Source organism: Anabas testudineus, chromosome 1 (genome assembly GCF_900324465.2).
Source record: "Anabas testudineus chromosome 1, fAnaTes1.2, whole genome shotgun sequence".
In the NCBI taxonomy this organism is placed as follows: Eukaryota; Metazoa; Chordata; class Actinopteri; order Anabantiformes; family Anabantidae; genus Anabas; species Anabas testudineus.
Window position 1 is genome coordinate 19,464,064 of NC_046610.1, and position 72,089 is coordinate 19,536,152.

The following is a 72,089-nucleotide window of genomic DNA, read 5'->3' on the forward strand; positions in this document are numbered from 1 at the left end:
ACAAGTCAACAAAATCACGGCGAAAACAATCAACAAACCGCTACTATCAGCCTCATAGTGCTGGTACAACTTTCATATACTTTTAATAAAGTTTACACACTTTGCCCAGGGAGCACATTCACAAGCACGTTACCTCTCGGGAAATCCTCCACGCTTCTGAAGATTACCCATAATCCCTTGGTTTTACTACCGAATGTATGTGCAACATTTTACCAGCAGGTGGCGAATTGCTCCTTTTAGCTGGATTTAACCAGCATACACTTTAACTATGTTACATATAGAAATTAAAACGGATCAGAATATTCCGGTAAACTTCAAATACGGTAAGACCATAGTCACGCTACATTTTAGACAGGTTAAAACAACATGGTCGCAGTAAATTATCAGCGAGACCCCCAGCGCTTTGTCAGTTATTATGAAAACCAGGTTGGAGGGTTGGCTGGATTTCACGGAGCGCCTGTGATGTATGGACGTGGAATTGGATCCATCTTTTCAAAATTGTTCCGTTTTGTCATCTGAGAACTGCAGCTAAAAACATCGCAAGTGACGTGTTGAGTAAGGCTGTACACCGACTGACCAGTAATAATGAGGATGACCGCCAGGAGGGGTCAGGGCTCATGATTCTATCTAGGCGAGCTAGAAAGCGACCCCCTGGTGAGCGTGTGAGGCGGGGGGGTAAAAAGGAGAGAGGCTCTCAAAAAGTAAAGTCAGTCCAGATCAGCAAGTCAAAACGAAGGAAGTCTACAAGGAGCAGCAGCGATATATTTTGAGAAAATAATATGGCTCTTTTACATGAGAAATCATCTGAGTGTGCCATGTCAGAATTGGATTTGTTCTCCTGTCCAATGTCTCAACTCAGCATCGAAGATAAGCAATACACAGAAATTAGACCAATATCTGCCATCACCGACCATGGACCTCTGGAGTTTTTTGTACCCGGCGATGGAGAAAAGTATCTGGATTTAAACGACACCTTGTTATTTTTACGGTTAAAAATAACAAATGCAGATGGAACAGACATTGCTCAGGGTGCGGCTGTTTCTGTTATTAACTATCCACTAAACACCATTTTCTCTCAGTGCGACGTCAGCCTCGGAGACCGGCTTATTTCACAATCCAGTGCGACACATCCATACAGAGCAATAATTGAAACATTATTAGATTTTTCTGACGACACCCTGAAGTCACAATTTACAGCAGGCATGTTTTATAAGGACACAGCCGGATCAATGGATTCCTTCGTCACTAATAACGGGCCGAATAGAGGTCTAGTAAGACGAGCCACATTCAGTGAAGAGTCAAAAGAGTTCCATGTCCTGGGCCCCCTACATGCGGATATATTCTTCTGTGAGCGACTCCTTTTGAACTCTGTGGATTTGAGAGTCAAACTTACTAGAGCAAATGATGCTTTTTGTCTAATGCATGCGGCTAATGCAGAATACCGGTTGAAAATACTGGGTGCTTCCCTTTTTGTGAAGAAAGTGACAGTTTCACCATCTGTGAGGCTCGGCCATTCAGCTGCATTAATGAAAGGGAATGCTTTATACCCGCTCTCGCGCATTAATGTGAAAACATATTCTATACCTGAGAATTCAAGATTATGTAATCAGGAGAACCTATTTCTTGGGAATATGCCTAAGTATGTCATAATGGCCATGATTAATCACGAAGCATTTACAGGCCGATCAACCCTATCCCCATTCAACTTTTTACATAATGATATTGAATATTTGGCCCTGTGTCAGAACGGAAGACAAATTCCAGCTAAGGCATTTCAGCCTAATTTCGGTGACAATCAGGCTGTCAGAGAGTTCTACTCCCTGTACACAACGACAGGCAGACATCTAAAAGATTTACCTCTCTGCATAGATAAGGATGATTTTCAACAGGGTTATGCATTATTCGTCTTTAATCTGACTGCGGATGAGGACACTGAGGCTCTAGCACCAGTAACCACAGGTACTTTGAGACTGGAAATGCGGTTCAGAAACCCGCTCCCTCAGACAACAACACTCGTCGTTTATGCTTGCTATAACTCAATCCTTGAAATCAATTCAAAAAGAGATATCCTGGTCGATTATTACTGAGCCACTACGTTCTTTGATTCGTTCGGCTTCCCACCGGACTTTATTTATTACCCTCAGTCCATTCTGCAGTTTCTGGAAGGACAGGAGGGGACAAAGAGGATTAAATATCACAACATGACGTTACAGAGTCCATTATGTGTTGCTTGCGGACAGCACTGCATATACTACCTGTGTCATCGCGCCTGCGGTTTGTCGTATCAAAATGTTCTCTCTCTTTATAACGATGACTGGGATCTAAATGATTCTATTGTTTGTGAATTTGTGGAAAAATATAAAAATTGTGCAATTAATCCGAGCATAGCTCACTATAATCATATGGCGTGTTCAATGGAAATGTTTCTACAATGTCATAACTTGTAATGTATAACAAATAAAGACGTCGAGTAAATCATAATTACTTTTAAAAAAAGCCTCTTTATTATTATTATCATTATTATTATGAAACAAGAACAATCACAATGCATACATAAATATGAAACAAAAAAAAACAATTTCACTGTATACATAAATATGAAACAAAAACAATCACAATGCATACATAATTCTGAAACAAAAAAAAATAAAATAAACAATTACTGTGTATACATAATCATCACATAGTGAGCCAACCCGGTGACAGAGTGATGTTTTTCTTTTTCTTAGTCTTATGTTTTGATGTAAAAGCACGTGTAACAGGTGCTTCATAGGGAGCCGGGGGTGTTTCAGACCAATCGGTGTGTGAATCATAACTTCTCATTTGCAGGGGTGTAGAGTATGGCTGAGATGATCCACGGTTGTCTTTGATTTGTTGAATTTCCATACGTGCACGGTTATTAGGAATCATGGACAGAGGTATGTTCAGGCTGGATAAAGTGTGCATGAAATCAGGCCACCCCAGAGGTTGACGCTTTGAATGATGTGTAACAGCTAAATGTTTTATTAGATCCATTATATGTGATCCACGAATAGTTTTTTCATTGTATACAAATTCTCCATCAGTGTTCCAACGGGCTAAACCATCAGATTCTGATATTTTCTGCAAAATGTATTGAGCCTTCTTCTGAAAACGAGGATTAATATTCATAAGAACCTCTTTGACAACAGCGTCTTCAGCGTCTTTACGCACCTGTGTTTCTTCTTTTCGGACCTCATCCTCCTTCGGCACACTGAGAACAATTTCCCGGCTCTCACCCTGTTTCAGTCTCTGGATATTCAAATATCGCTGCAGCAACGTGTTGTATTTTTTTATTTTCTCATCAGGCATCAGACCCTTTTCTTCCAGGATCTTACGCATCTTTTCATCTAAATCATTTTCAACTTGCTCTCGGATGTTTTCAGGTTGGTTAACTCTATCATTTAGACGTTTTAGCTGTTCAGGGGATACCAGGTACATTTTCCGTGACGCCATTTCTTACAACAACTATCTGGAAACAGCGCCTGATATCAGCTGACCTAGGAATGGCAGAGCGACGCTGAGTAAAGGGAGCAGAAAACCACCTGTTTGAAGAGTTTTTCTTTTCCTGGATAAACTCGTCCTTCTGTTAGCAATCAGTCTAAGATGATTCTTGCCCCGGCTGAGTTTTTTATATTGTGTTTCTGAGACAGGTATCTGACCTTTTAGCAAGTTTAAAGCTAATTCACACAAAGCCTGAATAAGGTCTGAAGAGCAGTTTGAGAGTATAGCTTTACGCAGGCGAGGCGTGCTGTTCAATAACGCTGAGAGCAGAGGCATGTTTCTTTTCATGCGAGCAGACATTATTATTATTTACTTTCGCCTAGGCAGATAGACACATGGGAGCTCAGAGGGTAGCAGGCCGGCTCTCAGTCTAAAGTCGTCTGGGCAGGCAGGCGTGAGGTCGACCAATAAATAAGTGTGTGGATTTTTTGTGGCGTCTTCATAACTTTCCAAAAAGTATGGTTTCTGTCTAGGAAATATTTGCTGAGCTAAAATAGAAATTTGAAGCTTGTCACGTGGGTTTTTGAACAGGACAATATGAGTACAATTCAAGTTGAGAGTACGACTATATTTACCCTTATGAAATATGTTTTGGGTGAGAAACATCACTGACATATTTTTATGATGTCTATACTGTGTAAAAATTTTCACTACTTCAGGATTATCATTCGCTTCACAGATTACATCATCTCAAATAACCAAATGTTTTTCACCAGGAGGGAAAAGTTTATCATCATCAAAAGAAGCAAGCAAGCCTTCCACAAACTTGATTTTTTTACACAATTTTTGCAATTCACAATACAAAGGTTGAAAACAAGTGTAAATCCATACAATATTATCAGGTACAACATCCATTACATAATTACAATTCTCCAATACATTTTTAACAAAAACAGTTTTACCTGATCCACTCGGACCTACAATCAAACAAGAAAATGGAGTCTTAAGTCTAAAATCTGAATCTGTTTCATCCATAGTCGTTTGTCTTTTTTTTTTTTTTTTTAATAGCCAAATGGAACACTCTTTCCACCAGGCAGCAGCCTACGTTTATCAAAAACCACTCTAAATTTTTTTTCAATCGAGGAGTTTTTCAATTGGAATGTGCTCTTGTCACGCAGAATCTTGTGTTGTGGTGCTTTGAGGAAGCGTTCCTCTGTCGAATCGGCGATGTACCCTTCAACCAAATCCTTAACACTGTCAAAATTAATTGACTCACAACATTCATAAGTCTGTGTGATCCCTTTCACGCGTAGTGACACTTTACCCTGTCTGGTCTGATAGCCATAACTCTTAGGACCTGCCGCCACGTACTCTTTTATGGAATCACCCGAGAGTTCATCTGTAAGATCGCCGAGTAGATTGCCTAGAGGGAGAGGAGCCTGATTTGGATTTGACACGTAAATCAAACTATCAGTGTCATAATACAGAACCCTGTCCTGGAGTTGATCGAGGTGTTCATAGAGCCTCAGGCGTGCATAACCGGTTGTGAAAGCTGCAATGAAAATGTTGTCTGTTTTATTTGGGGGCGCCACATATTTGTCACCATAACATTTTTGGACGAGAGCCACCTTGTCGTTGATAAAAGTAAAGTATTTTATCCGACATCCCCCATCGAACATGCATTTAAGGAAATCCTCAGGGTTATTCACCAGCTCAGTCTGCGTCATGTTGTTCTTCTGCGCAAATTTCCCCCACAAGCTGTTGAGACAAAGTTTTGCAACTTGTCTTTTAGCAGGATTGAGGGAGATTTTAGCTGGATCGAGCCTTATACCCTGTTTTTCAGCATACTGTTCAATGTATCTTTCTCTACTAGCCTCATCTACAGCTTCAGCTGGATACCCGCTGGCTTCTTGTTTCCCTTTCAGGAAACCCATGATATAGTCTGTAAAGAGAGACTCACTTTGCTCAGGGAAATTCCATACCTCTTTTATTTCAACCCGGTAACCCTTCTCCACAGCTTTAATGATCTCAGGTGAAATCCACACCCCGCTCAAGGCTCGCTCGTCCTCGCTATGCATACAAGCACCGCTCTGATAATTCACCTCAGCGCATGTGCGGCAGAGAGTGAAAACAAGTTTACCGTGGGAAGTACGGTATGGCAAGACCGGAAAGAACAGACTTCTGGGTGGGTACACCTTAGCCTGGATGAGGCCGAAATAATGCTCCGGGGTCTGAAAGTCACGGTTGATAATTTCAGGATGGCCGACTGGATAGGGGAACCTACAAAGAACATCGGGATACAGTGATGTAAAGTCCACGTAATAACAACTCTCATCATCAGCGGCGCTATAACGCAAGCGCACAGGACACGTACGGCCACCGTACAAGGCATCACGTGGGATCAGGGGTTGCGGAGCGTGGTAATCTCTGAGGAAGTTACACACACTCGGATCGTTTTTCTTCAGGCTAACCCACTGATGCTCCCACATAGTCACCAAGCGTACACCATAGTCACGCTCCAACAACCTGAGACGCTCCTCGGTTTGAATGTATGCGCATTCAAAACTCTGACCAGTCAATGGATTTTTGTCTGCGGGGTTGAAACACTTCACACAGCCATGGTAAAAACATCCAAGAAACTCAAAAACTGTCTCAACACCATCAATCACAGCATAGCCGTCAACAAAGAAATTTCCAAATTGTTTCTCCCCTCTGTTGAGCGCATGCCTAATGAACACGTTTTGTTCACACATGGTGTATTCCAGCCACTGGATGGCGGCATCGGAATACCGCTTACACTGCTTTCGATAGTTCAAGGGGCACGGAATAGCCAGTGTATCCGGCCGGAGATGGTTTTTCCTGAATACTGTCATACACGCAGAAGCTATTGTAGCAGAACTAAACGGATCCACAGTGGTCTCGTTCATGTAATTTTCACGAAACAGCTGACATGCCTGCCTGAGGATCTCTGTGTCATTCCTGCAATAGAGTTGCGCCTCTTTCTGAAAATCAAATGTGCCGCTACAAACCGTTTTGTACCAGCTCAGAAACTCATCCCTCTTTTGCGGAGTCATCTGATCCACCCCGTAAAAATCCACAGCTGGATATGGCCCCACATAATTCAGATTTGCCTCTGAGCTAAAACGATGAGGAAAATGACCTTTCACCTTATCCTCAAACCCCAGACATTTGGGCAGCTGAGACAATGGAAATGGTAGGCAGGATGCTGAATCTATAAATCTCTGGTTATAGTGTTTTTCACAAAATAACACTAGCTTGGCACCTTGCATCACTACATCAGGGTCAACACCTAACTCCACCATAGCTCTGATAATAATGTATCCATCAAAACCACGAGAATTATGGGCCACAAAAACGCTTCTCTTGAACTGCGGTTTCCTGAAGTGCAACACAAACTCTTTTGAACACTCTTTGCCTTCAAACGTCCACTCAACACCCTCCTCACTTATTGCACACACAAAAAACGGTATGTGAATACCATTAGCTGTCGGGAATGTTTCAAAATCATAGTAAATAATATCTACTTCATACTCTTGATTATCAACATCTGCATCAGCACCATGACCCCCAGCGTGTTTTTGCATTGCATTAGCCTTATTGTTTTTCTTTTTACTGGTTTTGGTCTTTTTCTTTTTAACTCCGATGGGTTGAATGAAACACTCGTGTGTTTCGGGTGTCTCCTTTTCTAGATCATAAACCTTGCTGCAAATATGACAATGGACCCTGCCACAGACATGCTTTCCCTCACCTCCATTTAGAGCCCTATAATAGAACGTTTTGCATGCAAGACAATATTTTTGTAAATCACATTGACTAGCAAATTTACCAGCTCGAGGTCGCCATCTTTGCTCTTTGTGTTTATCCACACAGTAGAGCGATTGACACGTGCGGTTACAATCCTGACATATGATGAGCTGTTTTGGCTGTCTGCTACACGCTTCATCAAGACACACACCGCAATGATTTAAACATATGTGATGCTCTTCCGACTTGCATCCTATATGACAGAATGTACAAAAGTACCTAACTTTCAAATTTCATCATAGATCCGCTACCATGGTTTCTGTAAAATACAACAATTTTACTCCCCACGACTGTTTCAAATTTATCAATATCCGTGAAGGAGACAGGGGTCTGCTCTGATAGACCGGTTTGCTCCTGAATAATTTTACCAAAGGCCTCTGCATCAGCATCGGTGCAACCAGGGTGCAAAAGATGGGCGAGATTAATAGCAAAACACAGCTGATTATCTTTGTTGTTTACAATATACAGAGATTTACGTTTTTTATGCAGGATCTCACAGTTTAGGGTTTTGTCTGCACGTCTTTTAACACCCCCCCTTTCGTTATGAACAACCTGCGCAACAAGCTCTAAACTACTGTCACTCATAACTGATTGGTTAGACTGAGCCACGTGATCAAGCACCTCCTGAAAGAGACTCAGGTCAATTCCATCAGGCGTCGATACGATGGCGGCGGCGCTGTTCCGCATCAAATCACCACGTAGCTCCAACTGTATTACGTCATCATCACCCCTAGCATGCATCTGTATTTCCTCAACCAACTGATGAACAACATCCATAATGTGAACATACAAGGCAGCGAAATCACCTATACGCCCACTACAACGTATGTTTAAAGGACGTCTAATTTCTATGTTATTAAACTGAGGGCGGGCAAGAAAGGTACCATCAGCACTGTTATTTTGCATTCGGTGATCAGGGGCGACATCTTCAGGATTTTGGATTTCACTACACGATGTTGAAGGCCGATTACAGCCACTTGGTGAAGGCGGATTACAGCTGTTTGTTGAAACAATCGCTCCGCCTGTTTGCAGAGGAGTTTGTAAGGCACCAGACGATGTAGACGCTGTTGCGCTTTGTTGTTGTTGTTGAGACAGTATATTTTCAGCAGCGTTACTATGGTCATATGCAACGTATTGATTCTGATTGGCAATATTTAGTATACGGTTTATTGCTTCGTCATGATCAAATGGAGGTACCGTGGGTGCAACATCAGCAACATCCGGCTGAGACGTGATATTTGCCAACTGATTAGTTAAATTTAGAATCCGGTTAAAATTATCATAATAATCAAATGTACGAGGACTGAAGGGTCTATGCTGTGTTGCAGGCTCTACCGGCTCAGGTTCAACCCTATTGTCATGCAACTGAACGCTAAGAGCTCTTATCTCATCTATCAAAGCCTGATATTCACTCTGCTCAGAAGGAGAAGCTAACGCCGGTTGAGAGCTATCTGAAGCTAGTTGTTCTAATAGACTGTCTAATTGACTAAGATTGACCCGGTTGACATCAACATTATTGCTAACAACGCTTGGTGTGTTAGATGGCTCAGCTGACGGTGGCGGTGACAGAGTGCCGACAACGGCAGAAACAAACTCAAGTAGATTATTAAGCTCCATTTTCTCACTTAATTTCACAAATTATTATATGAATAACCATCAACCATAAACAATAACATATAAAACCACAAAGCACTTAACACTCAACAACAGGATTGCTTCACAAACAACTACACATTATATCCTAATTTCACACAATAAAACAGTAATAAACATTGATGCAATATACAGTCGTGAGATGGGTGACATTCCACCAAAACGTAGCATGAAGGAAGACGAGCTACACAACAGGATATCCTAGAGTAGACGAATAGGCCGAAGTTTAGGAGCTGCTGACATGAATACAGTTTTTTTTTGTTTTTTTTTCTACAAGGAATTAAGGAACACCCAGGAGGTGGAACACTTACAGCACACGACGATGTTTCCAAGCAGTGGGCTGATCCTTAGAAAGATGCGAAGGACGTCGAATCGTCGATTGCAGAGAATAAAAGCCTGTTTTTTCCGTCAGAATAAGACACCGATAGGGGATCCAGGAATGGCGACCCTCAGCGCTGAAACACAGGCACTGTATCAGTTTTTTATGATCGTTTGAGTTAAAATTTATATTTTAAACATTTGTTCAGATGCCTTACATTATATGGTAGTTTGCTGTTTTTTTCTCTCCACACAGACCTGCGCAGACCGTTAGGTAGCCGACTCACAACAATTAGTTCTCGTCGCCACTGAAATAGACAAAAATATGTTAGAAAAAGAAAAGTTAATGTCTGGAATTTCCAGGATTTTTGCACACATACAGCCGTTAGCCTAAAGTGACTCGCTGGCTGGTAGAATAATAATATTGCTTTGTCTCCATTGAGCTATCAGACAAAGCTAATGTTGTGATTGTAAAGTTTAGACATGTTAAAAAAGTTGAGCAATGTTAGTTACACTATCTAAATAGTATACTCACCCTAACGCCAGGATAGATTAGATTAGAATAACGATTTTTAATACTTTTTTCAGACAAAGACTGGCTCTATAGATATAATACTCATAGATAGACTGAATCTACAGTCTGATTAGTGTAGCGTTAAGGTCACCGGCTTGCACGTGAGAGAGACTCAGGATCGAAACCCTCCGCTGATCTAATACCATTATATAAGTATTATTTTATACACGAATTAAACTTTACATTTATGTTTAACAATTAAAAAAAACAAACGTACCTTTGTTTTCTCTCCAAGAGTGAACGTTGATTTAAAACGGCGAGCCTCCTCGAACCGGTCTAAAGTGGCGCTGCTGTCCTCTCTGGTGTTTTCTGCGGCTACTTACATAATAATAATAATAAATGTATTTATAGAGCACTTTTCTAAACATATGTTACAAAGTGCTTCACAAGACAGACAAGAAACACATGTAGCCCAACAAGATCAACTTGAGCAAGCACTAGGCAAACAGTGGAGAGGAAAAACTCCCCCTGGGGGAAGAAACCTCCAGCAGAACCAGGCTCAAGTTAAACGGCCATCTGCCTCGACCGGTTGGGGAGCAGGAAACAGCTATACAAACAAAACAATAATACAAACAACTACCACATCGGTCCTTGGGGAGACCAGTTCCAACGTAAAGACATTGTAATCTAATGGAGAGTCTTCCCAAGGACAGATTTGTTTTAGCTTACAGAAGATCGCAAAAGGCTCGCCGGTAGAGGTATGTTTTAAGGAGAGTTTTAAAAGATGTTACTGAGTCAGCTGATCTTATATCCTCGGGTAAGCTGTTCCAGAGTTTAGGGGCTCTAACTGAAAAGGCTCTGTCACCTCTAGTAGTCATTCTGACATTGGGGACATACAGAAGATTTCTACCAGAGGATCTCAGGCTACGTGCAGGCTCATAAGGCTTTAAAAGCTGGGATAAATAGCTGGGGGAAAGGCCATGCAGAGCTTTAAAAGTTATTAATAAAATCTTAAAATCAATCCTAAAAAATACTGGCAGCCAGTGTAAGGAAGCTAATACAGGAGTGATGTGATCATATTTTCTTTTTCTAGTTAAGAGTCTTGCAGCTGAATTCTGAACAATCTGGAGCCGATTAATAGATTTCTGGCTGAGACAGGTGAACAGACTGTTGCAATAGTCAAGGCGTGAGGAAATAAATGCGTGTAAGATTACTTCAGTGTCATGAAAAGAAAGAATTGAACGTATTTTGGAGATATTTCTAAGATGATAAAAACATGCCTGGACAAGCTTTTTGACATGATGCTCGAAGTTAAGTTTACTATCAAACCAAACACCAAGACTTTTTGCAGTGGGCTTAGAATTAGCTAAGAGAGAATCTGTGCAGGGCAGAATGTGTCTGGCTACACGCTGTGGACTGATGACAACTATTTCTGTTTTGTCAGAATTCAGCTGCAGGAAATTTTGAGCCATCCAGTTTTTTATCTCATTTATACACTCATGTAAGGAACTCAGTCCCCCGTGGTCTGATATCTTAAAGGGACAGTACAGCTGAGTGTCATCAGCATAGCAATGAAAAGAAACACCATGTTTGCGAATAATATGTCCCAAAGGGAGCATATACAAAGAGAACAAGATTGGCCCCAGCACTGAACCTTGTGGGACTCCGTACTTTACAGGAGAAAAAGATGACTTGTAGTTATTAACTGTAACACAAAACGATCTGTTGGACAGGTATGAGGAGAACCAGTCCAGTGCAGTGCCTTCTATTCCAGCCCAGTGCTTTAGCCGGTCTAACAAAATTTGGTGGTCTACTGTATCAAAAGCAGCACTAAGATCGAGGAGGACAAGAATAGAGCACAAACCAGCATCAGAAGCCAACAGAATGTCATTGGTTACCTTCAGTAGGGCGGTCTCTGTGCTGTGGTGTTTGCGAAAACCAGATTGCAATTCGTCAAAGATGTTATAGTTTTCTGCGGCTAGAAATAAGTGTTTAGACACGTACTTTTCTAAAATCTTTGATATGAAGGGTAGTTTGGAGATTGGTCTGTAGTTTTCGGGGGATGAGGGATCTAGACCAGGTTTTTTCAAAAGAGGTTGCACAGATGCAATTTTAAAATAATCTGGCACAATCCCAGTGGACAGAGAAGTATTGAAAATATTCAGGAGAGAGGGAGCAAGCGAATCAATGATCGAGATTAAGAACTTAGTTGGGATGACATCAACTGGGCTGGAAGATGGTTTCATTTTAGAGACAGTTTGTAGTAGCTCAAATACGGACATGGGAGGAAACTGGCTTAAAGTGCATTCTCTAAAAGGGTGTGCAACTATGACTGGTGAGGAGTTGGGGATGACAGAAGCTCTGATTGATTCTATTTTATCATTAAAATAGGTTAAGAACTTCTCACAATCTGCATCACTTTCAGCTGGGATGCTAGGAGGGGTTGGGTTTACTAACTTGTCAACAGTCTGAAATAAAAATTTAGGATTATGGCAGTGAGCAGTGATCAGGTCTGAGAAGTATTTAGATCTGGCATTCTTTACCATCGTATTGTAGTGGAGTAATGCTTCTTTCATAGCTTCATAATGCACTTGAAGTCCGGTTTTCTTCCATCTCCGCTCAGCTTTCCTACACTCAGCTTTACAACTACGAATGCTGACATCTATCCAAGGCTGTTTGTTGGTGTCTTTACGAGACACATTTGAAGTTTTTAAGGGAGCAGCAGCCTCTAGCGCAGAGGCACAATTATTGTTGAAAAGGCGGACGATATCATCAACATGTGATGTGCAAGAAATACCCTGCTTCAACACAGAGAAGGTGCTAGTGAATTTAGCTGCTGACTGGCTGTTAAATAGATGGCGTTTAACAGTAGATTTCTGAGGTACAGTGATTGGATGAAGACAAGTATCAAATAGGACACATTTATGATCAGAGATGGAGTCCTTTAACTCAATAGAATTTAGAGTCAAACCTAAAGTGAATATCAAGTCAAGGGTGTGGCCCTGGTTATGGGTCGGACCTTTGACATGTTGGACCAGGTTGAAAGATTCAGTAAGATTGATAAAATCATTTGCTAGAGTATTAGTATTATTGTCAATATGAAGGTTAAAGTCTCCAGCGATAATGACCTTATCATACCTCACAACAATGTCAGCAACAAACTGGGAAAACTCTGACAAAAAGTTACCATTAGCTTTTGGTGGGCGGTAGATGACAGTACAACATACAGGAACAGAGCAGTGGATAAGAAACGACAGAGCTTCAAAGCTGTGAACCTGGTTAATTGATAGCATTGAGCATTTGAATTGATTTTTAAAGACCACAGCAACACCACCACCCCGACCACTTAATCTAGGGGAGGTGAAATAAATGAAATTAGGGGGACAGAGCTCCTGCAACTGGATAGATTCACCTATCCTCAGTCAGGTTTCATTTAAGAAAAAGAAGTCTAGATTCTGAGAGAGGATAAAGTCGTTTAAGAGAGATGTTTTGTTAGAGAGGGATCTAACATTTAGAAGACCAAGTCTTGTAGTAGGAGAACTAATATTAGTACTGGGGTTGGTCAGAGGCCTAACAAGATTAGAATAGTTTCTTTGTGCTGCTCTGTGACCTGTTTGCTGTCTGCCATTGATGATAACTGGAATAATATTGACACTGATTGGACCTTTGAGGGAGCTGGTGAAATGCCTCACTGATGAGGAGTAACACCTGCTCCCCCCTTGATGATAACCTGTGACAGGTGTGTTGTCCAGAGGTGGTACAGAGTGGACAATACAGCTAGAGGAGAGAGAACTTAGGTTAGTGGGGATCACAGAACAGAGAGGGGAAGTGAGGGGAGCAAATCCCTGAGGTGAAGGTAGGAGATGAGGATCTCCAGGTGGTAAAAGGAGGGACCGTCAGTCATGAGGAGTACACTGAATGGCGTGCTGTATATTAGCAGCGAGCATGCGGTTGCCATGACGGCTAGGATGCAAACCATCATTCCTGAAAAATGAGGGTCTATCCCAGAAGAGGTTAAAGTTGTCAATAAATCCAATATGCTGAGACATGCAGGCAGACTGGAGCCAGGTATGAAGACTAAGGATTCTGCTGAAACGTCCTATACCTCTGCCTAGAGTGGGAATGGGGCCAGAAATAAAGACAGACTTGCCACAGGACTTTAAGAAGCTAAAAAGGGCATTAAAGTCCTTCTTAGTCAGTTCAGAGTGCTGGCGAGTGGTGTCACATGATCCAACGTGGACGATGACCCGGACAATGGAAGACGGAAGTGAGTCTAACAGACTCGGGAGTTTATCCAGAATTACCGGGACTGTGGCACCAGGAAAGCAGTGAGTAGCTGCATTGAAGAACCGGATGTGTCTGGTTATGGAGTCTCCAACAATTAAAGTGGTCGGAGAGAAGAGGGGCTGAGGAGAGCGTTCCGAGCTGGAGTCGTTGAAGTTGTGTCCATGTTCAGAGCGCACGCCGTGCACCTGAGACGAGCGCCGAGCTGTAGCCGCGGCTACAGACACGGGAGAGGGGGGGCGATGAGGAGCAGTCGGCTCCACCGACTCAGAGCTCGGGAGTCCTCCGGAGCGTCTGAGCACGGCCTCCTTCAGGATCCTCCGGCGAGCAGACCTTGTCGAAGTCCGTGAGTGATGCGCCAGCCGAGTGCTGGTGGCGTTCCGGGCCGGGCAGTCGTTACAGTCGGCGGGCGTCGATGCTGGTTGGAGATCGAGATCCGCGGGAGCCGGGGCCGAAACTCCGTCAGCCGGGTGGTTCGGGGCGTCGGAGGTCAAGGCCGCGTAGCGGTTGGAAATGTTTATATGGAGACGTGAAGGCTCCTGGTCCCGGTTCCTCTTCTTCCCAAGCGTCACAACTTCGGCCCACGACGGCTGATGGTTCGGAGTCGAGCAGAGGGAAGGTCGCGGACAGCTGGAGGGATCCCACGGAGCCGTATCCTGGAGGGCCGCGGTGAGTGAGAAAATCCGCTTGGACTGCTCCGAGGCCACATCGACGACGCTGGTCAACAAGGACTCCTTCTGTCGAAGTTCATCAGACAGGCGACGGATGTCTTCCTTCAGGTCAGCGATCTTCTTGTAGGCTCTCAGAAGCAGCACGTTGTCCTCTCTGGGCGAAGTTGGTGCTGGAACAGCGGCCGCCATGTTGAGCTCAGACAAGAGAAATGTTTGTTATTGTTAAATAACCACGAAAAGATGTAAAATAACCAGTTTGGAAACACCGTTTAAAGGTAGATCGAGTTTATATGGAGATATGAGAAAGTGAGAAATACAACGAGAGTAGTACAAAGAGATTAACAAAGTTTAGAGCAGAGGAGTTACGAACCCAAGTTTCGCGTGCGTCCGATCAGTACAATACACCTCTTTTTTTCCAGGTGAGGGCGGGGTCGACTCTGATTGGCCAGCGTCGCGCTAGGGGCGGACGTTAGCGGTTCTGATTGGTAGACAACACGCTAGGGCGGGGTTGGTTATACCCTACGGCTACCACGGGTTGCAGGACCCACATGTGTACACGAGGGGGGGTCCAACATGGCGGAAGGGCCAACGGGGGGGCATGAGGGGGGTTCACCTGTATGTACGAGGGGCGCCAGCACGGCTGAGGTGTAGCGGCGGGGGGTGCATGTGGGGGCACGAGGGGGGTCACGAGATTATCCCGTGACTTGGGGAGGGGGATCACGAGGTTCGCCACCTTGACGCCGGGGCTGCGGGGGGTGCACATGTATGCGCGAGGGGGGTCACGAGATCCACATCTGAGGAGCGCCACCATGGCGGCTGGGGGCAGCAGGGGGGTGCATGTGAGGGCACGAGGGCGCCACCATGTCGGCTGGGACGGCAGGGGGGTGCCCAAGGTACAAGGGGGTGCATGTGTGGGCACGAGGGGGGTCACGAGATTAACACATGACGGGGGAGGGGGGGGGGGGGGGTCACGAGGTGTGAGGGGGCTGCATCAGTGTACATGAGCTAAGGGGGGTCACGAGATTAACCCGTGACAGGGGGTTATGACATATGATCTGAGGGTTATAAATCATCACGTGAGGGTCATAAATCACTCAAGTTGACATAAAGATGCCCTGAACTTCATTAATTCTGTTGCAGTGGGGGTCCGGTTGTCCCCGGGAGAAACCCCAGTCGCAGCAAGCAGATGGTAGATCCCGTATCCACCAGGGCCCGACATTGCTGGTTCTCTATAACACAGTCCACATATAGTCCTTTAATAAATCCACAGCCACCCACTGTATGAAAGTTCCCGGAGAGGGGTGTGTCTGATTGGAGTGAGTGTCCCCTCACCACCTCACTCCACTGCCGTTTCCCTGTGGTGACCCGGCCTTAGCTTTCGGCGAGGGGGCGGGGCAATCACGGGCAAAATGTCCCAGTTCACCACAGCGGAAACAGCCGCTGTCTTCCCGGCGCGGCTGACGCGCCGGAACGGCAGCCGGTTGAGCTCGGCTGATGTTCTCCTCTGACGTCTCCGTCTCACCGCTGCACTCGGCTGCCCGTGCCAGCGTTGGCTGGTCCGGGAGCCTCCGTTGTGATGGTCTCGGGTTCAGTACCTCCTCGGACCTCCACCGGTGAGAGGTGGCAAACTTTCTCAAGGAGTTGGGTTCCAGAACCCAAGCAATGTGTAGAAGCAAGCTCGACTATTTCTAGCCGGTACTAATCAACCTCTCGCACAGGTTCAGGCACTTTCCACCCCACGTCCCAATAGCCAGATTCCTAGTACAGGGATTTGGTCTGTATGATCTGTATATAATGTTATGTAGTGTTTAGAAGTCTGACAACCCAGGGGTAAAAACTGTTATTCGACCTGTTTGTCCGGCTTTTTATGCCCCTATATCTCTTGCCCGAGGGCAAGAGAGTAAAGAGACACTGCCCTGGATATGATTAATCTCTTAGAATTTTCCTTGTTCTGCTCAGGCACGGAGACTTTGCAATTTCTTCTAGTGACTTTGGGGAGCAGCTGATGATTCTTTGTGCTGTACTTATTACCCTCTGCAGAGCTTTCATGTGCTGTGTTGCAGTATGGTCTCTCATGGAATGATAGAAAGAAGTCAGCAGCTGTTGTTTCATCAGATTTTTCTGCAGGACCTTGAGGAAGTGGAGTCTCTATTAGGCTTTTTAATCATCAGAGACGTGTTGGCTTTCCAGGTGAGGTCTTGGCTGAGGTGTACACCCAGGAATTTGAAGGAGGAGACCCTCTCCACACAGTCCCATTAGATGTAAAGAGGGTCAAGTTCTCCTCTATGCCTCGTATATTCTGCAACAAAATTGTGCCCATTCACTCCACTGTACATGCACACCTTTACACACAACTGCACACTAAAATACGATAAGACAAGAGCTCAAAGCCGCTGTGTCTGCATGCGCCACCATCTGGACTGAGAATGAATGATTCATTGGGCTAGCAAAGGACATATGTGTATTTATTTACACAAGATTTTATGGATTATTTGGCCTTTTTTCATTATTTGATAGTTGATAAAACAGAGAGTAACAAAAATGCAAACAGGAAACAAACCATGATGTCGTGGTTTGGTATGTGCCTAATCATTTGGACACCAGGGGGCGCTCCAACCTAATGCCTTCACACTGTGAGGTAAATAGTACATGAGTGTAATGGTAACTGCATTATAAATTAGTAAGTTATTTATTTAATGTTGATCTCAATGACACAGTTACTGCTTGTAGTGCCAGAAATGTATTTGTATACCTCATAAAGTAACTTAGTGAAGTTCATATGTGAGTCAGGGCAGGTGAGCGAATACTTTTGGCAATATAGTGGATTTTCATTAAAACTCATCATCAGCCTCATTTACAGATGCATTCACTTCTGCATTTATCTGAAGAAGCTCAGTAAAAATTAAAGCTCTGACACTGACTGTTAGTTTTTAGTCATCTGAGGAAGTGAAATACAAGTAAATACTACATGTCCTGTACAACTTAGGTTTCAAGCTTTCTTGATTTCTCAGTAACTCTCTGATTGTATAACACAGTACAAATACAAAACCACAGCTGACCCCACACAAACACACATTTGTTCTTTTCAGTATCAGGAGACTGTTGGGTATCATTTACGGTGAGTCATGCACTTGTCTCTATCAATGAACAGTGAGTGAGTTTTACAGTTAATGTCTTTCTCTAGAGCCATGCGTGACTCCTCCAGGTGGGACAGGGAGCTTCTGGGCTCGCTCAGCTGCTGATTCAGACACATCAGGGTCACATGGGTCTGAGAGAGCGAAGGTAAAGTCTGGACTGAGCTACTCTCAGTGGAGCCTCTTTGTTGTTGATGGCCTTCGGTAGAACCAGAATATTCCTCTCCTAGACCCCGATCTGCTCCAAGATCTGCACACACATGGTCACACAATGAGAAACCAATCAATAAATCACTCTGTCGTTGTGACTGACTGACTGTCTGTGTCTCTGTGCACCTTTGATAGCTTCATTTCCAGCTGAGTCTTGGCCTGTACCAGCTCCACACAGCGCTGGCTGAAGGCTTGGTCCACCTTGGAGCACTGGACTTTCAGATCCTCAGTGGTGTCCTGCAGCACCTGCTCCACCAGCAGTCTGACACACAAAAAGCTTAATTAAGTTCACTGAAAACTTGAAATCATTTACCACAGTGACGCTTTGAGCTCCCATCACACTGATCTTCATCATCATTACTCTGCAGCACTCTGACCTGAGACTGTTGGTGGCCTGTTCCTCCTGCAGGGCCTTGTTCAGGTTGTCCTGGCTGAACTTCATCCACGACGAGCGGTTACACACTCTGCATCAAACCAGAAGACACAACTGTATCATTGTGTAATTGCAGATTCACAGACTCATAGCTCAAACTCACTGGTCCTGCATGGCAGCTGAGCCTGGGTGGTGCTTTGTGTCTGGACTCCTGTTACTGTGTCTCCCACAGTGGTCATCAAAGCTGTAGGCCTGGTACTTATCAGACCAGTCCAACTCTAACATGTGCTTGCTCAACCTGACACACACATCAAAGATAGATGGATACTTTATTACAGCCTGGTCAATTCAGACGTCTAAATGACATTTTATGAATGACGTACATGTCAGGAAATGTACGTTTCTTTAAAGAGACACTCACTTGATCTGAGTGACAACCTGAGCTGTAGTTCTCTTCAGAAGGTCCTGGACGCTCCTGATCAGGTCCACTTCCTGTAAAACACAGTCCCACTGAGCCCTCTGCTGGAGCTGCTTTACTGTTACACTGAACTCAGTATGAGACACTTGATCCAGAGAAAATTACTGTGAGCACACAGCTGAACTGTTGTTGTTAAGACTGCAGGTAATTGTTTATTATTATTATTATTAAACCAGCTTAATGTGTTTATTTCATATTTTCTTCTCAAAAGTGGAAATTTTAATTTATAATCTATAATTTAAATTAAGCAGTTTAAGCAGACAGAGTCTGGTTCCAGTCTTTTTGTCCTGCAGCTCAGATTATCTGTGGTGATGGCGTACGGAGTCTCTGTGGCATCCAGTCTTTCTCCTAGAAGTCATTGTCAGGCCAGTTGGAGGATACTGTGATAGTTTGAAAACCACTCAGCTGGGGTGTATTTAGCAGCTTGGTTTTGTCTGGTTACAGATGTTGGCAGGAGCAGCTCCAGCAGCAGCTTTGTCTCAGGCATTGTGTTCACATTCACTGAATTTAAACTGCTGGTTAATGTTAATTCATTACAATGATACACTGATCAAATGTCTAATATATGATTTACTTTAACAGTTAAACAGCAGCAGCAGCAGCTCCCTATGACACGTCAACTAGAGGTGTGATCTCTGTTTGATGTATCAGCCTGTGTGTTTTATAGGAAGTGGTCAAGATCAGGGACGTTCTGAAAATAACTATGGTACAGCTCCACAAACCACAATGACGCCTTAAAGATGCTAAATATCCCGAACAGAGATGTGTTATGATGAATAGCGGTGGTGTATATGTTTATGTGTGTGTGTGTGTGTGTGTGTGTGTGTGTGTGTGTGTGTGTGTGTGGGTGGGGTGGGGGGCTTCCGTATCAGGTTTTTCTGTATCAGAAGAGGTTATAATATTACTTTGGAGTAGATGTCTTCTGTTGCTCTAAGGCTTTGGTACACACTACGGTCATATTCAGGTTCTTTATCATTCTTACGATCGGTGCTCTGCTGCTCATACAAACCCAGCTCTGAACCAGATAAAGCTTCTGAATTAACATGAATCTAAAGAGAAAGAATTGTTTAAATGAATGAAACAGCACAGGTACACAGAGGAGGTTGTATGACCACAGTCTGTTTTTCAGTTTGTGTGATCCAGAGTTTGATATTTACCTTTCTCATTTCTTCAATTTCCTCAGTCTTTGTTATGTTTCTGTTCACACTGATTTCAGGTCCTGGAGACACACATGCAGCACAACACACTGAGTCACAGTTAAGTTTGTTTGAATGCTCGTGCATTTTGTGTGTGTGATACAAACCTTTCACTTTACATTTGTAAACTATGACTAGAACAAATGTAAACCATCATGTTAGTGTAGCCAGGCTGACAAGAAGTCATAGCTCTGTTGAGCCCAGTGTCTAATAACTCTCACAAGCATGACTTTATAAATTTCGTACATAAAATAATATAACTCATACCTATTAGAGATAGAATTGATCAGATCCTTCCTGCAAATGGCATGGATTTGCCTATGGATTTACTTGTACTTGTACAACAGCTCTTGATTCATCTGTCAGACCTCACTCATACTCAGACTCCTTCTTCCTCATTGATCATTCTTGATTGAAAATGAAAATGAATGTATCTGATCCATCAAAATGTCTCTTGGACCCCATCCCGATTAGACTGCTCAAAGATGATCAGCACGTCTATATTAGATCAGATTAATCTGTCTTTACTAATAGGCTATATACCACAGGCTTTTAAGGCAGCTGTAGTCAAACCTTTACCCAAAAAGCCTACTCTGGACTCAGGGGTTATGGTAAATTATATCCAATCTGCCCTTTATCCTTTAAATACCTTCTCAAATGGGAATGTTTGGCTTTCTATGTGTTTTTTTATTCAATTATATACTGTATAGTGTCTTGAGATGACTTCTGTTTTGATATGGGGCAGTACAAATAAAATTGAATTGAATTGAATTAGTGAGTGTAACATCTGAAAACATACAGAAAGTACAATGGTTATCTGTTATCACCATCTGAAGAACCAAAAGGAGAAGAATTAGCAGACTGTGTGAACTCTTGTTTCATTTCCTGTGTCACTGATGTCGAACAATGACAACATGTTCAACACGTAAATACACACAAACCGTTGACATGTTTACTTGGATATGCTTTGCTTGTAATTTGACCTGTTTCACAGTGATGGTAGAGATCACAGTGCTGGTCTTCTGTGGAAAGACTGTGTCAAAAACAACTTTCCTTAGGACTGTTGACTATTTTGTTGCATATAACTTTGTAAACATGTTTTTATACCACATGACATGTGTATAACATAAAAGGAGAAATAGAGGTGAGCAGTAACATGCAACAAAGATCCACCAAAACTGGATGTGAAAAAGTTGTAGTTTATGCTTCATGGCTTCTTCAGGCTTACAATATTGAGTTGATGAATCTTATTGTCTTTGTAGTTGAGCTGGGTTCTATCTATTTAGCAAAGGTAAATGCTCCGTCTGTGCCCATAAAAATGGATGAATCTGAAGGGCCGTGTGCACAAACGGGCTCTCACACAAAAATCAAGAAGGGAGAGTATATGTGATGTAGAATCCAAAGCTGGCTGGGTGCCAGGCCGAAACGGTGACAAACCCGGAACACCTTCCTCTGAATACTGCATATATTTTATTGTCATCTCTGTATTATAATTATTATTACTATTTATTTTAAGTTTTATTTTTTTTCATTATTTTTATTTACATTTATTATACACAGCCAGTGTCATATTGTAGTAGAACATAAATGGTGCCAAACTAAATTGTTAGTATATCAAATAGCATGGAAGGCGCGCATCCTGAACTATAAAAAAGCTCTTAGTGCAGCTAGATCAACGTATCTCTCCACTCTTATAGAAAACAACAAAAATAACCCTAGATTTTTATTTAACACAGTAGCCAAATTAACTATTAGTAGTGAGGACTTGATGAACTTTTTCAATAACAAAATTGTAAATATAAGGCATAAAATTCAAACTTTAAAACCAGACAATTTAATTGATGCAGATGATAAACTAACCACAGCCGATCAGTACCTAGAATACTTGAAGAAAATGAACTAATTTTACTAATCTCTTCTGCAAAATCATTATCTCAATAGAACCCCTGTTGAAAATAATGAATTCTTTACTCAGTAGTGGGTATGTTCCAAAATCTTTTAAATTAGCAGCTATTAAACCGCTAATTAAGAAACCTGATCTCGACCCCTGTCAGCTATCCAGTTACAGACCAAAAGAAAATCTCCCCCTTATCTCTAACATAGTAGTGGGGCAGCTATGCACTTCTCTACATAGAAATAACATACACATACTGTATCAGTCAGGATTTAGGCCTCATCACAGCACAGAGACAGCTCTTGTTAAAGTAGTAAATGACCTCCTATTGGCCTCTGATCCAGGTTGCATCCCTATGCTTGTGTTACTCGACCTCAGTGCAGCTTTTGACATTCTCCTTCACAGATTAGAAATTGTTTTAGGAATTAAGGGAACTGCCCTCTCCTGGCTTAGACCCTATTTCACTGATCGTTATCAGTATATAGATCTAAATGGTGATTACATGCCCTCCAGTGGAGTTTGGCATTCCACAGGGTTCGGTTTTAGGCCCACTGCTTTTTTCCCCTCTGCATGCTTCCCCTGGGCAACATAATCCGTAAGCAGGGTATTAGCTTTCATTATTATGCTGACGACACACAGTTATATGTTTCGTCAATACTAGATGAGAAAAAACAGCTTAATAAAGTTGAGCAATGTGTAAAGGATATAACTACCGTTGCTATGGCGCCATGTGTGTGGCAGCAAGTCTCAGAACACATATGCTTATGCCCCCCTCCCACCTTTAGGACGCTCTGACCACAACCTGGTTCATCTCTGCCCTGCTTACACTTCAGTGGGGAACGTCAGACACCACGGGTTAATAAGTGAAGATCTGGACTGAGGAGGCAACAAAGCAATTAAAGGACTATTTTAACACCACACCACACGTTCTCTGCAGTCCACATGAAGCGGACATTGACAATCTCACACACTGCCTCAAGGACTACATACTTTTTTGTGTGGAAAACAGCGTGCCAACAAAGACAGCCTTGGGTCACTCCTGAGCTGAAGGCCCTACTAAATGAGAAGAAGAGGGCCTCTCTCTCGAGGGACAAGGAGGAACTGCGCAGAGTACAAAGGGATTTAAAATAAAAATTGTATTTGTGATGTGTGGAGAGGTCTAAAACACATATAAAGCCATGGTGAGGCTGGAAATGATCGACAGGTCACAGGTGACAAAGCCTGGGCAAATTAACTGAACCTGTTCTTTAACAGATTGATTCTGCCCTGTCTCCTGACAAATGTCAGGAAGGCAACAGGCCCTGATAACATCAGCTCCAAGCTCCACAGACCAGCTCTGTAAGGTGGTCCTGTCCATATTTAACATGAGCCTCAGGCTGGAGAAAGTACCAGTACTCTGGAGGACTTAATGCCTGGTTCCGGTCCCAAAGGTACCTCTCATCTCAAAGTACCTTGAACCACTTCAGAGTCGCCTTCACCTGCTGAGGAGACTGAGGTCTTTTGGTGTGTGCAGACAGCTGCTAAGGACTTATTTTGACACTGTGGTAGCCTCAGTAGTCCTTTATGGAGTTGTGTGCTGGGCAGGGGGCAGTACAGGCAGAGACAGGAAGAGACTTAACAAATTGGTTAAGAAAGCCTGCTCTGTCCTGGGCTGCACACTAGAGTCCATCGAGGAAGTGGCGGACAGGGGGATGTTGGCTAAACTAACATCCATCATGGATAACACCTCCCACCCTCTACACAAAACTGTAGAGGCTCTGACCAGCTACTTCAGCACGAGACTGTTACACCCACAGTGCAAGAAGGAGCGCTACCGCAGGTCATTCCTCCCCACAGCCATCAGACTATACAACACAGTACTACAGTGACACACTATGTACCCACACTGTGTATTTCATTCGTTGTTGCTGTTGTAGTTTGTTTTTATACTGGTATTAACTGGCTACATTATTGTTGTTTGGTGTGTAATTTAATTGTCGTGTAAGTTAAACATTTTACTTGAACCTTTACTCAAAATGTTTTACTTAATTTACTTGATCTTGTGTTTTTTTTACTTTTTATATTTTTATTTATTTTTTCTTGTGTAGTTACATCAGACTGTAACTCTGGATGGCCTTTCAGTTACATCTAGTGCAACAGTTTTAGTTAGTCTGCCATAGTTAGTCCTGCAGGAGTCCCTGCTGCACTCTACACTAATTATACAATCACCTCATACATTATCTGATTGTGATCATAACCCAACTCTTATCTCTCCTCCTCTCTCCTCTTCCCTCTTCCTGTCTCTTTGTTGAGCTTCATGTTGTACCCTCTGCCCTCTGGTCCTGGTGCCCCACTTTTGGTTGGACATCTCGTCGAACTTTTTGTTTATAAGTCACAGTACAGGACAAATGAAAGTTTTAAGATGATGATATCACTAAATGTATTATACTTCATCCTGCTGAGACTTAAATGACTGTTCAAACTTTAACAGCAGTAGTTGTTAAGACATTTGAGACTGACACTGCCATCCATGTAGCCAAACTGCTGACATGACTTTTAAAAGCTACTTTAGAGTTTCCTGCAGAGATTTATGGTAAACAGAGAAAAACACTGGTCATGTCTCTGATGACCTACTGAGTTTTCCTCTAATGACATCACCAGGATTAAACATCCACTTGTTTCTGAGAAACATGAAAATCTGATGTTTGTATGTTTATAATATTTCCACCAGTTGAACTTGTTCACACTTCTGATCTTTCCTCAAACACCACCAGGTAAATCTAACTTGTAGACAGAGGATTATTCAGCAGACTGCAGTGAAATGTGCTCAGCACAGTCACAGTTTTAAACAAACCCATTGATTTTAATGATCCCACTGCCTGTACAGTCCTGATCATTGGTGCATTATTCTTCCCCACATATTTGTAATGTGCACAACATTAAATCCATCTGGTGGCTGTAATGATGGTCACCATGGACAGTCTGACCAGTCTATAGCTATGCAGCTCCACACACAGCCAGCTGTGATGCACTGCACATTGTTACACCTGTCAATCACGGCAGCATTACGTTTTTCCATGATGAAAATCACCAGGTGGATTTAATGCTGCAGCTGATCAGTGTAGATTGTAATGAACATTTCAGTCTTGTGTGTCCACTAGTAGTGGTTTTGACTTTGGTTTTCTCAGCTTCTTCTTCATCTGCCTTTGTGGTTGTTCTGTTTTCTCTGGCTGCAGTTCCTGGAAACAGCACAGTACAAATGTTCAGTTTGTTTGTTTGTAAATTCACATGTATGTGCATTGCCTGTGTGTATGTGTTCATGTTTCTGTTTGTGTGCATACATTTGTACTGTATGTAAAACATACCTTGCACTTTGTGACATTTGTATTTACAAATTACAACCAGGACAAATATCGTTATGAACATCAGTGCAGCCGGTACAATGAAAACCACAGGGTTAAAGACCACCACATCTGAAAAAAAGAAAAATGTTAAAATATCCTTCCTGGTCACTCAAAGTAGCAGCATGTTCATCATTTATCTGATGACATTTGCTTCATTATTCACACACAGTAGCAGAAGTAACACCACATATGAGAAATGTAGCATCACTGACTTAATTAATGTGTCTTTTTTATATACAGCTGCTAGTTTATCACATATACACACAGGATCAGGTTTGTTACTCAGGTGGACGATATGATCATTTACACTCATTTCCTGGACTACTTCCTGAATACATACTGGATCCCCACACTGTGACCATACCCACTACGTGCATTGTTTGTAGGTCAGCTGGTCTTACTGATCCCTCATATAATCAGCTGCATTGTAACTGTGTTGCTCTTTTACCTAGTGACAGTTGAATCTTGGTGTAGTTTCCAAAAGTCCATTGTGAGTCTGAACCACACCAGTATGTCCCAGCATCACCTGCTTTCAGCTCTGTGATGGTCACTGAGAAAGAACTGGAAGAAACATCATCTAGCAGAGTGAACCTGACGTCAGTCTGTCCTGAGCTGTTTTGACTGGTCACCATGTCTGTACAGTTTCTGTGGTGGTCTCCCTTACAGAGGAACTTCCTGTTTGTCCCATGTTGTGGTGGATAGGGACACTGCATAGTTAGTGGACGTCCCACAGTGCCGCTCAGTTTGTTGGACTTCACACAGCACCACTCTGTGAGACAGAAGAGGCTTTGAGCAAAATGACCTAATAACACATCAGCTTTCAAAGTTTAGTGATGAACAAACAAAAACTCCATTTACTTTATGTACATTTCTATTGATGTGAAACAACAGTGACTCAACTCAGTGTGTGATGAGGTAGATCTGTGACCTCTCACCTCTGACCTCCAGATCAACAGCAGAGAAAACATCCAGTCCTGTGTTTCTCTGGACGCCACAAAGATACGACCCAGAATCCTTTTGGGTCAAACTGGTAATGGTCACTGTGAATTTTCTTGACATCTTGTCATCAGTCAGACTGAACTGTGTGTTTTGTCTGTTGTTAGAGGTGATTAGTGCCTGCTGCAGACATGAGGACAGCTGGTTTCCTCTGCAGATGTACTTCATGTTGTTCTGGTCCTGAGACTCATATGGACAACTGATGGACACTGAACCTCCCTCATAACTTTGGACTTTGGTGGAACTGTCACAGCAGGTGTCTGTTAGAGAGTGAAACAAACAGACAGTGTTATTTAGAATTTATCCTTGTGTAAAAGTAACAATATCAATATTTATGAATGTTTAGTAAAATACAGAAGCATTCGTTTAGAAAGTGTTCAGTATCTGCAGGCACAATAACGTCAGTGGATTAATGTTACTAGTGTATTTATATAAAAGCAGCTTTTAATTGGTAGTGTGGATCAGTTTTTAACTCTTTAAAGTCTCTAATTATTTAATGCAATGACAACTTTAATATGTGATTTGTCATTTAATCTAAACAAAAGTACAAATAATAGATTAACATTGTGCCTTGTTTTTCATACATACTTATCTATAACTCAGTCAAAAATGTTAGGACAGATCAAATTAGACAGCTTATAAAAAATGTGACAGCATTCAGGATGATTCCAAAATCATCAGGACAGTTGATAATAAATGGTGATATCATGATCATCCACCAAAAGCTCAGTCTTTCTAAGTAAAGATGGGCCGCAGCTCATTATTTTCTGACAAACTTCGTGAGAAAATTGTCCATGAGCTCAAAAAGGCTGGAAGGATCAGAGGAGAAATCTGTGTGTGTAAAGGGAAGATGCCACTAATGAATGTGCTCGACCTGCGTTAACGTCTCAGTTGTTGTTGGATAAAGAACCATCATGATATAACGTTGAATACAGCCACACAGGCTTGGGAGGACTAAACCACTGAAATACAACCTGAAACTTTACTGTGCAAGGATGAAGCCGTACATTAACTCTATTCTGAAACAAGTTCAAAGAACAAGACCATCCAGACTGTTGTCAGCTAAAGATGAAAAAGTCAACAGTGCTACGACAGAGTGGCTCCACATACACAGAGAGTCTGTACTTGACCGGCCTGTCTGCAACAAGCCTCAGTCTCAACTTTTTAAAATGTATTAATGTTTACAAAAGACAATTTAAGGAAATCAGTGAAAACACAAAAAATCTTTTTTGTACTTTTATCACATAAATATAATGAAAATCTACAATACAAATTCATTGTAATGTATAAAAAAATCCTAGTTTGTTCAATATTAATCTACAAAGTAAATCAATTTTTCACATAAGTGTAGTGGAGGAGACCGTGTCTTTCCATAGAAGTATATTTAACAAAGATGTGCCTCATTACAAATACCTAACATTGTAGATAATTTAATTTATTATTCTGTGATCCCATATTAATAATAAATTATAAGGTCAACCAGTACAAATCAAACAAAGTGGTGTTGATAACAAAATAATGAATTTTACTTGACAAAAATATAGAAATGTAATATGTTTATTTGACCCTCTGACTATATTCAGATTGTTTTCAATATAGATATTTTTTTCACCCCTTGTTAAATATGATACATAACAAAGACATGATAATTCATAGGATATTGACATCACAAAGTGATGAAAATTATTTCTAATTACCTTTCTCCACCTTCAGTTTGACTTCAGCAGGGTAGTAATCCTTTAGGATTCCACTCCTCGTCACCCCACACCAGTATTTCCCAGCATCGTTTTTATTAAGATTTGGGGTTGGTGGCTGTGAAAACCCGTTTGTGTTTGTCATCACTGATGGAGTATCTGTTCTTCGTGTGTTGTTGTGATCAGAACATCATCACTGCCGCAGTTGTTTCTGCACAAGTACTTCTCATAAGACTCGTATCCCTCATCATAAGAGCAGGAAACATTAGCTTCTTTTCCTTCATATCCAAACACATGGATAATCTCTGCGTCACTGGTCACATAACAGAGATAAACTAGAAAGATAAGAATTGAATAAGTGATGTGATTGCAGTAATTAACTATCATTAGCTTAATTTGAGTATTTCTGTACCTCAAGGTTGTATTATTCTATACAATGCTTCTGTTTGCATAAATACAAATACATGTAGTTGTTTTTTAGTTCAAAGAACTTACTGAAGAGGATGAACAGCAGAATTTGAAGGCACCACATCTTCATCTTTTGTGAGCAAAGAGAAACCACAAAATAAGTTATACTAACATAGAAATGTTCCACCCACAACTTGTGTCAATGTGTCATGTAAATGTTGAACTGTCCCACTAGTGCACTTTGATCAGTTTTTTTTTAGTGATGCATCTATTCTGACAAACTCACTTCCTGATTTCTGATCCTTACGTGTGAAACAGAGAAATTATAACAGTAATTCATTCTCATATTCTCATATCAGTTAAACTGACCAAGGTGGTAGAAAGAAAACAAACTCACCTTCATTTGAATCCACTTAGACTATAGTTAATAAATATAATGTTTATCACTGCAGGATGTGAAAGATGATCAGCTCCGTCAGCTTTTAGTTGGTATATTGTCAAAGTGGTTCAGTCATCAAGTGTTCACATTTTTGCCACCAAGGGGCGCTCCAACCTAATGTCTTTTTTCACTGAGATGGTAAATAGTACATGAGTGTCGTGATAACTGCATTTTAAAATCTATACAGTTCCTTTTATTTGTTCTCTCCTGTTCGTGCATATGTATTAGTACAATGTTTATTTCATTGACACAGCTACCACTTTTAGTTCCTCAAATCTATTTAATCTCGTTGTACAATGTTGCAAAGACAATAAAGTTTATCTATTTGAATGCCACTTGAATTGACTTAGTTAATATCTTAAAGTAACTATATTATGCTAACTTAGACAGACCCAAGGTTTGTGAGCCCGTAAGAAGAAAACTAGGATTCTAGATGTGAGGTGCATCATTTCCTTTAGCCAAGATTATGTTGAATTGTGAATGAATGTTGAATATTTTTTCCTAAAGAACAGTTAAAAGTTTAAGTACATGGCTTGATTACCACTGATCACATGACATAACATAGGATAATGACAAACTTTAGCTAAAGAGACACTCACTCTTGTTCTCCACGGACAGCAGAGTACGGCAGTCTGAGATCAATGAAGAACTCCTTCCGGATAATGATCTCTAATGGATCAGCCACACAGATACTTTAAAAAACAAAAAATAAATAAGTCATTAAACATAGAAAAGGGAAAAGTAGGAAACTGGGAATGAGTAATAGACATGGGGTGAACGCCTTGTTTTTATTTAAGTTAGAGGAACAGATGAAACATGAGAGAGATTTCAGTCACAGAATCCTCACCCATGATTCTTGACAGACTTATGTCAGTGAACTGCCAGGTGGTGATTGAGTCTTGTAAAAGAACATTTTTCACTAACGTTGTGGAATCACTGAATTTTATGTTTGAGGATGTTGAAGATACGATGTGGCATATCTTCATTATAATGATAGAAAATTAGCAAAAACATATTTGTGACTGTAGGTAAAGAGACATTTAATTTTAAGGTGACAGGGTTGAATTTCAGTAAAGTAAAAAATTAAACTAAAATTCAAATTCCCTTGCATGAGCTAAAATGACAAAGCCCCAAATGAAATTGTGTGAATGTGACTGATGTCCACAATTCACCTTTCAGTGAGACCTACAAATCACCCAGTATCTACCATCATCAGGACAGTAAACAAATAAACTTGTGTTGAAAATGTGTTTGAGATAGATTAATTTGGTGACGTGATGAAATCTGCTCAACTGTTCTGCTCATCTCCTTAAACAGTTATGAATTTTTTTTCTTGTTTGTGTTAGGATATGCACAACGAACCTCGTATGGACAAACACAGTTAATAAAAGATATTCAGAGATGTATAGAAATAAGTCAGATTTACTTACAGTGGAGGAACCTCAGCTAGAGAACTTAGAGAGGAAAGGGCCAGACAGGCCAGCAGACACAGCTTGGTCCTACCTGATCCCATATTTGTCTGTGATTAAATGTGATCTGATCTTCTGTGTGATCAGATTGTTGGTTTCAGTAACCATGTGAGAAATCGTGAGTGTTTATGTTTCATCAGATCATCAGTGTTGTCTTGATAGTAGTGAGATTGGTGAAGATTAGATCACATTTTATTACTAATTCATGCACCAGTTGCACACAGTGCCTTCACTGTTTTTTCCCACTGTTCATGTGACATAATGACATTAATTGTATAAATAAATGCAGGCAGACAAAATCCAACCCTGGTAGTGAAGTGTTCTGTTACATGTTTAGTGGTCTGTGGGCTCTGGAGGGAGTACATGATGCTGTGTCTCTATTCTATTCGAGCTTGGCCTCCTTCTCCACTCTCTTGGCTGAGTCCTCTTGTTTCCAATCACTGCTTTGGCTGCCAGAGGGCGCCCTCTGATATCAAATGCAGTCAGTCTGCAGAAGTGCTTGATCCCTTTGTGCTGCTGTCCTGTCTGTCTCTGTTATTCTTAGAATAGCTTTCATGTGGAAGCCACCACGGGCTGCTCCTGGATTTGTGCATGCTCTGGTGCATAGATACAGGGATTTCCCTATCTGGGTGCTGCTCCCACTGGTGCTGTTTTTTTTTTTTTTACTAGTGTTGCACACTCTGGCTGCAGCTCCCTTTAAAACTGATGAGACAAGCTTCTCTCAAGTCTCTGTTGGGTAAAAGTGCCATAATGGCTCTGAGCTCTACCAAAAGGGTGATTGATCTGTTCACTCTCTTAGTTTCTCCAGAATACTTGCAGATGTAGGAACTGCTCTCTGTCTGGAGTTTCTCTTAGATTGGATTTGAAGGAAGGATTTAAATCACCCCCATCCATCAAGTACTTGAAGCAGCATATAAATATCTAAAGTTACAGCACTCATTCTGCAGAATCCTGTAAACCCTCTCACTAGCTACTTTTAACACTAGATTTTCAAGGCAGGTGTACTGCACCAATACAAGTATGTAAATATATAAGCGTACAGGGCACCATAACAGTGTTGGGGGTCATTGTTTCCCCTTCCTTAAGCTGCCTCAGGAAGGGGACAGGGAGGTGTACTCGTCAAACACATGTTGCTACAGGAAACCACAATATTCATTTAAGGCCATGTTGTACTTGCACATCGACATTGTTTGAGTCAGTTAAAATAAATAAATGAACAAGTGAGATGTCTTTTTATTTCACCACATTTGTCTGACAGCTTTAGCTACTAGTTACATAGATTCTTCATACACAATAATCACCTAATAAATGAAATATCTATAAACCATCTGCAAGTTTAAAAGTACAGAAAATGGATGCATCTAAAATACAATTTATAATGTGTATATATATATATATATTAAAACAGAAAGGGATACATTCACGAATGATTCTATGATTGAATCCCTTCTTTGGCATCTTGAGATAAACAAGTTTTACCAGATTTATTTACAGTAAACAGAACCTAGTTAACTCCAAATAAACTAAAAGTAGACATGTTAGCATTTCTTAATACTGAATGAATGCATCAGAAAGGCTCTCGTTTATGCATCAGTGAGATAAAGGTCCTGAAGGAGGAAAACAAAGCCCTGAAGGAGCAGGTTGACCTCCGAAAAAATGAGAGCCAGGTAGAGGTGAGTCAGCTCCAGGAGAAGCTCCAGGAGAAAGACGAGCTCTTTTAAAAGGCCACAAAAGCCCACATGGACTGTCTGGCTCTGCTGGCGGAAAAAGACATGGAGGTAAAAACCAGTGAAGAGCACTGGGAGAAAAGATGTGAGGCTCTGAAGGAGAGCCTGCAACAGGAGATGGCTCACAGAGAGGAGGACTGGAGGAGAAAAGTCCAGGAGGTTGAAAATGAAAAGAACCTGCTCTGTGAGGAGTGGCACAGGAAGGAGGAAGAATGGAGGAAGAAGGAGAGCCAGAGTGACGAGCAGATCAACCTCCTCACTTCCAATGACAATCTGCTTCTGGTACGATTGTTTCATTTTCAAATAACGACTGGATGAATTCACACAGCTTGACAATTTTTTAATTTGTTTTTCAGAAAGTGGAAAAAGTAAAAGACCAAGAAGCAGAAAAGACTGAGAACAAAGAAGGTGACAAGGTGGGAAGTGAACAACAGCTGAGTGATGAGAAACAAGTCAATGACAAAAAAAGAAAGAGAGACAAATGAAGACAAGTGGAAAGACAAAGAACTGTAGGTAGCTGTAGCAGAGTACCCCTGTTCCTGAAATCCTCACCTCCAGCCTTACCCACTCCCTATTACTCCTCCCTAACCCCCCCCCCATTCCTCCACTTAGTCCACCTCCTTTATCATTTATAAAGACAAAGAACTGCAGGTAGCTGTAGCAGAGTACCCCTGTTCAAGAACCCCCCACTCCCTCTCCCTCACCCCTCTTGAATTCAAATTTTGTTCTATTTGTCTATCTAGCCAGATATCCCCTGTTCCTGAGGGTCTTAAATTGATACTTAAGTCACATTAATCAAATAGTAAATGTTTATTACAGTTTTTCTCGATTGCTAAGGCACATTTCTTGAAAGCTGCTCTCCTTTTCTCTAAACTGTGAACACAAAACCAAAGTATCAAGCTACATTCACAAAACCTCTTCTTGCAAAAACAAACTTTCACCTCAAAACAGTTAAATCTGTACTCAAAACTGAACTATGTTGACAAATCGTGCCCCGAGTCAATCAAAATTAAAAACACTACTGAACAGTCACTAAACACTATTTAGAAAAATATAAAACACAATGCTCAGGACATGAAGCTGGAGAAATAAAAGTTTATTGTTCACTGTAGGCTAAATGCATGTTGCAAAACAAACCGAAATCTTATGCATTTGCCAAATAAAATACAAAAATATACAAATAAGTGTATTACTCATCCACAGCATCATGTCTCCGTACTGGGTCAGGCCACAGGACTTCATCCACATCACAGGCCACATTTTGTCTGGCCAGGCAACGGGGGAAGAAACCCCTGGCATGCCGTATCCAGGCTTGGCATGCCTCCACAGCTATGTCACCACAGGCAAGTTCCATGGCTTTCAGGAGATTTACCCTGGTGTAAGGTTGGCGTTCATATACCTTCCACCGCCATGAGGAGAAGAATTCCTCAATGGGGTTTAGGAAAGGGGAGTACGGTGGAAGGCAAAGATTGATAAAACCTTGGTTCTTATTGAACCACTCTCTAATCTGAAGGACTCTGTGAAAACTCACATTGTCCCAAACAACAATATAGATGGGATGCTCTTCCTGCTGCCCTGACAGAGCATCTTGCATGTGATTGAGGAAGATGAGGAGCTGGTGAGTGTTGTAGGGCCCCAGGTTGGCGTGATGGTGGACAACGCCATGATTGCTGATGGCAGCACATAATGTGACATTGCCACCACGCTGCCCAGGAACACCAACAATGGCCCGATGGTTTTTTTGACGGTTGTTCAATCTAGAGGTCCAGTGGGGTTTCACGGATGGGCAGGACTTACCAGCTCTATAGTATGTCGTACAGTAATTGCGGTCAACATTTACAAACTGTACTATAATGTAAAATAAAGGCATTTACCTGTGCTCTTCTCTAAATCTTCTGATTATGGTGGACACAGTGAATCTACTGATGTTTTGTTGTGCCCTTTGTCCAGCCTCCCTCATGCTCATACCATGGACAAGAACATGGTCAATCACAGTAGCTCTGATTTCATCAGATATTACTGTTCTTTGTCTTTGCTGACCACCTTGACCACCTCGACCTCCTCTCACACGAACTCTTCCTCTCAGATTTCTATCCATTGTAAGGTCTGACAAACCAGTGCTCTCTGAACTGGCTTACTGTATATGTTCCCTCACATCATTTGCCACAAGTGTGATCAGTTTTGAGTTGTTGTGTTCAGGTGGTGACACCTGTGCTTTAATTGTGTTTGACTTTTGTCACCTGTGCTCACTATTATGCAGCACAGGTGCATCACAATGAAAATGTGTTGGCAAGTTGTGTCTAAACAGGTGAAAAGTGCTTATGGTTTTGCCAAAAGAGTGATTGATTCAATCAGTGGGTTCAGGCAACTGAGCATTTGGTTCAGACAATAGGGTGTAGTGTTTTACCTACTGAGAAAAACTGTAAACCTCCTACAAGTACAAAAGCATTGCAGATGCTGATAGCACAGCTAGAGGGCAGATTTTCAGGAAATAATATAACAAAAGAAAGCCTTTGATTGTCATATGTCACATTTACATGTTACAATGAAATTTGCCCTCTGCATTTAACCCATCCCCTGGGGGAGCATTGAGCAGCTACATACAGTGCCCAGGGAGCGTCTCGCTCAAGGAAACACCAGGTGTCTGTGACAGAGTTTGAACCCTGAACCTTCAGAGTTTGAACCCTGAACCTTCTGCATTCAAAGCAGATGATCTACCCACTGAGCCACCAAATATATGTTTCAATGGTTTAATGAAGTACATCAATTAAACAACTGAAGATTATTTAGATTATTTATTAGGCACACGTTGACCAAATCTAGACTACACATTCACATTATCAACAGTTCGATAGTGTTTAAAATTCAGTCAGACTGATGTCCAGAGGAATTTACTGTGGAATATTCACATTTTCAATCTGTGTTGTTTTCGATATGATTCAAAGTAAAAACAACACTCAAAAATAATTTTATTTCCTCCAGCTTAACTAGTTCCGAAAATCCATACACAGTGTATTTGTGCACCATCTCCTCGATGCCTGAACAGGTAATGTGTTTCTGTGTTTGACACTCTGTGTCTGTCGGCCAGTACTCGATCCACGTTCTTTCACCTACTGTAACACATAAAGGTACCTGATTTAGAAGAGAAAGCAGAGGACCGGTTCAAATGTTGAAATACTGACAATATCAGCACAAACAGACACAACGCACTTACGTTTGACTCTGGTCGTCTGGGTAAACGTCTTTGGATCGGCCCATGATCAGGTAGGTTTTGCCTGCACTGAGATCTAAAGCTACTCTGCAGTGTGGATAACTGAGGAAAGTGTGCAGTTTACCCTGAGGTCCCACATCCAAACTTCCTGTAGGAGAATTTTTTTTTAGTTTTTTTGGATATTTGACATAATTTCTTCCAGTTATATGAACATTTTCCTCACTAGTTATTGAGTTTAGGTTTGGCAAACTTATTTGAACGCTATAATTTCAGGTTTAAAGGAAAAGAGCTCACCTACTTTGATGGCTTCCAGTACCCGCACTAAATAAATGTCCGTGAACAAACCATCTGTAAACTCTTCAATCTGCACTTTGTACACTGAAGACACAGGTTGCAAATTGTTAGCTCTCCTGCTCCTTTGCTTACTCACAACGTCTCGCTCTCACACGTTCTTACCAAAATCTATCCTGCTGTTCACTTCATTGTCACAAGCTTTATCTGTACGCTCGTCGTTGTTGATTTTGCTTATAATTATCAGTATTAGTTTTATTTATTGTACTTACAAAACCTCTGTTTTCAGCTTGAATATCTTTTCATCTTCATCTATTTTCTCTGAAGCAACAAAACATCAAAAAAGCATGAAATGTCTTTATATAAATTCAAATAGAATGGATGAACAGCAGACATCAATACAAAAACAGAGTAAATGAATAGATACTGACACTGTATTACCTGGGATGAGCACCACTGACATGTTAAATTTCAGACAGTCACCCTCCTTCTCTATCGGTAAAGCGTAATACAACGACACCATCTGTGACACAGACATAGCTTTGCTTTTTAATATTGTATATGTTATCGTAAGATGATAAAATGAAAACGGTCACAGGTTAAAAGAACACAAGCTCAGGAAAAAGTTTCTTATTGTCTAGTTGACAAGTGGATTTTTTTCTTGTTGGTCCTAATGTTTTAGAAATAGAAGTAGAAATAGTGAAGAATCTACTTGAATAACTACTGTAACATTTGAACCAGCAAGAAGGAAATCCAGCTACAGTTGCAGAAAGGCTCACCTGAATGACTGAGAGTCTACAGATGCTTTACTTACTGTCAGCGTTGCCTCTCCTTTGCAAGTGGCAGTCACTGTCACATCCTGATTTATATCACTGATCTATGGGGATTTCAAATATACAGAAACACACGGATTAAATAAATAGGAGACAACAAGAATGATATTAATGTGCTACTGTGTGAGTTCTTACTTTAGATGTTCTAGTGGCATAGGGGTTGTTGCTGTTAAAGTTGTATTTTACAGCCTTTGACCTGCCCGGCAGCAAGATATCCACATTCAGGTCGTACTCTGGTCCTTTAGCACTGGACCAGTACGCTGCCACTGCCTGATACACTATTAAAGTAGCCTGTAGAGGAAACAGAAATCGGTCTGAACCCAGATAAGTTCCAAAATAGTGAAACAGTCCTAAAAAATTAAATTAAAACCAAACCAAAGAATGAGTATGAGTTACCTGAGTTGATCCATAACCTTCATCCATTGCTCTCTGCTGTTTGTTGAACCATCTCACAGCATGTCTGGCTTCTTTGAAGGCCTTTAGTGATGCAAGAGAAGAAGATAAATATTTAGTAATGTGAACAATCAGGAGAAATTAAGGCTAAATCTCCTGCCCTTAAAGTTCAGATTCAGGTTTATCATTCAACACTTCCATAAGTTTTGGAAATTAAAAGTTGTTATCCTATATATCCTATTTGTTATCCTCCTGGCTGTAAACAAGACCAAACATGAACATTTGAAGATTTTAAACTGCACAAGCTGGGGACAGTGTTTCAACCTTAACACAGGATTTGTGCACCATTTCCTGTTTTAAAAACATACAGTCCACAAGTCTTTGTCCAGGGCTTTGCTTTGGGCCTGGACTCTTAATATGTAGCTGCTGTGTCTGCACACACCACCACAGCTACAACCAAAACATACCTTTTAGTGCTACGCTACACGCTCCGAAAGCATATAAGGATGACGTCTCACTGGATTTTCTGTTCGATAATTTAATAAACTTTTCTCTGTAGCACTTCATAAATGTCATAAGAAACACACTAGTTGTTTATAAAAAGTGTAAAGGGAAAAAACAACAACAATATTATCTTCATTTTAGATGTCAGAAAGTATTTGTGGCTCCCACTGTTTTCTTTTCTGTGGTAACTAGGTCCAAATGGCTCTTTGGGTGTTAAAGGTTGCCGACCCCTGTCCTAAATCAAGACAAGACAGAGTTTATTTTGTTTGGTCCTAAAAATCTCAGAGACATGATGTCTAATCACATTATTACTGTAGATGACGTAGTATTGGCCTCAAGTAATACTGTAAGAACTCTCAGAGTTACCTTTGACCAGTATATTTCCTTTGTTTTATACATAAAATAAATCTCTAGAACTGCCTTTTCTGAGAAACATTGCATCCTGTCCCAAAGTGAAGTTGGAAAACTAGTCCGTGCATTTGCCACTTCCACACTGGACTATTGTAATTCCTTATTAATAGGATGTCCCAAAAACTCCTTAGAAAACCTCCAGTTAATCCAAAATGCTGCAGCCGGAGTTCTGACTGGAATTAGCAAGAGAGATCATATTTCTCCAATGTTAGCTTCTTTCCACTGGTTCCCTGTAAAATCCTGAATTTAATTTAAAATTATGCCCCTTACTTACAAAGCCCTTAATAATCAGGCTCAATCCATTTTATTATATTCCTGAGAAGATAATTATCTTCCTAAGGCAGGAAGATAATGGCATTAGCATTTATTTCTAGTATAACCAAGCCAGAAGCAGGGGAAAAGTTTTAAATGCAACTTCACAATCCTATGTCCAATGATCTTTTAGCATTTTTCTTTTTTTATTTGAATTATGAATTATGAATAAACTACATAGCATATTTTTTGCAAAGCTTGATTGAACCTCTTTTGAAAACCTCATAATGACGTTATTGATGTGAGTTCTTCAAATTGACTATTCAAAAACCGCCAAGGCCACCCTTGGTGGCTGTTCTGGTCACTCTGGCTGCAGTTCCTGAAAACAGCACAAATGTTTTTTTGCATTCAAACATATGTCTGTGTTCATGTTTCTGTTTGTGTGCATACATTTGTACTGTATGTAAAACATACCTTGCACTTTGTGACATTTGTATTTACAAATTACAACCAGGACAAATATCAGTATGAACATCAGTGCAGCTGGTACAATGAAAACCACAGGGTTAAAGACCATCACATCTGAAAAAATATAAACAAATCATTCACACAATCAACAACATTTCAGAGCTACTTAAATTTATTAATTTTCTGCACATTCAGATATCTGGTCAAATTATGATTCTGTACAATCCTAAGTCTCATTTTGCTGTTAGATACACTAGATGTGAACACATTCATTCAGTCATTTTCTTGTGACTCTCACTAGTCACCTTGTATGGTCACTCAGTTTGTGTGACGGCCTGTTCAAGGCAGATTTAGACATGTGCTTTTATCTTATCATGTCTTGATGATGAGTTTCACTGAACTCCGGGAGATATTCAGAGCCTTGGAGATGTTTTTGTATCCATCCCCTGACTTATGCTTTACAATGACCTGATCTGTGTTGTTGGGAGTGTTCGTTTTTCTTCACGGTGTAATGGTAGCCAGGAATACTGAAGTGACTGGACCTTCCAAAGTTTCTTATACTGCATCCCTTGAGATGCATTCACTTCACTCAGGTGATCCCCATTTCACTAAATGTGGGACTACTAGCACCAAATATCTGGACCTCTGTTAGATTAGGTCAGTCATTTTAAAGGGGGTGAATATTAATGCAAACACTGAACTCACCTGACATATTTTTATTTAATTGACATTACTTTGTAGAAACCAGTTTTCACTTTGACATTTATCAGGTATTTTTCTGGTCAAAGTTGCTAACTTTTATTGACCACTACTGATTTATAATGTTAAAAAAAGGATAAAACGTCCAAGGAGGTGAATACTTTTTATAGGCACTGTATAAGTAAATCTGGCCTCCGCTACTGTTATTTTTTATGACACCGCTTCAGATTGTCGCTGAAGCTGTTGGTTGAGTTGGAGCCAGTTATTACTGATTTATTCTAGTGGTTCCCACCTATGATTTAAGACAGAAAAAAAGCTCTGAAATACAAAAATACATTTATGTTATTTTCTGGTCTGTAGTGAATTATTAGATATTTAGACCACTTTGTGTTTTAATGTTTAAATATTTTAATATTCAGAAATACAGACAGGAAACATTTCTTTGATGGAAGTTACAGCTCAAACTAAGAGCATAGAATAATTTGTTTTAATGTCACATTAAAGAAATAAGTTTTGTTTTTTTTTATTAATAAAAGTAACATATTTTATTTAATCAATTATAGTCAAGGATCAATCCATGCTTAAAATATGCAGTGTACCACAGGCTTTGCTGTAGTGAAGCCCCTATTCAAAAAGCCTACTCTGGACTCAGGGGAATTATAGACCAACAACCAATCTGCCCTTTATCTTTAACATTCTTTATATTTTATTTATATTTTTATTTTTTCGTATCATATGAGCATCTACACAGCAATAACTTGTATGTATCTTCTTCATCTGTGACCTTGGTGGTTGTGGGGATTTATCCGAACAGTTTAACACTTATTAAATACATTAGTATTAAATTTTATTAACAAAAAACAATAATACAAGTTTTATCATCTGTGTGGACGTTGTTCATCTCATCATTGTTGACTGTAAACTTCATTACAGTAAATATCTTCTGGTGTGTTGAAGTTTTCATACATCTCGTCCTTCTGGGCTCCACCTGTTTCGTCGTACTGGTTGCAGGTGCTCTGCTGGTTGGACGTCCTTTTCTTTGAGTACACTACAACTTCATGATTTTCATAAATCTAAAAAAGAATTTAAAAGATCAGTTAACTAGTCATTTCATTTGTTATATGTTTCAGAAGAAGATGTCCTGTAAAACATAGATCAGTTTACTGTGAAGTCCAGTGAAACTGTTCATTATCCAGATTAAAGTCTAAAGCCATGCTGATAACCTACTAAGTTTTCCTCTTATGACATCACCATGACATGATAATTGATGCATTATTCTTCCCCACATATTTGTAATGTACACAACATTAAATCCATCTGGTGCCTTTAATGATGGTCACCATGGACAGTCTGACCAGTCTGTAGCTGTGCAGCTCCACACACAGCCAGCTGTGATGCACTGCACATTATGACACCTATCAATCACGGCAGCTTTGATTTTCTTACATCAGCTTCTTCTTTATCTGCGGCTCTGGTGGTTGTTCTGTTCTCTCTGGCTGCAGTTCCTGAAAACAGCACAGTACAAATGTACAGTTTGTTTCCATTCACATGTATGTGCATTGCCTGTGTGTATGTTTTCATGTTTGTGTGCATACATTTGTACTGTATGTAAAACATACCTTGCACTTTGTGACATTTGTATGTACAAATTACAACCAGGACAAATATCAGTATGAAAATCAGTGCAGCCGGTACAATGAAAACCACAGGGTTAAAGACCACCACATCTGAAAAAAAGAAAAATGTCAAAATATCCTTCCTGATAACTCACAGTAGCAGCATGTTCCTCATTTATCTGATGACATTTGCTTCACTATTCACACACAGTAGCAGAAGTAACACCACAAATGAGAAATGTAGCATCACTGTCTTAATTAATGTGTTGGACTTCACACAGCACCACTCTGTGAGACAGAAGAGGCTTTGAGCAAAATGACCTAATAACACATCAGCTTTCAAAGTTTAGTGATGAGCAAACAAAAACTCCATTTACTTTATGTACATTTCTATTGATGTGAAACAACAGTGACTCAACTCAGTGTGTGATGAGGTAGATCTGTGACCTCTCACCTCTGACCTCCAGATCAACAGCAGAGAAAACATCCAGTCCTGTGTTTCTCTTTACTCCACAAAGGTACGACCCAGAATCCTTTTGGGTCAAACTGTTAATGGTCACTGTGAATTTTCTTGACTCCTTGTCATCAGTCAGACTGAACTGTGTGTTTTGTGTGTTGTTAGAGGTGATTAGTGCCTGCTGCAGACATGAGGACGGCTGGTTTCCTCTGCAGATGTACTTCGTGTTGTTCTGGTCCTGAGACTCATATGAACAACTGATGGACACTGAACCTCCCTCATAACTTTGGACTTTGCTGGAATTGTCACAGCAGATGTCTGCCAGACAGGGTAACAGACAGACAATATGATTTATTATTTATACTTAAATAAATAATTAAAATATATCATTTTAATATTCATCATATATCCAGGCTGTTGTCAGCTAAAGATGAAAATGTCTTTTTAAAACTGATTCATGTTTACAAAAGACAATTTTAATAGATCAGTGAAAACACTAAAAACTAACTTCAACATAGATATTTTTTTCACACCTTGTTAAATACGATATAACAATTTCTAATTACCTTTCTCCACCTCCACTTTGACTTCAGCAGGGTATTCATCCAATTTTCTACTAATATCCACCCCACACCAGTATTTCCCAGCATCATTTTGAGTAAGATTAGAGATGGTGGCTGTGAAAACCCGTTTCTTTGTGTCATCACTGATGGAGTATCTGTTTTTATGCGTTTGTCTTGTTGTGATCAGAACATCATCATCAATGCCGCAGTCGTTTCTGCACAAATACTTCTCATAAGACTCATAGCCCTCATCATAAGAGCAGGAAACATTAGCTTCTTTTCCTTCATATCCAAACACATCGATAATCTCTGCTGCATCGGTCACTACAAAAAAAAAAAAAAGTGAACTTAAAAAAAAGGAGAGAGAGGAAGACACATACCAAAAACCAATATCAAGGAGATATTATTCTATACAATGCTTGTGTTTGCATGAATACAAATAAATGCTATATATAAATTAAAGGGTTAGGAATTCAAAAAATAATTTCTAAATTTGTAAATAAATTCAAAAAACTTACTGAAGAGGATGAACAGCAGAATTTGAAGGCACCACATCTTCATCTTTTGTGAGCAAAGAGAAACTACAAAATAAGTTACACTAACATAGAAATGTTCCACCCACAACTTGTGTCAACGTGTCATGTGTTGAACTTTTTCACTAGTGCACTTTGATCAGTTTTCTTTACTTAAGTATCTATTCTAACAAACTCACTTCCTGATTTCTGATCTCTATGTGTGAAACTGAGAAATTATAACAGTAATTCATTCTCATATTCTCATATCAGTTAAACTGACTGAGGTGGTACAAAGAAAACAAACTCACCTTCATTTGAATTCACTTAGACTATAGTTAATAAATGTAATATTTATCACTGCAGAACGTGAAAGATGATGTTAGCTTTTGGTTGGTATGTTGAATAGTAGATGAGTGTAATAGTAACTACATTATAAAGTCCATACAGTGTCTTGTATTTGTTCTCTCTGTATATATGTTTACATTAGTAAGTTATTGATATAATGTTCATCTCAATGACACAGTTACTACTTGTAGTGCCAGAAACCCATTTGTATGCCTCATACTTGGTGAAGTTCATATGTGAGTCACGGCAGGTGAGCGAATACTTTTGCAATATAGTGGATTTTCATTAAAACTCATCATTAGCATCATTTACAGATGCATTCACTTCTGCATTTATTCAAGAAAGCTCATTAAAAATTAAAGCTCTGACAGTGACAGTTGTTTTTTAGTCATCTGAGGAAGTGAAATACAAGTAAAGCTGGGGTTCATCCCTGCAGAGCTCCATGTTGGGTCTGAGAGAGCGAAGGTAAAGTCTGGACTGAGCTACTCTCAGTGGGGCCTCTTTGTTGTTGATGGCCTTCTGTAGAAGCAGAATACTCCTCTCCTGGACCCCGATCTGCTCCAAGGTATGTGCACACATGGTCACACAATGAGAAACCAATCAATGAATCACTCTGTCTGTGTCTCTGTGCACCTTTGTAAGCTTCATCTCCAGCTGAGTCTTGGCCTGTACCAGCTCCACACAGCACTGGCTGAAGGCTTGGTCCACCTTGGAGCACTGGACTCTCAGATCCTCAGTGGTGTCCTGCAGCACCTGCTCCACCAGCAGTCTGACACACAAACAGCTTAATTAAGTTCACTGAAAACTTGAAATCATTTACCACAGTGACGCTTTGAGCTCGCATCACACTGATCTTCATCATCATTACTCTGCAGCACTCTGACCTGAGACTGTTGGTGGCCTGTTCCTCCTGCAGGGCCTTGTTCAGGTTGTCCTGGCTGAACTTCATCCACGACGAGCGGTTACACACTCTGCATCAAACCAGAAGACACAGAGTGTAACTGTATCATTGTGTAATTGCAGGTTCACAGACTCATAGCTCACACTCACTGGTCCTGCATGGCAGCTGAGCCTGGGTGGTGCTTTGTGTCTGGACTCCTGTTACTGTGTCTCCCACAGTGGTCATCAAAGCTGTAGGCCTGGTACTTATCAGACCAGTCCAACTCTAACATGTGCTTGGCCTCTCTGTTCAACCTGACACACACATCAAAGATAGATAGATACTTTATTACAGCCTGGTCAATTCAGACGTCTAAAGGACATTTTATGAATGACGTACATGTCAGGAAATGTACGTTTCTGTAAAGAGACACTCACTTGATCTGAGTGACAACCTGAGCTGTAGTTCTCTTCAGAAGGTCCTGGACGCTCCTGATCAGGTCCACTTCCTGTAAACACAGTCCCACTGAGCTCTCTGCTGGAGCTGCTTTACTGTTACACTGAACTCAGTATGAGACACTTGATCCAGAGAAAATTACTGTGAGCACACAACTGAACTGTTGTTGTAAAGACTGCAGGTAATCGTTTATTATTATTATTATTATTACACCAGCTTAATGTGTTTATTTCATATTTTTTCATATTCTATTCGGCAAAAATCTCTCATCAAAAATGGAAATTTAAATTTAAATCTATAATTTAAATAAAGCAACTTAAGCAGACAGAGTCTGGTCCCAGTCTTTTTATCCTGCAGCTCAGATTATCTGTGGTGATGGTGTACGGAGTCTCTGTGGCGTCCAGTCTTTCTCCCAGAAGTCATGTCATTGTCAGGCCAGTTGGAGGATACTGTGATAGTTTGAAAACCACTCAGCTGGGGTGTATTTAGCAGCTTGGTTTTGTCTGGTTACAGATGTTGGCAGGAGCAGCTCCAGCAGCAGATTTGGCTCAGGCATTGTGTTCACATTCACTGAATTTAAACTGCTGGATACTAGTTAATGTTAATTCATTACAATGATACACTGATCAAATGTATAATATATGATTTACTTTAACAGTTAAACAGCAGCAGCAGAGAGCTCCTTATGACACGTCAACTAGAGGTGTGATCTCTGTTTGATGTATCAGCCTGTGTGTTTTACAGGAAGTGGTCAAGATCAGAGATGTTCTGAAAATAAGTACGGTACAGCTCAGGTTGTCGATCAGATGTCGTGTCAAACTCTGTTAAACTGCCTGATGTGAAAGATAAGCCGAGCAAACATCTTGATTCTAATGAAGATCGTAATCATTTGGGGACAAAAAGTAAAATGACTGATTCAATGGGCGAACGATGAACATGTATATTTATTTACACAAGATTATATTTTGACTTTTTTTTTCTTTTTTTGATAGTTGATAGGACAGAGAGTAAGAAAAATGCAAACAGCATTGTTGACACCATGACATCATGGTCTGTTTGCTGTTTGCATTTTACTTACTCTCTGTCCTATCAGCTATCAGCAGGGGAGGCCAAGGAGTCTGGATCGGATCTTTTGTGGTGGAAGGATGTCTGAGTTGTAAAAGTCTGGGATTTGAAGGTTTTGAGTTATGAGAGAATAAGGTCCTTGAGGTTTCTGAAATCAGTGTATGTCATAAGGAAGGCCTTTTCTGTGAGGGTTCTGATGGCTTGTTTGGTGATAGACATAACATGCTCGGGGCTTCCTGCTGTGTCCAGGCAATTAAACGGATATGCTGCTGCGCCATGCAGGTCTAGGTACTCTTCCCGCAGTGCTTCAGAAAAGAGGGGAAGGGAAGGGGGGGAGGTTTTTAGGTTTTAGCCAATTATGGATCAATTTCTAATCTGCCCTTTATCTCTAAAATTCCTGAAAAGCAATTATGTGACCACCTGCATAGGAATAACTTGTATGAAGATTTCCAGTCAGGATTTAGAGTACATCATAGTACAGAAACAGCACTGGTAAAGGTCACTAATGAGCTTCTCTTAGTATCAGACAGTTGACTTCTCTCTATTCTCATTTTGTTAGATCTTAGTGCTGCATTCAACACTATAGATCACAACATTTTATTACACAGACTGGAACATGCCATTGGGATTTAAGGAACAGCATTAGGTTGGTTTAAATCATATCGATCAGATAGATTTGAGTTTGTACATGTTAATGATGAGTCTTCCATGCACATCAAAGTTAGTTGCAGAGTTCCACAGGGTTCTGTGCTTGGACCGATTCTTTTTACTTTATACATGTCTCCCTCAGGCAATGTTAAAAGGAAACACTATACATTTCTATTGCTATGTAGATGATAACGTGGCCTGGTGGCTTAATGGGTAGAGCATCAGCCTGGGTAGCGTTCCTGGTTCAAACCCAGACTCTGTTGCCAGTTGTGTCTTTGAGCAAGACACTCCACGCTAACTTCCTGGGTGCTGTTTGTGGCTGTCCACTGCTCTCCCCTCAGGGGGAACATGTTACAAATGAAATTTGTAACCCCTGTAACATGTGACATATGACAAAATAAAGGCTTCATCAAATGATATTCAACTATATTTATCTATGAAAGAAGAAGAAAACGTATCAATTAATTAATCAAATGTGATGCATTACTTCATACATAACACACATATCACATAACACACATATGTTGAACTGCCTTTTTTCACCTGAGGAATATTGCTAAAATTAGAACCATCACTTACCAAAGTTATGCTGACAAACTAGTCCATGCATTTGTTACTTCCAGGCTAGACTATTGTAATTTACTACTGATAGCATGTCCCAATAACTGCTTAAAAAGCCCCCAGTTAATCCAAAATGCTGCAGCCAGAGTTCTGACTAGAAATACCAAGAGAGATCATATTTCTCCTATGTTAGCTGCTCAGTTTAAAACACTCACATATAGAGCACCTAATAGTCAAGCTCCATTATCTCTTAAATACCTCATAGTACCATATGTTCCAGCAGACCTTTCTATTCTATTCCAGAGTTTTCCTCTAATGACATCACCATGACATGATAATTTGTGCATTATTCTTCCCCTCATATAGCTTTAATGCTGGTCACCATGGACAGTCTGACCAGTCTATGCAGCTCCACACACAGCCAGCTGTGATGCACTGCACGTTCTGACACCTGTCAATCATGGCAGATTTCATTTTCCATGCTGAAAATCACCAGGTGGATTTAATACTGCAGCAAGTAGTCAGCAGACCTCATTGTTTGGACACATAATGTTGCTGAACCTAGACCTGACCGACTGCAGCAACCCCAGATCATAGCACTGCGCCCACAGGCTTGTACAGTAGGCACTAGGCCTGATGGGTGCACCACCTCACCCTCCTCTCTTCTTACCCTGATGCTCCCATCACTCTGGAACAGGATAAATCTGGACTCATCAGACCACATGAACTTCTCCCATTGCTCGAATCCAATTGTAAGTGCCTCTGTGTTGTATTCATGGTGTTGAGAGTTTATGGTGTGGTGCAGATTGTTTACTTTTGTTTAAATGGTTAAATGAAAATAGTTGTGTTGAAATGTTGATGTCACAGTGTGTTGTTCACTGTAATGTGGTACTTGTGTGTGCCGAGCGCTTGCTCTGGCGTGATTAGGGGACATTATCATGGGGTGATGTGTCTCGCGGGACTTTGGAGATGCAGCGGGAGTAGGCAGGTGAGCATCTCACCACATGGACTGCAGGTGAGCAGATGGCTCCATCGGGACTCTGCTGTGTTGTACTTCAAGTTTGACTTTGTCTACCACTGAAGCCAGGGACGGACATTTAAGAGACTCAAAGACTTAAGAACTCTTTTCATGACAAGCGGCCAACGAGGTATTTGTTTATGTATTTTGTTTCATGTGTTTAAAATGTCTTTATTTGTTGTTCGAACATGCTGTGTCTGTGTTGTCATGAGAGAGCTACACCAACCTTCATACTCCCTAGCAAATTGAAGCCTTTATTTGGTTTTCTTAAGGCTACACACCTGGTTAGTTCCAATCCCTTGAGCTCCCTTCGCACATTGTGCGTGTGGAATTGCTCTTACTTTCACTATTAAACATAGCTGTGAGTTCCACTGTTTTGTTTATGTTTAAGTGATCACAATTATTCAAGATTTTATTACTGACCACATTTCCTCCTCAAAGATGGTGGTTGCCCACTATCCTTCCAGTTTTTCTTAATGCACTGGACAGTTCTTAACCAAACTTTAGTAGTTTCATCTTTTTTTTTTTTTGCTTGATGCAGGTCAATAACTTGACCCTTCTGAAACAGATGGTGTTTCAAAAAAAATGCCATCTGACTCCATGAAATCCAGCAGAGAGTGACTGACACAGTGTGTCTCTGTCAACTATTGACCATGTTTTACAACGCAACAGACTTTACATGACACAAGTGTACAGAGTACCCTTTGGGTGTAACTGTGCAAGAGTCAAATATCCCTGTATGTGCAAGTAAGAGTAACCTACACACACTTCAGAACTGATGCTTCCATTGCAATTTTATGCTCACAGGCCCACTGATCCTGTAGGCTAGTAATTGCAGTTGCTACGTTTGCAGAAGTCTGTCTTTTTGTATCACCCAGTGAATTACATTTCTTGGTGGTCTGCAGGATATTATGGCTGCATGTGCAGTGCATCCTGTTTACATCATAGTTTGAGACATAATACATAATTGGTTCGCCAACAACCAGCACTTCAAAAAGATTTTCCTTCTACCTTATAGCCTCTTTCTGAATCCAATAGAGGAGTTTTTCTCTGCATGGTGGTGGAAGGTCTGATGACATATCTGCTTAAGCTGGATTCGGCACACAGTGTTTCCCCCCTGATGTCTGTGACATAGATGAACCCAACAACATGATATGATGTTGCAGAATGACTCTCAATTACAGTGGTTGTGCTGTAATGTGGTTTGTATGTTTTGTTAGTAAAGAGCTAAATGTAGATATCGCTTTAATTATGACAATTGTTTCTTAATTTAATTTACAACTACATGGCCTGGATGCTTTGTCCAAGAGTATTTTATGGTGTGTCTAATGAATGCTCAGTGGTGAATATGTGTTTTTGCTGTGTTTATGATCTGAACACATTGTTTGGTTTGATTTTGAGGTGATAGTTTGGTTTTGATGTAGTTGGATGTTGGATTTGTATTTAAGGTTTTGAGAAAATGGGTGAAGGTTTCAAGAACTGAGGAAAAACTGTTTGCTAAAAACACAGTATTGTCTATAATCTTACTGTTTCCCCATTGACTGCCTCCATTACCGCCATCAGCCATGTTTGTTCTTACACAAATTGGTAAAATCAAAGTTGGTTAAAATGTGACCCAACTGTTCAGACTGAGGTTGCATTGTAAAACATCCGATACGTCTTTGATTTGGGACCACATATGAAAGTGGCTCAGGTCTGATTTTAAAATAAATACCATATTTTCCGCACTATAAGGCACACCGTATTATAAGGCGCACCTTTAATGAATGGGCTACTTTAAAACTTTTTTCATATATAAGGCGCACCGCATTATAAGGCGCATAGAATAGACGCTACAGTAGAGGCTGGCGTTACGTTATGCAACATTAGATGGAGCTGCGCTAAAGGAAATGTCAACAAAACAGTCAGAGTGTCAGGAGTTAGTAGGACCAATAATAAGGCCGAAGCAATCTACTCAGTTCAGTGCGTTTATTGCGGCACACAAACAAAACTACAGCCCAAGAATCAGCTGAGCAGTCTTTTCTTTAGAAAAACACAAAAGGAGTCAATATTAATATCTAGTGAAATTAAAGTCCTTGAAATATAGATAATTCAAATCCAATAGGAAATCCAAAATAATCCAACGAAAAACACCGGCATTCAACAAAACACAAACCGGGAAAAAGTATCACAGTCCATACTCCAAAACAATAATCCATGTAGCAGAATCCTCAGCCATCGACTACTTTAAGTCCTCCACACTAGTTTGTCATGAGGTGCAATCAATCGGTTTAATGAATGTCAAGCTGCTGCATGAACACCACTCCGCCCGGAAACGGGACCTTCAAAATAAGAGGTCAGCCTGAAAGGTAGTCGGCGGATCCTCACACAGAGAGGTCGGTCAAACTTTATTAATAGATTGCCATCATGCCTTTCAGTTCAAGTGATAAATGAATAACAATAAGTTGTGACAAAGGCAGCTAAAAAGTATTATAGTATTGTTCTTAAAAATTTATCAGAGTGAGAGTTGTGTATTTTAGTTGATCTTTGTTAAGATAATTAGTTGCAGAGTGAGCGCTCTTTCCACTCTCTGTTCAATAGAACAGCTTTGACGTATTTTCTCCGTCGGTAAATTAAACTAGTTTAGTTTCCACAGTAAAACCAACTGGTTCATGTATATGCTGAGTGTGATTTATACGTTTGTACCTTGGAAAGCATTTGTCTTTGTAAGTATTAACATGTTTATTGTCATTAGAAGTTTGTTAGTTGTTACCTGTTACATGTGATAAATTACGTGTGCGTGTTATTGTAATTAGCTTCATTCAAGTCAAGCTAGCGTGTGCGAGTGTAACATATATTGTTACACTCGTAACGGATTATAAGGCGCACCGGATTATAAGGCGCACTGTCAGCTTCAGAGAAAATTTAAGGCTTTTAGGTGCGCCTTATAGTGCGGAAAATACGGTATCTGAGGTCCGACCACATGTCCGGTGGTCCTGACACTCATATGGACAAGTGATAGACACTGAACTTCTGAACCGATACTATTTTGTCATCACGCCTGACATTTCTTTCCACCTATTCCATCCTGTTTGTTCCATGCCTTTTCACCTCTATTCCACACTCTCTGTTGCTTTGAACCTTTGACCCTGAGTACTTATATATATATATTTACTTATATATTTGCACACATATATTCTGTCTTGCTGCCACTAACCTTCATTCCTCAGCTTTCCAGAGCACACCTCCACCTCTCTAGACTTTCTTCCACCTGCTCTGCTCTCACCAATGTCATCTGTGAACATCTTAGTCCATGGAGATTCATGGAGAGATTCATGTCCTTCACCAGAGCAGCACTAGCACTAGAAGGGGCTCAGAATCAAACTTTGATGTAGACCCAACTTCACCTTGAACTCCTCTGTCACACCTACAGCACACCTCACCACTGGCTCACAGCTCTCATACATGTCCTGCACTACTCTAACATACTTCGCCGCTCCATATTTCCTCACACAATACCACAGCAGCCTCTCATATGCTTTCTCTGGATTTACAAAGACACAGTGCAACTCCCTTTGCCCATCAGCATTCTCTGAGCAAATACTGCATCAGTTGTACTGTGGTATGAAACCATATTACTCTCACAAATGCTCACCTCTGCCCTTCACCTAGCTTCTAGGACTTGTTCCCACAACTTCACTGTATGGCTCATCAGCTTTTTTTGTCTGTATGAACCACAGCTCTGCATTTTTTCTTGTTCCTAAAATTTGGCACCAGCAAACCTTCCTCGGGCATCCTCTCACTGTCCAAGATCTTTTTAAACAGACTAGTCAGAAACTCTTCTCTTACCTCTCCTAGACATTTCCATACCTCCACAGGTATGTCGCCAGGACAAACTGCCTTTCCACTCTTCATCTTCTTCAGTGCCCTCCTCTATTCTCTCTTACTAATCTTTGCTGCTTCCTTCTCCACAACAGTCACCTCTTCTACTCTTGGTTCTCTTTCATTTTCCTCATTTATTAATTCTGGAAAGTACTCCTTCCATCTTTCAATAACCACTTATCATGGCACCTCTCAATACATTTTAATTCCTATCTTTAAACACCTTAATCTTCTGCAGATCCCTCCATCTCTATCTCTATGCTTCACAAAGCTGCAGAATCCACCTCTCCTTCTTTACTGTCCAACCTAGTAAAGAAGTCCTAATATGCCCTTTGTTTGGCCTTCGGCTTATACTGCATCTCCCTGTACTCCTGTCTACTCTTCAGTCCTCTCAGTGTCCCACTAAATCTCCTTCTCCTCTTTACACTTGATGACACATTAAGTACCCTCCATATACAGTATTTGCACTGTTTTAGATTCTGTATCAGTGTAGCTCCACAATAAAAGATGTGCATACTTGAGGTATAATATGATCACTTTAGACGATATATAGATGGATTTCTTACACCACAAAAGTTCGACTTTCTGGCATCCAGAGAAATATAGGCCTGAATGTTTTCTCTGCCGTTAAACTGGAAGTCAGAGGTGAGAGGTCTCTGCCTGCTCTCGTCTGTTTTCTGGGCGAGGTACAGTTAATTTCGAACAGACCTTGCATCTAAGTTGTTGAACCCTTCTGACAAACTTGACAAGCTGGTCAAGAAGAAAATGGGATGGCCTTAAAGACACAGAAGCTTAAACAAGCCTTTTAAGACTTAATGTAATTAATGTAGTTACCATTAAACTCATGTACTATTTACCTTCTCAGAGTGTAAAGGCATCAGGTTGGAGCGCCCCTTGGTGGCAGAAAGGTGAACACTTGATGACTGAAATACTTTGACAATACGTCAGTCAAAACTTAATGGAGCTGATCATCTTTCACATCCTGCAGTGATAAATATTATATTTATTAACTATAGTCTAAGTGGATTCAAATGAAGGTGAGTTTGTTTTCTTTCTACCACCTCAGTCAGTTTAACTGATCTGTGATGACTGTTATAATTTCACATAATGTTCACAAATAGAGATCAGATATCAGGAAGTGAGTTTGTCAGAAGAGATGCATCATTAAAAAAAGCTCTAGTGATCAAAGTGCACTAGTGAGACAGTTCAGCATTTACCTGGCACACTGACAAGTTGTAGGTGGAACATTTCTATGTTAGTATAACATATTTTGTAGTTTCTCTTTGCTCACAAAAGATGAAGATGTGGTGCCTTCAAATTCTGCTGTTCATCCTCTTCAGTAAGTTCTTTGAATTTATTTACAAATTATTTGAAAAATAATATTTATTGTATTTATTTGTATATATGCAAAGACAAGCATGGTATAGAATAATAACACCTTGATATTGGTTTTGGTATGTGTCTCCGTCTCTCTCTCTTTTGTAATTAAAATGTTTTTTATGTTGTAGTGACCTGTGCAGCAGAGATTATCTATGTATTTATATATGAAGGAAAAGAAGCTAAAGTTTCCTGCTCTTATGACAAGAGATACAAGTCTAATGAGAAGTATTTGTGCAGAAACAACTGCGGCAGAAATGATGTCCTGATCACAACAAAAAATGCTAATAAAAAGGAATTCTCCATCAGTGATGACAAAAACATTAAAGTTTTCACAGCCACCATCTTTAATCTCAATCAAAATCATGCTGGGAAATACTGGTGCGGGGTGATGATCAGTGGAAGATTGGATTACTACCCTGCTGAAGTCAAAGTGGAGGTGGTTTCAGGTAAATTGAGCTGATTGTCATCACATTTTGATGTTAATATGACTTTTCATATCATTCTTATGTCTTATAATGATATTTACAGTGAGGTCAGTCTGAATATAGTCAGAGGTAAATAAACTCCATATCAAATTTCTATATTGTTGTAAAGTAAAATTCATTATTTTGTTAATCAACACCACTTTGTTTGATTTGTACTGGTTGACATAATTTATTATTAATATGGGATCACAGAATAATAAATTCAATTATCTACAATGTTAGGTATTTGTAATGAGACACTTCTTTATCACATATACTTCTATGGAAAAACATGGTCTCCTCCACTACACTGATGTGATAAATGTGTTTACTTAAAGATTAATATTGTACAAACTCCTATTGTAGAGAAATTGGGATTTTTTTATACATTACAATGAAAACTTAAATATGTGATTTATTCATTGATCTACTTAAATTTTTTGTAAACATGAATCAGTTTTAAAAAGTTGGGTCTGAGGCTTGTTGCAGACAGGCCGGTCAAGTACAGACTCTCTGTGTATGTGGAGCCACTCTGTCGTAGCGCTGTTGACTTTTTCATCTTTAGCTGACAACAGTCTGGATGGTCTTGTTCTTTGAACTTGTTTCTGAATAGAGTTGATGTACAGCTTTATCCTTGCACAGTAGAGTTTCAGGTTGGCTGTATGTGGCTGTATTCAACATTATAGCATGATGGTCCTTTATACAACAGTATATGAGATGTTAACGCAGGTCGAGCACATTAGATAGTGGAATCTGCCCGTTGATCTTCAGAATTTAAAAGAACTACAACTTTTTTTTTTTTACTTTTTTGTAAAGTTGCATTGACATTTATTCTCTTTAACCGATTGGACAAATCTCTCACAAAGGTTGGCAGAAAGTAAAAAGCTCCATTATGAATTAGAACGTTTTAAAATCAACCCAAAAGTTGTTGCTTGAATATTTTATATATAACCTCTAAGCTGAATAATGTGGTCTGTCCTCAAATGTTTTGTATTTAGTACTGATGTAGAATATTAAAATACACTAATATTTATGCTTTTCTCTGACAAACAAAGGTTCAAGGTAAATGCCAAATCAGATATTAAAGTTTGTATTGCATAATATAATTAAAGATAAAACTGATTCACACTATCAATTAAAAGCTGATTATATATAAATGCACTAGTAACAATAATCCACTGATACTGATGTCATTGTGCCTGCAGATACTGAACACTTTTTAAACTAATACCTCTGTATTTCAAATAATTTCATAAATGTTACTTTTACACAAGGATTAATACTAAATAACACTGTCTGTTTGTTACACTCTCTGACAGACACCTGATGACAGTTCCAAAGTTATGAGGGAGCATTTTTACCATTTTCTGATTATCTGTAGTGTCCATAGTAAAGCTACCAGCTGCAGACATGTGGACATGTGTCCTCTAAATATATTCTTCATGTTCTGGTCCTGAGACTCATATAAACAACTGATGTACACTGAACCTCCCTAACAACTTTGGACTTGGGTGGAAACATTGCAGCAGTTGTCTGTCAGAGAGTGTTACAGAGACAAAACATGTTATACTTCAATAAAAGGATCAATATTAAAATCTGCAACTGTTACAATTGGACAAACAAGTACCAAAAAGGTAATTTATTCAAAAGAGACGCGAAAACACGGTGGACAAATACAAACAAAACCATAAACAGACATACAAAGTAACAACAGAAAACACTGCGGTAAAGCAGGCAAAATACGAACTAATAAACCAACTAAACCATACAAAGGACAAACTAATAAATCAAAGCACAGACATGCAAACTAAAACACAAATGAACTCACTGATGCAATACAAAAAGTGCCGAAAGCGCCAGACCGGGCAGGCAGAGGGAGGGGCCCAGAGGCATCAAACCGGGAGACAAGGGAGCCTCAAGGGAACCAGACAGGAGAACCCTGGGTGGACTGCCCAGCGGCGATGAACAAGGGGCCAAGGGATCGCTGGTGTCAGGGGTCTGGCAGCGACGACTTCTGCTTCAGACTGCCTGAAGACTAGATCAGCAGCAGGAGGATCAGGAACAGGGATGAGAGCAGCAGCAGCAGGACAATTTGAAGCAGCATCGGCTGCTGCGACTGGCACAAGAGCAGCGGCCAATAGACCGGACTAGAAGCACCAACAGGAATTGGGCACTGGGCAGTTATGGTGGAGGAGAGCAAGGAGGGCTGGCTGGGTAGGGGAGTGGAAACAAAATTGTCCCTAACGGCTCTTAGAGTGGCCATCACAGCATCTTTGAGATGCTGAAACTCTACATACATTATCAGGTAGCCTTTTCTTACAAAAGTTCTAACTGCCTAACTGAAAATGGCCTCAAAGCCATATAAGTCTTCAGAGTAGTCCAGACACCTAACAAATAATCCACACTGCAAAACAAATCCAAGTACTCTTCCTCAAGTATGTCAGCGAGGTCCCCATAATAAGCAAAACTAGGACAAGGAGGCAGGACGGCGCAACCAGTGGTGGAATACGACAATTCCATGGTTGTGAATGTGGCACCATATTTTTTACTAAAATATAGAAATGTTATTGGCTAAATGTGGTAAAAAAGTGAAAGTGCTCAGTGTTTGCAGTCAGAAAGAGCATTATCAATGTTGCAATCCAGTACTACTACTGGATTGTTGTTACTAGAGCACATTAGCCACATTTAAATGTTGATGTAAAGCCACATTAAATAACTTCACTTCAGTTATGCTGCATCAAATTCTATATTTAATCTCTCACCCATGAATCCCTCAACCATATAAAAGAGCAATATATTTATGTTGCAGTTCCAGTAAATTTGTTTATTTGCAGCTTTTATGTGTTGTCAAACAGGTGAATTCATTTTTGCAGCAGGGACTTTTTCTGAATGCACTAGATATTCTTCTACCCAGATTAAAATCAGGAAAGATAAAGGTCATTTCAAGCTGCTGAATTGATGTTTGACATTTAGCGTTCACCTGTCGTAATGCTTTGATCCACTAGAGCGAGCTATTGAGTCTCACTAGCTCATCTCCTGTCACATATCATTACAGTGAACGTCTTCTACCTCAAAAGCAGCAGAAACATCCAGTGTAGGATTATTTTTCAGTTAGCAAATGCTATACTTAGTTATATATTAACATAACTTTGTATGTGTAAATGGTTAATATATGGCATCAATATTAAAGTTGTGTAAAACGTGTTTAAAGACAATCTATCTCTTCTCACAATATGTTTCATGTCTTTTCTTTGCTAAGCTGGACTCAAGTTTCCAAAAACCTGGAAAACTGAAAAGTAAATGAAAAGAATCTTTCATTCTTGCTGATACTCTTATCAACACGTCTCTTCACCTCTTTTCCACACTCTCTGTTGCTCTGAACCTTTGACCCTAAGTACTTAAAGTGCTGCACCTTCTTTACCTCTACTCCCTGTAACCTCACAGCTCCACTTGGTTCCCTCTCATTCACACACATGTATTTGGTCTTGTAGCTAACCTTCATTCCTCAGCTTTCCAGTACACCTCCACCTCTCTACCTCCACCTGCTCCCACCACAGATCACAATGTCATCTGTGAATCATAGTCCATAGAGATTCTTGTCTAACCTCATCTGTCAGCTTGTCCATCAGCAGAGCAAACAAGAAGGGACCCAGAGACAATCTTTTTAATGCAGACCCACTTCTACCTTAAACTACTCTGTCAAATACAGCACACCTCACCACTGTCTCACAGCTCTCATACATGTCCTGACCTACCACAGCTCCTCTCTCAACACCCTGTCACACGCTTTCTCTGATGCTCTACATCACATCATCTAACTCACTCTAGCCTTCCCTCTTATAGTCCCAACATTCAAAGTTTCTACTGTCAGTCCTACACGCTGTCTTTCCTCTTCTCTCTCTGGCTTCCTTCTCTCCTTCTTTAACCAACAGTAGCCCAGTTTCCACTGCACTCTGCAGGTCAACCCAGGCCGTGACAGATCCGATGTGGAAGTCGTGTTGATGATTCTGCAAATGTTTCACATCAGATGCCCTTCCTAACACAAACCTCTGCTTTTATCCAGACTTGGGACTGGCACAAGATGACACTGTTTTTTTATCCTTCTGGTAGCGTAGTTTATTTTTATTAAATATAACAACATGTGTCTTATTAAGTGCACGCCAAGTACATTATATGTCTATAAAATGTACACTTAAACAAATTCAACAATATTAAGTGGATGTTAAAGTACATTTACTATACATGTACTATTAAAAGAAAATTAAATTTTTTTAAACATAGACCTTGCCTCTGCCTCAGCCCTGGAATTATTTCTTGACTCTCCCTTTGCCTCCAGCATTGTTCATTATTCTTTGTTACAATACAACATAATTTTCTTTCTCTTAATGGCGCTGACCTTTTAATTGGGTTAAAAACACTAGCCTTCATTAGTTGAAGTAAAGTTATTGCTACCAAACTACAGAAGATGTCATTGTCTCCCAATGGTTGCAAGAGACCTGAAAATAAACAATAATTTTAAGTCTTAGTATTAATATTAATACTACTACAACTCTGCATTACAACATTGTCATTATGTTCTCTACAGAGCTCATATCTATTAGTGTCCTAAGTTCAAGTACAGTGGCAAGAAAAAGTATGTGAACCCTTTGGGATTACGTGGAGTTTTGCATGAATTGGTCATAAAATGTGCTCCGATCTTCATCTAACTCACAACAATACAGAAACACAGTCTGCTTAAAATAATAGTACACAAACATTATATGTTTTCATGTTTTTATTGTACCATTGTAACATGTAAACATTCACAGGGCAGGGTGGAAAAAGTATGTGAACCCCTAGCCTAATGACTTCTGCAAGAGCTAATTGGAGCCAGGAGTGAGCCAACCTTGAGTCCAATCAGTGTGATGATATTGGATGTGTTGCTGAAAGCTGTCCTGCCCTTTAAAAACACACACCAGTCTTGGGTTTACTGTTGCAGCACTGTTGCTACACTCCCTAGGCGTGGTCGTCCTGTAAAGATGACTGCAAGAGCACAGCGCAGAATGCTGAATGAGGTAAAGAAGCATCCTACAGTGTCAGCTAAAGACTTGCTAACATTTTTGTTGACACATCTACAAAAAGGAAAACATTAAACAAGAATGGAGTAAATGGGAGGACACCACGGAGGAAGCCATTGCTGTCCAAAAAAACATATTGCAGCATGTTTGAAGTTTGCAAAAGAGCACCTGGATGTTCCACAGCACTACTGGCAAAATATTCTGTGGACAGATGAAACCAAAATTTTGTTGTTTGGAAAAAAACACACAACACTATGTGTGGAGAAAAAAAAGGCACAGCACACCAACATCAAAACCTCATCCTCACTGTAAAACATGGCAGAGGGAGCATCATGGTTTGGGGCTGCTTTGCTGCCTCAGAGCCTGGACGGATTGTTGTCATTGATGGAAAAATGAATTCCAGAGTTTATCAAGACATTTTGCAGGAAAACGTAAGACCACCTGTCCACCAACTGAAGCTCCGCAGAGGATGGGTGATGCAACAGGACAATGACCCAAAGCATACAAGTAATTCAACAAAAGAATAGCTTTAACAGAACAAAATACGCCTTCTGGAGCGGCCCAGTCAGAGTCCCGACCTCAACCCGATTGAAATGCTGTGGCATGACCTTAAGAGAGCCATTCACACCAGACATCCCAAGAATATTGCTACACTGAAACAGTTTTGTGAAGAGGAGTGGTCCAAAATTACTTCGGATCGTTGTGCAGGTCTGATCTGCAACTACAGGAAAGATTTGGTTGACGTTATTGCTGCCAAAGAAAGGTCAACTAGTTATTAAGTCCAAAGGTTCACATACTTTTTCCACCCTGCACTGTGAATATTTACTTTTTACGTTCAATAAAAACATATGTTTGTGTACTATTTTTTTCAGCAGACTGTGTTTTTGTATTGTTGTGAGTTAGATGAAGATCGGAGCACATTTTATGACCAATTCGTGCAAAACTCCACATAATCCCAAATCCCACATACTTTTTCTTGCCACTGTATGTGTTAATTTAGTTGTTATTTTAAAACAACTAGTTGGCAGTGTGATTGTTGTAGCACTTGGCAGGTAAACCAATGTGTAGCCTAAACATCCTTCACACAGGTGACCATATTCACTTTATATTTAAACTGTTCATGTGATCAGTGGTAACGGTTATCAAGTTACGCGCTAAAACTTTTAACTGTTCTTTGGGAATCAGATTGAACATTTATTCACCATTCAACATAATCTTGTCTAAGGGAAATGATGCACCTCAGATCTGGGATCCTAGTTTTCTTCTTATTGGCTCACAAACCTTGGGTCTGTCTAAATAAGCATAATATGGTCACTTTAAGATATTAATTAAGTAAATTCAAGTGGCATTTAAATAGATGAAGTGGTAACTGTGTCATTGAAATTATACTAATATATACGAATGAACACAGAATAAATACAAGATGCTGTATACATTTTAAAATGCAGTTACCATTACACTCATGTACTAGTTACCATCTCAGTATAGATATTAGGTTGTAGCGCCCCTTGGTGGCAGAAATGTAAGCACTAGATGACTGAACCTACTTTGACAATATACCAACTAAAAGCTGACGGAGCTGATCATCTTTCACGTCCTAGAGATAAACATTATATTTATTAACTATAGTCTAAGTGGATTCAAATGAAGGTGAGTTTGTTTTCTTTCTACCACCTCAGTCAGTTTAACTGATTTGAGAAGATGAGAATGAATTACTGTTATAATTTCTCTGTTTCACACATACAGTATAGATCAGAAATCAGGAAGTGAGTTTGTTAGAAGAGATGCATCTCTAAAAAAAGCTCTGGTGATCAAAGTGCAAAGTAAGACAGTTCAACATTTACATGGCACGCTGACAGTTAGGGGTGGAACATTTCTGTGTTAGTGTAACTTATTTTGTAGTTTCCCTCTGCTGAAGATGTGGTGCCTTCAAATTCTGCTCTTCATCCTCTTCAGTAAGTTCTTTGAATTGAAAAACAAGTACATGTATTTATATTTCTGCATTATAGAATAATGGCACCTCTATTTTTGTTTTGGGCATGTCACTATGCTACTTTAATACAGGTTATTATTATTATTATTATCATTCAGTCCGTTGATGAGGTTTTACACACACACACACACACACACACACCAGTTTTCAGGTATTTCTTTACAGTTCACATTGTCTTCTCTCTCTCTAGTTTATCTCTGTTGTGTGATCGGTGCAGCAGAGATTATCCAAGTGTTTGGATATGAAGGAAAAGAAGCTAAAGTTTCCTGTTCTTATGATGAAGGATACGAGTCTTATGAGAAGTACTTGTGCAGAAACGACTGTGGCAGTGATGATATTCTGATCACAACGACAGAAGCACGGAAGAACAGATACTCCATCAGTGATGACAAACACAAATGGGTTTTCACAGCCACCATCTCTAATCTTAATCAAAACGATGCTGGGAAATACTGGTGTGGGGTGACGAGGAGTGGAAAGGATTACTACCCTGCTGAAGTCGAACTGAAGGTGGAGAAAGGTAATTAGAAATTATTTTCATCACTTTGTGATGTCAATATCCTATGAATTGTCATCTCATTGTCACGTGTCATATTTAACAAGGTGTGGAAAAAATATCTATATTGAAGTCAGTCTGAATATAGTCAGAGGTAAATAAACTCCATGCCAAATTTCAATATTGTTGTAAAGTAAAATTCATTATTTTGTTAATCAACACCACTTTATTGTTACGGACAGCCAAAGGAACGAGGGAGAACAAGTACAAAACAAAGGTTATTTCTTCACAAGGGCAGGGGACACAGGGAACTAACAAAATATCAACTTAGACCCGAAAACATGGCGGATAAGTACAAACAAAAACCATAACCTGACATACAAAGTAACAACTGAAAACACTGTGGTAACACAGGCAAAAATATGAACTAGTAATCCAACTAAAACATACAAAGTACCAACTAATCAAAGCACACAAACCTGAACTAGAAACTAACAAGCTATCACAAACAAGACAAGGCAGACACACTAAAGGAACACAAACAAACTCATGAATGAGAAATACATAGTAACAAACAAAAATCACTGCGGAAAGCAGGCTAAACGCGAACAAACATACAAAACAAACAAGACAAAGTAACAACGAAAAATACACTGCAAAAGGCAGGCAACTACAAATTCACAAATGAAACCAAGGTCCATCAAAATGAAGTGTAGTCCAGGGTGAAACAAACAGAGAGTCCAGAGTTATACAAAATGACTGAGTGACAAAGACCAACAAGTGGAGTAGATCCATGTGAGATGTAACAAACCAGCAAAAAACAGAGGACTGAGGGGTGGTTATAAAGCACAGGAAAAAACAGGTGAAACAAGTCAGTCATTAGTCTGGTGAGTGGAGAGGGCGAAGGGAGGAATTGTAACACTTCGTTTGATTTGTACTGGTTGACCTTATAATTTATTATAAATATGGGAATAATAAATTAAATGATCTACAATCTTAGGTATTTGTAATAAGACACATCTTTGTTAAATATACTTCTATGTAAAGACATGGTCTCCTCCACTACACTTATACAACAAATGTATTTACTTTGTAGATTCATATTGTACAAACTCCCTCTGTAGAGAAATTAGGAAATTTTTTTTCTACATTACCATAAAACATTTTTAATTTATTTATTAAAGAGAAGACTTTTTGTGTTTTCACTGATCTACAATTTGTCTTTTGTTGGGACTGAGGCCGGTCAAGTACAGACTCTCTGTATATGTGGAGCCATTCTGTTGTAGCTCTGTTGACTTTTTCATCTTTAGCTGACAACAGTCTGGATGGTCTTGTTCTTTGAACTTGTTTCAGAATAGAGTTGATGTATTGCTTTATCCTTACACGGTAGAGTATCAGGTTGGCTGTATGTGACTGTTTTCAACATTATATCATGATGGTTCTGTCACACGCACAACGAGGCGAGGACCTAAAAGCACAACGTAGGCAGGCTGGAGCAGTGAACAGCGTTTAATCACAGATTGCAGTAAGACATCAAATACACAGGCAGGCAAGAGCTAGGAGACAGATGCCACAAAACTAAAGACAAAAGCTAGAAACTAAAGACGGCTGCATAACAAGCAGGAGAGTCCTAAAACTATCATAAACGTAATAACCAATTATGTAATTCTGAGCAGACTGGGAGACGGGAGAGGTCTCCTCAGCAGAGACAACGGACTAACAGGGAGGCAGTGGAGTGGAGTGGGATTTGTAGTGATGGGGTGGAGATAACAAGACGCAGGTGAACCAGATGAGGGTTGATGTGCTGTGATGAGACGGAGTCAGGAACATGCAGGAGAAAGGTAGTATCTGAAAAGTAAGTGCATACATAAAGGAAATGTGCAAAAACGATGACAGGTTCTTTATACAACAGCAACTGAGACGTTAACGCAGGTCGAGCACATTCATTAGTGGCATCTGCCCTTTAAATACAGAGATTTCTCCTCTGATCCTTCCAGCCCCTGAATTATTTCACTATAGAATGAACTGTCACCATTTATTATCAACTGTCCTGATGATTTTTGAATCCTCTTGAATAGTGTCACTTAATTATTTTATGAATTTTTATAAGCCGTCTAATTTGGTCTGTCCTAACATTGTTGAGTGAGTCATAGATAAGTATGTATGAAATATAAAATACACTGTTAATCTTTACTTTTGTTTAGATTAAATGACAAATCACATATTAAAGTTTTTGATGCATTATATAAATAAAGATTTTTAAAACTGATCCACTCTACAATTAAAAGCTGCTTATATATAAATGAACTAGTAACAATAATCCACTGATACGGATTTAATTGTGCCTGCAGATAGTGACAATTTCTAAACTAATGCTTTTGTATTTTACAAAAATGTCATGAATAATAAAATTGTTACTTTTACACAACAATAAATACTAAATAACACCGTCTGTTTCTTACATTTTCTGACAGACACCTGCTGTGACAGTTTCACCAAAGTCCAAAGTTATGAGGGAGGTTCAGTGTCCATCAGTTGTCCATATGAGTCTCAGGACCAGAACAACATGAAGTACATCTGCAGAGGAAACCAGCCGTCCTCATGTGTGCAGCAGGCACTAATCACCTCTAACAACAGCACAAAACACACAGTTCAGTCTGACTGATGACAAGAAGTCAAAATTCACAGTGACCATTACCAGTTTGACCCAAAAGGATTCTGGGTCCTACCTTTGTGGAGTAAAGAGAAACACAGGACTGGATGTTTTCTCTGCTGTTGATCTGGAGGTCAGAGGTGAGAGGTCACAGATCTACCTCATCACACACTGAGTTGGGTCACTGTTGTTTCACATCAATAGAAATGTACATAAAGTAAATGGAGTTTTTGTTTGTTCATCACTAAACTTTGAAAGCTGATGTGTTATTAGGTCATTTTGCTCAAAGCCTCTTCTGTCTCACAGAGTGGTGCTGTGTGAAGTCCAACAAACTGAGCGGCACTGTGGGACGTCCACTAACTATGAAGTGTCCCTATCCACCACAACATGGGACAAACAGGAAGTTCCTCTGTAAGGGAGACCACCACAGAAACTGTACAGACATGGTGACCAGTCAAAACAGCTCAGGACAGACTGACGTCAGGTTCACTCTGCTAGATGATGTTTCTTCCAGTTCTTTCTCAGTGACCATCACAGAGCTGAAAGCAGGTGATGCTGGGACATACTGGTGTGGTTCAGACTCACAGTGGACTTTTGGAAACTACACCAAGATTCAACTGTCACTAGGTAAAAGAGCAACACAGTTACAATGCAGCTGATTATATGAGGGAGCAGTACGACCAGCTGACCTACAAACAATGCACGTAGTGGGTATGGTCACAGTGTGGGGATCCAGTATGTATTCAGGAAGTAGTCCAGGAAATGAGTGTAAATGATCATATCGTCCACCTTAATAACAAAACTGATCCTGTGTGTATATGTGATAAACTAGCAGCTGTATTAAAACACACATTAATTTAGACAATGATGCTACATTTCTCATATGTGGTTTTACTTCTGCTTCTGTGTGTGAATAGTGAAACAAATGTCATCAGATAAATGAGGAACATGCTGCTACTCTGAGTTATCAGGAAGGATATTTTGACATTTTTTATTTTTTCAGATGTGGTGGTCTTTAACCCTGTGGTTTTCATTGTACCAGCTGCAAGAATGTTCATACTGATATTTACCCTGGTTGTAATCTGTAAATACAAATGTCACAAAGTGCAAGGTATGTTTTACATACAGTACAAATGTATGCACACAAACACAAACATGAACACATACACACAGGCAATGCACATACATGTGAATGTAAACAAACTGTACATTTGTACTGTGCTGTTTTCAGGAACTGCAGCCAGAGAGAACAGAACAACCACCAGAGCCGCAGATGAAGAAGAAGCTGATGTGAGAAAACCAAAGTCAAATCCACTGCTAGTGGACACATAGACTGAAATGTTCATTACAATCTACACTGATCAGCTGCAGCATTAAATCCACCTGGTGATTTTCAGCATGGAAAAATGTGATGCTGCCGTGATTGACAGGTGTCACAACGTGCATCACAGCTGGCTGTGTGTGGAGCTGCATAGTTATAGACTGGTCAAACTGTCCATGGTGACCATCATTAAAGCCACCAGATGGATTTAATGTTGTGTACATTACAAATATGTGGGGATGAATAATGCACCAATGATCAGGACTGTACAGGCAGTGGGATCATTAAAATCAATGGGTTTGTTTAATACTATGACTGTGCTGAGCACATTTCACTGCAGTCTGCTGAATAATCCTCTGTCTTCAAGTCAGATTTACCTGGTGGTGTTTGAGGAAAGTTCAACTGGTGGAAATATTATAAACATTAAAACAGATATGCAAAAAGCATGGCTTTAGACTTTGATTTGGATAATGAACAGTTTCACTGGACTTCACAGTAATCTGATCTGTGTTTTACAGGACGTCTTCCTCTGAAACACATAACAGATGAAACGACTAGTTAACTGATTTTCTTTGTTCTTTTTTAGATTCATGAAAATGATGATGTTGTAGTGTACTCAAAGAAAAGGACGTCCAACCAGCAGAACAGCTGCAACCAGTACGACAAAACAGGTGAAGCCCAGCAGGACGAGATGTAACTTCAACACAACAGAACGTTCAGACCGATGATCAAAACTTTTGTTGCTGTTTGTCATTGTTATCATTATTAACTGTTAAACTGTTCAGTTAAATACCCAAAATATGAATGATCGATTTACTCTTTATCTCTTGATATTAATACTTTCAATTTATTAAAAACATATGAATCTAAATTAATCACATAGTTACATTTTATCTGTGAAATTATTTTAATATATTTTAGTCCAAATTCATTTTTAATACTTACATTATAACAATAAAAAACAATGCCACTGTAAAATAAAAAAGATAAATAATAAAATAATAGATAATAGTAATACTAATTATAATACAGAGATGACAATAAAATATTTGCAGTATTCAATAGAAGGTGTTGGGGTGTTTGATATGTGAACGAGTGTGTATTGTTCAGAGAGATCTTGTTGCACAGACAAGGACTCATCCTGTCATACTTAATTACAGAGAGAGTGAGACAGATTTCTCTAATTCACAGACTTTAAACGTTTCTTTTAGTTTTTAGCTCAGACGTCTGCTGTTAAACAGGTTTTGCTGTTAATAATCTTGTTGAGGTGATAGACCAGAGATCATCAAGTGTCAGCCTGAGGAGCGTAGACCCCCTGTTCCCAGTTCCTATGGTTGACTACTGTATGCTGGGAGGTACAGACAGCTCTCTACAATAGTGACAGTATAAGTAATAGTAATATAGTAATTCATTCATTTCAAACACAGCGTTAACTCACAAACTAGCTAAATAAACTGTCAGCCCACATGGTCAGTAACATGACTGGGTAGCAAAAGATAAACTTAAAGAGTCAGATTGTTAGATGTAAAGCAGAGACTCACTAATCTGTAAAACAAATATACAATATAAGTTATCAAATTGTGTCAAAAATGATCAGTATTGAAACGTTCTTAAAAAGAAATGTCTTATTAAAGCCCACCTACAGAGTTTATGCCAAAGATTGTGATGACAAATACAGTTTATTTAGGATTTGCTCTTAAGTCAAAATAAAATCTATGCACACTCAAGACCACTGTTTCTTTGCCAAAATGCTTTTGCAAAATATTTGGTTATTTTATTTTCACTTATTCTACAGTTTTTTTTGCAAGAATTAAATTTATGTTTTTTTTTTATAATCTTAATATTTTTTTATTATTTTACAAAGCATTATGGTGATTTTAAAACAAATAAACACAAAAGTTCACATTGTAGACATCACATTCACTTCCCTTCTTGATTTATGTGCACCGACAGGGCATTTACCTATGCTAAATAGTAACAAATAGAACACAGCTCAACTAGAAGGACAATGAGATTCATCAGCCATAAGAAGAGTTAGCAGTTTAAGTACACATTATGATTCAGAACTATATTTTTCTTAGAACTGTTCATAATAACACATTTAAGAAAAAACCTTAAAGTGTAGAAAGGTATTGGTGAATGAGGTCCACTGTTCCTCAATGCTGAATTACAAAGAATAGAATATACAGATACATATTAGAATATATCATTATTTATAATTTTATAATGTCGTCAAAAGATTCTGAGAATCTTTTATAGAATTGTCTATGTCCAGGGAACATGGTCAAAACACAATATTGGTAGCCTGAAAAGCAATGAAGCATAAACTACAACTTTTCCATTTCTCATTCAGCTTTGTTGGATCTTTGTTGCATGTTACTGCTCATCTCAGTTTCTCCTTTTATGTTACACGTCATGTGGTATAAAAACATGTTTACAAAGTTATATGAAACAAAATTGTCAGCAGTAGGACTAGCCTTTAGGAAATGTTGTTTTTGATACAGTCTTTCCACAGAAGACCAGCATTGTGATCTCTACTATCACTGTGAAACAGGTCAAATCACAAGCAACACATATCCCAAGTTAAAATATCAATGGTTTGTGTGTGTTCATGGGTTGAACTTTGGTGTCATTGTTTGACATCAGTGACACAGTAAATGAAACAAGACTTCATACTGTATGCTAATTCATCTCCTTTTTTCTTCTTCAGATGGTGATAACAGATATCCATTGTGCTTTCTGTATGTTTTCAGATGTTACACTCACTAATTCAATTCAATTCAATTTTATTTGTACTGCCCCATATCAAAACAGAAGTCATCTCAAGACACTATACAGTATATAATTGAATAAAAAAAACACATAGAAAGCCAAACATTCCCATTTGAGAAAGTATTTCAGAGATGAAGGGCAGATTGGGTATTGGTCCATTTACTAAATTAAATTTACTAAAACCCCTGAGTCCAGAGTAGGCTTTTTGAGTAAAGGTTTGACTACAGCAAGCTTAAAAGCCTGTGGTACGTAGCCTATTAGTAAAGACAGATTAATCTGATCTAATATAGACGTGCTGATCATCTTTAAGCAGTCTAATCGGGATGGGGTCCAAGAGACATTTTGATGGTTTAAATGAATTTGTTTTCATTTTCAATCCAGAATGATCAACGAGGAAGAAGTAGTCTAAGTATGAGTAAGGTCTGACAGATGAATCTAGAGCTGTTGTACATACAAGTAAATGCATGCTGGTTGCAGAGAGAATTTGATTAATATTTTTCTAGCATCTTTAAGACGTCACTGTGGTTTTATCACTATGAGCAGACTCTTACACACACCACACATTCGTGGGTGACACCATGACATCAGGGTCTGTTTGCTGTTTGTATTTTTCTTACTCTCTGTCCTATCAACTATCAAAAAAAGAAAAATAAGGTCAAAATATAATCTAGTGTAAGTAAATATACATATGTCCATTGTTAGCCCATTGACTCATTCATTCTACTTTTTGTCCCCAAATGATCAGGATCTGCATTAGAATTAAGACGTTTGCTCGACTTATCTTTCACATCAGGCAGTTTAACAGAGTTTGACACGCACTAGATCTGATCGACAACCTGAGCTGTACCACTTCTGATCTTGACCACTTCCTGTAAAACACACAGGCTGATACATCAAACAGATGTCACACCTCTAGTTGACGTGTCATAGGGAGCTGTCTGCTGCTGCTGTTTAACTGTTAAAGTAAATGTTATATTAGACATTTGATCAGTGTATCACTGTAATGAATTAACATTAACTTGTATTCAGCAGTTAGAAATTGTCACTCAGATCAAGTGAGTGTCTCTTTACAGAAACGTACATTTCCTGACATGTACGTCATTCATAAAATGTCATTTAGACGTCTGAATTGACCAGGCTGTAATAAAGTATCTATCTATCTTTGATGTGTGTGTCAGGTTGAACAGAGAGGCCAAGCACATGTTAGGGTTGGACTGGTCTGATAAGTACCAGGCCTACAGCTTTGATGACCACTGTGGGAGACACAGTAACAGGAGTCCAGACACAAAGCACCACCCAGGCTCAGCTGCCATGCAGGACCAGTGAGTGTGAGCTATGAGTCTGTGAATCTGCAATTACACAATGATACAGTTACACTCTGTGTCTTCTGGTCTGATGCAGATTGTGTAACTGCTCGTCGTGGATGAAGTTCAGCCAGGACAACCTGAGCAAGGCCCTGCAGGAAGAACAGGCCACCAACAGTCTCAGTTCAGAGTGCTGCAGAGTAATGATGATGAAGATCAGTGTGATGGGAGCTCAAAGCGTCACTGTGGTAAATGATTTCAAGTTTTCAGTGAACTTAATTAAGCTGTTTGTGTGTCAGACTGCTGGTGGAGCAGGTGCTGCAGGACACCACTGAGGATCTGAGAGTCCAGTGCTCCAAGGTGGACCAAGCCTTCAGTCAAATAGATGCCAAACTGACATCACTGAATAAGCAGCTGAGCGAGGCCAGAAGCTCCCTGTCCCACCTGGAGGAGTCACGCATGGCTCTAGAGAAAGACATTAACTGTAAAACTCACTCACTGTTCATTGATAGAGAAACATGGTGTTTCTTTTCATTGCTATGCTGATGACACTCAGCTGTACTGTCCCTTTAAGATATCAGACCACGGGGGACTGAGTTCCTTACATGAGTGTATAAATGAGATAAAAAACTGGATGGCTCAAAATTTCCTGCAGCTGAATTCTGACAAAACAGAAATAGTTGTCATCAGTCCACAGCGTGTAGCCAGACACATTCTGCCTTGCACAGATTCTCTCTTAGCTAATTCTAAGCCCACTGCAAAAAGTCTTGGTGTTTGGTTTGATAGTAAACTTAACTTCGAGCATCATGTCAAAAAGCTTGTCCAGGCATGTTTTTATCATCTTAGAAATATCTCCAAAATACGTTCAATTCTTTCTTTTCATGACACTGAAGTAATCTTACACGCATTTATTTCCTCACGCCTTGACTATTGCAACAGTCTGTTCACCTGTCTCAGCCAGAAATCTATTAATCGGCTCCAGATTGTTCAGAATTCAGCTGCAAGACTCTTAACTAGAAAAAGAAAATATGATCACATCACTCCTGTATTAGCTTCCTTACACTGGCTGCCAGTATTTTTTAGGATTGATTTTAGGATTTTATTAATAACTTTTAAAGCTCTGCATGGCCTTTCCCCCAGCTATTTATCCCAGCTTTTAAAGCCTTATGAGCCTGCACGTAGCCTGAGATCCTCTGGTAGAAATCTTCTGTATGTCCCCAATGTCAGAATGACTACTAGAGGTGACAGAGCCTTTTCAGTTAGAGCCCCTAAACTCTGGAACAGCTTACCCGAGGATATAAGATCAGCTGACTCAGTAACATCTTTTAAAACTCTCCTTAAAACATACCTCTACCGGCGAGCCTTTTGCGATCTTCTGTAAGCTAAAACAAATCTGTCCTTGGGAAGACTCTCCATTAGATTACAATGTCTTTACGTTGGAACTGGTCTCCCCAAGGACCGATGTGGTAGTTGTTTGTATTATTGTTTTGTTTGTATAGCTGTTTCCTGCTCCCTCACCGTAAATGATACCCAACAGTCTCCACACTGTCAGGATACTGAAAAGAACAAATGAGTCAGTTTGTGTGGGGTCAGCTGTGGTTTTGTATTTGTTCTGTGTTATAAAATCACTGAGTTACTAAGCAAAAAAGAAAGCTTGAAACTTAAGTAGTGAAGGACATGTAGTATTTACTTCATCAGATGACTAAAAACTAACTGTCAGTGTTAGAGTTTTAATTTTTACTGAGCCAAATAAATGCAGAAGTGTTCTCTGTACATCATGAATGTACACTGGACACAAGAGAAAAAAACAGCATTTTTCCCATTTTCTGATTATCTGTAGTGTCCATAGTAAAGCTACCTTCTGCAGACATGTGGACAGCTGGTGTCCTCTAAATATATTCTTCATGTTCTGGTCCTGAGACTCATTTGGACAACTGATGGACACTGAACCTCCCTAATAACTTTGGACTTGGGTGGAAACATTGCAGCAGTCGTCTGTCAGAGAGTGTTACAGAGACAAAACATGTTATACTTCAATAAAATGATCAATATTAAAATCTGCAATTGTTACAATTGGACAAACGAGGTAATTTCTTCAACCCGGTCCCAAGTACAGGGGACACGGGGAACCAAACAAGATAAAGGAAAACAAAACAAGCACAAATTCAGCCAAACAAAGTGTCAATGTAAAGAGATGCGAAAACACGGTGGTCAAATACAAACAAAACCATTAACAGACATACAAAGTCAGACAATACTGCGGTAACGCAGGCAAAATACGAACTAATAAACCAACTAAATCATACAAAGTACCAACTAATCAATCAAAGCACAAACATACAAACTAGAACACAAATGAACTCACTGATGCAATACAAAAAATGCCGAAAGCGCCAGACCGGGCGGGCATAGGGAGGGGCCCAGAGGCATCAAACCGGGGGACAAGGAGCCTCGGTCGGACAGCCAGGAGGCAGCAAACCAGGCAGGAGAGCCTCGGGCGAACGGCTCGGCCGCGACGAACAAAGGGCCAGCCAAAGAGTGGATCGCTGGTCTCAGGGGCCTCCCAAGGAGACAGGTGTGGCAGGATGGTGGCATCTTTGTTGTCATCCCACCACAGATCCTGGAGTGACAAACAAAGATCAAACAAATCTGGAGACGTGGCAGTGCCGACCTCTGCGTCGAACCGCCACAAGTCTGGAGACGCGGTAACTAGATAACTAGAGGCGTGGCAGCGACGACTTCTGCGTCAGACTGCCTGAAGACTAGACTAGCAGCAGGAGGATCAGGAACAGGGACGAGAGCAGCAGCAGGAGGATCAGGAACAGGGACGAGAGCAGCTGCAGCAGCAGGACAAATTAAAGCAGCATTGGCTGCAAGACGAACTAAAGCAGCATCGACTGCAGGAGAAACTAAAGCAGCATCGACTGCAGGACGAACTAAAGCATCCGCCAATGGATGAGAGCAGCTGCAGCAGCAGGACAAATTAAAGCAGCATCGGCTGCAAAACCAACAAAAGCAGCATCGGCTGCTGTGACTGGTACAGCAGCAGCGGCCAATGGACCGGACTAGAAGCACCAACAGGAACAGGAATTGGGCACCGGGCAGTTATGGTGGAGGAGAGCAAGGAGGACTGGCTGGGAAGGGGAGGGGAAACAAACTTGTCCCTAGCGGCTCTTAGAGTGGCCATCACAGCATCTTTGAGATGCTGAAACTCTACATACATTATCAGGTAGCCTTTTCTTACAAAAGTTTTGACTGCCACTTTGAAAAGTCTTCAGTGTAGTCCAGATACCTTAACAAATAATCCACACTGCAAAACAAATCAGAGTACTCTTCCTCAAGTATGTAAGCAAGGTCCCCATAATAAGCAAAACTAGGACAAGGAGGCAGGACGGTGCAACCAGTGGTGGAATACGACAATTCCATGGTTGTGAATGTGGCTGGTTCGTTCTGTTACAAATCAGACAAACTCAC

General features: G+C 40.1%; 2 protein-coding genes and 1 pseudogene across 3 annotated transcripts; all 3 read right to left on the reverse strand.

Moving 5' to 3' along the window:
- Positions 1–17,818: 17,818 nt before the first annotated feature.
- LOC113161867 lies at positions 17,819–20,088 on the reverse strand (annotated as a pseudogene).
- Positions 20,089–25,204: 5,116 nt separating this feature from the next.
- On the reverse strand, positions 25,205–42,469 carry LOC113162442 (polymeric immunoglobulin receptor-like; the record flags this gene model as incomplete). The annotated part of the gene is made up of 7 exons (XM_026360575.1): positions 42,345–42,469; positions 41,830–42,150; positions 41,261–41,581; positions 26,331–26,651; positions 25,844–26,164; positions 25,357–25,464; positions 25,205–25,230 (listed from the first exon to the last, which is right to left on the reverse strand). Coding segments are annotated over exons 1-7 (1,461 nt in total), but the record flags the coding sequence as incomplete, so codon positions are not given.
- A 521-nt stretch (positions 42,470–42,990) lies between these two features.
- On the reverse strand, positions 42,991–44,192 carry LOC113162455 (tektin-4-like). Of its 2 annotated transcripts, XM_026360586.1 has the most exons (5): positions 44,004–44,192; positions 43,737–43,880; positions 43,571–43,657; positions 43,320–43,455; positions 42,991–43,241 (listed from the first exon to the last, which is right to left on the reverse strand). In XM_026360586.1, exons 2-5 carry the CDS (start codon positions 43,856–43,858, stop codon positions 43,071–43,073), a joined length of 516 nt encoding a protein of 171 aa, XP_026216371.1. In that variant the 5' UTR covers positions 43,859–43,880; positions 44,004–44,192; the 3' UTR covers positions 42,991–43,070. The 2 variants fall into 2 exon arrangements, with proteins under 2 accessions (XP_026216371.1, XP_026216372.1); XM_026360587.1 differs by lacking the exon at positions 44,004–44,192 and having other exon boundaries at positions 43,737–43,996.
- Positions 44,193–72,089: the final 27,897 nt, after the last annotated feature.

Excerpts from the sequence above, each read along its gene's own strand:
- LOC113162455 (XM_026360586.1), bottom strand. The coding sequence starts at position 43,858 with ATGTTAGAGTTGGACTGGTCTGATAAGTACCAGGCCTACAGCTTTGAT. Across the intron at positions 43,456-43,570 it reads CAGGCCACCAACAGTCTCAG|ACTGCTGGTGGAGCAGGTGC; the intron begins GTCAGAGTGCTG and ends TTTGTGTGTCAG. Across the intron at positions 43,242-43,319 it reads TGGAGATGAAGCTTACAAAG|ATCGGGGTCCAGGAGAGGAG; the intron begins GTGCACAGAGAC and ends ACCTTGGAGCAG.